At 36.3% G+C, this 72,089-nt stretch overlaps 3 protein-coding genes across 10 annotated transcripts; 1 reads left to right on the forward strand and 2 right to left on the reverse strand.

Annotated features, from left to right (window-relative positions):
* The first annotated feature begins 4,335 nt into the window (after positions 1–4,335).
* LOC114321943 (uncharacterized) lies at positions 4,336–12,250 on the forward strand. 6 transcript variants are annotated; one of them, XM_028269182.2, is made up of 6 exons: positions 4,336–4,714; positions 5,757–6,511; positions 7,919–7,977; positions 8,527–8,655; positions 9,755–9,890; positions 11,703–12,250. In XM_028269182.2, exons 2-6 carry the CDS (start codon positions 5,807–5,809, stop codon positions 12,072–12,074), a joined length of 1,401 nt encoding a protein of 466 aa, XP_028124983.1. In that variant the 5' UTR covers positions 4,336–4,714; positions 5,757–5,806; the 3' UTR covers positions 12,075–12,250. The 6 variants fall into 6 exon arrangements, with proteins under 6 accessions (XP_028124983.1, XP_028124984.1, XP_028124982.1 ...); XM_028269183.2 differs by having other exon boundaries at positions 4,546–4,714; positions 5,801–6,511; XM_028269181.2 differs by having other exon boundaries at positions 4,611–4,936.
* An 850-nt stretch (positions 12,251–13,100) lies between these two features.
* LOC114321942 (beta-amylase 7) lies at positions 13,101–34,265 on the reverse strand. Of its 2 annotated transcripts, none has more exons than XM_028269177.2 (11): positions 33,878–34,265; positions 32,353–32,943; positions 30,816–31,106; positions 29,918–29,995; positions 29,338–29,541; positions 17,952–18,146; positions 17,220–17,384; positions 16,432–16,692; positions 15,471–15,689; positions 15,055–15,274; positions 13,101–13,901 (listed from the first exon to the last, which is right to left on the reverse strand). In XM_028269177.2, the coding sequence occupies exons 2-11, from the start codon at positions 32,788–32,790 to the stop codon at positions 13,873–13,875; spliced, it is 2,100 nt and encodes a 699-aa protein (XP_028124978.2). In that variant the 5' UTR covers positions 32,791–32,943; positions 33,878–34,265; the 3' UTR covers positions 13,101–13,872. The 2 variants fall into 2 exon arrangements, with proteins under 2 accessions (XP_028124978.2, XP_028124979.2); XM_028269178.2 differs by having other exon boundaries at positions 33,873–34,255.
* Positions 34,266–38,189: 3,924 nt separating this feature from the next.
* Positions 38,190–45,549, reverse strand: LOC114321941 (beta-amylase 2, chloroplastic). 2 transcript variants are annotated; one of them, XM_028269176.2, is made up of 9 exons: positions 45,125–45,549; positions 43,605–43,682; positions 43,185–43,388; positions 41,946–42,140; positions 41,256–41,420; positions 40,752–41,012; positions 40,200–40,418; positions 39,534–39,753; positions 38,190–38,431 (listed from the first exon to the last, which is right to left on the reverse strand). In XM_028269176.2, exons 1-9 carry the CDS (start codon positions 45,368–45,370, stop codon positions 38,349–38,351), a joined length of 1,671 nt encoding a protein of 556 aa, XP_028124977.2. In that variant the 5' UTR covers positions 45,371–45,549; the 3' UTR covers positions 38,190–38,348. The 2 variants fall into 2 exon arrangements, with proteins under 2 accessions (XP_028124977.2, XP_082773044.1); XM_082916918.1 differs by lacking the exon at positions 41,946–42,140 and having other exon boundaries at positions 45,125–45,540.
* Between the last annotated feature and the right edge of the window lie 26,540 nt (positions 45,550–72,089).

The following is a 72,089-nucleotide window of genomic DNA, read 5'->3' on the forward strand; positions in this document are numbered from 1 at the left end:
AATTTTCTTATCTTCTTTTGTTAACCTCTTCTTTGGTTCTTGTTAGAAGAGTACATCTATTGTCAAGTTCGCCGAAACTATTCAAAAGGTACTTCTGTATTAGCTAATTTCGACTATCGTATCTTGGGAGATATATGCCAGCGTACCTCTAGCATCTAACGGGAGGCGATGAATTTGTTTTAAGGAAACTGTCTAGTACAGGTTTTGGTTTGTTTATTTTCTTATCATTTGTTCTTAAAAATTTTCAATATTTAGTGTACAATGATGAGTTCTAATATTTAGTTATACACGTTAATAATTTGTTCTGTTAGTAATGTAATCGAATTTATTTTTGTACTTTTAGTTATGTCATTTATTCCGTATTTCATCATTTTAATAAAAAAATTAATTTGTCATGTCTATTTAATTTATTTTATATATTTTTCATGTATTCTTATGAAAAAAATACCAACAAAAGTAAAATGGGGTGCTGGTGATGTGTAATGATGGTGGTGAAATTAAATTAAAGGGGCATTTATTAATTAGAGTAATGTTAGAAATCTTAAAAAATTTATCAATATTTTTATCAAATGTCTCACACGAGACCCACACCATGGGTTCTCATACTCATGTGAGATATTTGATATAAATTTTGATAAATCTTTTAAGATCTCTAGTACTTTTCTATTAATTACAACTTCATTTTGTTCCCTTATTACCAACAATAATAATAAGAAGGATTCATGTAGCCGACTCCATTTGATGGGACTTAAGGCTTGGTCTGGTCTGGTTTGGTTTGGTTTAATCAACAATAATAAGATAACAATAATTTTTAATTAATATTAAGCACAAAAATTTAAATAAATTATTATAAAAATATTTCACATGATATTTTATGATTGTCCTTGAAAAATATCAAAAAAATTGTGTTACTTATAATTAGTATATTATGGACGATGCAAAAAAGTGATACAAATATAAATCTTAAAATGAATTATATAATTATAAAATAATTTTTTTTATACAAAATTTAAGTAAAAAATTAGTATAATAATTATATTACGTCATGATTGATATGCCATGCTAACTAAGGCCAAGTTTGGAAAGACTAAATAAGTGCACTTTTTGTCTTTTTAGACTAAAAAGTTGAGGTTGAAAATATGAATGTTTGGGTTAACTTTTTGACTTTTTATGAAAAAATGTGTAATAAAAAATTGTAAAAATTGATTTGTAGGAGAAAATTAGAATTGGGAGTTGTGCAGCCGTAATTGTTGACTTTTGGTGAATAGTGATAACTTTTTAACTTTTTGAGTAACTTTTTAACTTTTTGACTTTTTGGGGTGTTCCCAAACTTGGCCTAAAAGTCCCAATTTTAACTTTTATTTTATATGATTTCTATTAAATCATAAATTAATGAGAAAATAAAGAGATAGTGTGCATTATTGAACAAATCAAAAAGGAGAAATAAACACATGATGAATGATTTGCTTGACATGTGGCAAATTCTTAGCTATGTTAATAAAAGTGCACAATTTTATTTTTATTTTATATGATAGGATATGATAAAGATTTCTAGACTTTAGTATGAATTTTACTTAGATATATTTTAAATAAATAATATGAAAATATACTTACTTAAATTTATATTTAGGATATGATATGATAAAGATTCCTAGACTTTGGTATGTATTTTACTTAGATATACTTTAAATAAATAATATGAAAATATACTTACTTAAATTTATATTTAGGATGTAATTAGTAAATATTAAGGCTCTGTTTGGTTGTGCTCTGAAATCAATTTTCTACCCGTGTGTTTGAGTATGATGTTTGGTTTCCGTTTCAAATCAATTTTCTACACGCTGCAGAGAGAACTCTGCGCATCAGACGCCTTTTTTGTCCACCCGGTAGACCACCCGGATGACCACCCGGTAGACCACCCGGATGTCCACCCGGATGTCCGGCTGGTTCCAGATTTTTTTTTTTTTTTTTTTTTTTTTTTTTTTTTTTTGCAATTGATTTATATAATCGGGACAAATATTTCCTGAAAATTTTTAAATTTTTTATGTGCTTTAAAATAATTTTGAATTGTATATTTAGTTATGAGTTGTAAATTTTTGTATCACATATCAAATGTCACATCAATAATTTCCCACTCAAATCAAACCTCTTTTCCAAAACTATTTTCAAAACTCTTTACCAAACAAATTTTCTACACTCAAATCATAATTCCACAACACACAAACTCAAAATACAACTCATACTCTCAAATCACATTTACAAAACTCTACCAAACACTACCTAAGTTTTTATGATAATGCAACCTCAAAATTATTATATTACAATATTTAGGATTGATTTGACATGTTTGAAAAAAAGTAAAAAAATTAAAAAATTATTAAAAAAGTTAAAAAGTTATCACTATTAAAAAATATATATATAAAAAAACAAATTTTTCCAAAAAAAGTACAAGCCAACTTTTTGACTAAAGTGTTGTTTTGGTCTGAAGTGATGGTACGAACTGATCAAGCGGGTGCATACAAAATTTGTACAGGACGGTGTTGTTTGGCCCTGTGGAGGCCTATAACGGGTTTCGTTTTGATAATCCGAATCATTCAATGTATAGAACTCGTCGAGTATTATATGTTTGTAAAAAATTAATTTTATCGGATATCGATAACTATATGATCAAAACAGTTTTGTAAAAAAAAATTGGACGGTGAAGAAATTAACGGTTGACAAAAAACTAATTTGATTAGATAGCTATCGATATTCGATCAACATAATTTTTTTTAGCCATATAATACTCGACGTGTTCTAAACATTGGACGGTTCCAATTATCAAAACGAGACTTTTGGTGGGCCCCCCACAGGCCGAACAACCATTCAGTCCGATCTTGGACCATAGGCAATCTACTCCTATACATTTTTTCATAAAAAAATTAAAAAATTATCCTAAATAACTATTTTTTTCCTCTATTTTTTATTTTAAAAAATTTAAAAATACACTTATTTAGGATACCATAGACAACCGTTTACTGTTGTTTAGTACATGATATCTTTTTAAAGCCAAGTTTGAAACGGAACTTACAAGCAATAAGTAAAGTTGGATTAGGATTGGAAAATAATATGAAACGACAATGCTACGTAGCTCAAATTTGGTGGCTCAAAAGTGGCTCAAATGGCCAAAACGACGTCGTTTTGAGTACAGAACAACATAAAAATGGCCAAAACGACGTCGTTTTGACCATTTGAGCCACTTTTGAGCCACAAAATTTGAGCTACGAGACATTTTCCAATATGAAAAATGCTTGGGAGCACTAATTAGTGCTCCCACTAATTAGGTGGCAGTGGGTCCCGTCATTAATGATGTGATGTTTTGGTCTTGGAGTTGTGTTTTTTTTTTTTTTTTTTACTTTTTTAATGCATTAGTGTTATTAGTGGTGATGTTTTTAGTGGGATGAATCATTGTTGAAATAATATATAATTTTTTTTTTTGTTAATTAGACCTAACACCAAATTTTTTTTTTAACATATTTGGAAATTTATTAATTTTTTTTTAACTCAACTTAATAAATTTATACAATTATAAAAAGTGTTAAAAATTAAACTATTTGAATTCACATCGATTGAAAGTTATTGAGAAAAATAAAATTTTAACCTTATTAAACGATCATGCTACGTAGCTCGAATGCCGCGGCTCGAATCGCGGCTCGACACCAAAACGACGTCGTTTTGGTGTCGATTTTGTATTTTTTTTTTTTTTTTTTTTTTTTTCCTGGTTTTGCAGAAGAAGAAGAAGAAGAAGAAGAAGAAGAAGAAGGGAGGAGGAAGGGGAGGAGGAGGAGGAGGAGGAGGAGGGAGGGGAGGGGAGGGGGCCATAAAAACCCGGTTTGAGGAGGAGGGGAGGCTGGGCTGCGACGGAGGCGGGGCTGCGACGGAGGAGGAAGCAGCAGCAGCGGCCGGAGCTGCGACGATGGCGGGGCGAGGCTGCGACGACGGCGGGGCGGGGGGGCTGCGACGACGCCGACCTTCCTCTCCCTCCCTTCTCTTTCTCCTCTCCCTCTCTTTCTCTCCCTCTCCCTCTCGAGCCATTTCGAGCCTGGTAGCTTCGAGCTACCAGGCATTTCCGCTTATTAAATTATCAAGTTAAATTTAAACAACTCAAGATTTGTATGAGAATTAATTATTTTAGTATTTTTTTATGAAAAGATATGAATAAAAATAAAGAGTTATGTGATAGTTTAAAATTTTATAATATGATAATTTGTAATGATTTTTTTAATTAAAATAAACTATTGACAAATAAGACCTTGGCTTGCTTATATCCTAGTCATAGGCATAAAAATTTGGTTTAGTTGAAAGAAAAAACATCTAAAGAGTTTATCATCACAGAGATTGGATGTTCAAATCTCACGAAAGCTAAACATTTTAAATTTTGAGACTATTGGAGGTTTGTTTAGCCATAAATTTTAGAGTTTTGAGATGAGATATGCATAAGTTAATCCAGACACCCGATTATAAAAAATTATTTGGCATAAACATTTTTTTCCAAATTTTAATTACATGGCCCACTCAAATACAAAGATGCTTGAAAGTAGAAGCCATACACACTACACCGGGTCAAACTCGGATCATCCATCAATAGGCTCCACACGAAGCTTGTGGAATCAAGAAAGCATTGCAGTGGTAGATTCTTGAAGGAGGTTCTCCAAGAAATGGGTTTGACCATCTGGTATGAACCTCAGTTTTGTCTTCTTATACATATTACTCTCTCTGTTATCAATGACATACGTTTTTTTTTCTTTTTTCTTTCTGGGTTTGATAGTCTCTGTGATTGTGTATATAAACATATATATAGATATATACATGAATTTTCAAATTAGGTCACTTATGTTTTGCTGTACTGGAAGCATTCAATCCCCAGAAATCCCAGGAGAGTGAAAACCAAATCCGGGTCTGTTTCCAAATTCCACTTCCTGTGTATTCTTTTTAACTGCAAATCTTTTCTTTGGACTTTCTGCTTTTTGATTTGATGGTGATTCAATCTATTTGCTTTTGTACTTGAAACTCTTGAGTCATCTTCAAGTTTTTCAGTTCTGTAATTTTTGTATCCATACCGCTCTGAAGTAGTACTTTCTTGGCTCTATATATATCTTTGTTCAAAACCTTATTATAATGTGATCTTTAATCTTGTACTGTTTTGTTTCCAACTTTAAAATCCTTATTTACTTGAAATTTTCATTTCATAATCTATATTGGAGAGAAGCTTAATTGATTAAAGATTCATCCATATACAGCGCTTAAAAACCAGTTATTCTGTGTTTTTATGTTTCTTTCTATGGCTTGGTAGTTTGAGATCTCTATATTATCAATACATTCTTTCCACCTTAATCAGTAGATGCTAATATTACATTTAGAATATATTATTTTCTGATACCCAGCCGGGTTTTTTTCCCTCATAATCTTGTTAAACTATTTTTTAGTTTTTAAATGATTATGTCTTGCCACAAAATTTCAACAGCTCCTTCTGACATTCATGTTTTTTCCACCAAGAATGTTTTATAAAACTCTCTGACAAATGGGGTTCTCCATTCCCCATTGTGAATGGCTATATGCTCAATTAAATTGAATAAATTCTTTTTTTTTTTTAAATTTTTTTTTTTTAATATCACATCCAATATCAGTTTAGGCCTTTTTGATATCCAATTTTGAATTTTGTTGCAACTTCAAAGACCCATCATTTCTTTTTTCTACTTTGTTGTTTTGTTTTGCAGAGAGTCATAGTTTTAAAATCTCTATTAATATGCTTGTTTCATAGGCATCAATGTCATCTTGTTGTGGCCTTCCTCTTCTTGAATGTGTATACTGTTTGGCTTGTGCTCGTTGGGCTTGGAAGAAATTTCTCTATGCTGCAGGCAATGAAAGTGAGAATTGGGGGCTTGCCAGTGCTGAAGAATTTGAGCCTGTACCACGCATTTGTCGGTATATTCTAGCAGTCTATGAAGAAGATCTTCGAAACCCAATTTGGGCTCCCCCGGGTGGGTATGGTATGAATCCTGATTGGGTAGTGTTACGAAAAAATGATGAAGAAACCCAAGGGAGGGTTTCTCCATACATGATTTACCTTGACCATGATAATGCCGATATACTTTTAGCCATTAGGGGGCTTAATATGGCAAAAGAAAGTGATTTTGCGGTCTTACTTGACGACAAATTGGGGCAGACGAAATTCAATGGGGGTTATGTTCATAATGGGCTATTGAAGGCAGCAAATTGGGTTTTGGATGTAGAATGTGAGATTTTGAGGGAACTAGTTGAGAGGAATCCGAGCTATACTTTGACGTTTGCCGGGCATTCATTAGGGGCGGGGGTAGTAACATTGTTAACAATATTGGTCATTCAGAATCGAGAAAAAATGGGAAATATTGAGAGGAAAAGAATCAGATGTTTTGCAATTGCTCCTGCTCGGTGTATATCACTAAATCTGGCTGTGAGATATGCGGATGTCATCAATTCTGTTGTGCTTCAGGTAAATTCATCACATTCAGTAGTGATGCTGTGTTTTTCTTACTTATCTTGAATTGTATTTCGTAAGTTAGATGGATGAACCACAAATGCGACTCGTCATTCATAAGTTAGTCTGATATACTTGTTGTCTGTTGGGCCCATTTCCTAATTGTTTAAGCATTTGAGACAATCGCTGATCTAACAATGGGCTGAAGGCCTTTGCCAATGAAAATACTATAAAAATAAAGTTCTTAAATAGAAAAAAAAAGCTATTCATTTGTTTTGTTTGTCGCTCTCTTTGGATCTCTCCTCTCATCACTTGTTATTTCTCGCCCTTTTCAGGCAAATTGTTGGTTTCTACAAGTAAAAGGACACGTTAATCACAATACTTGTAGAATTTACCCTCATGGGCTTAATTGTTATGAACAATAAATTTTTACAAGAATGTTATGTAATTGTTCTGCTTCTTTGTAAATGGAATCAAATATTCTATTATGTGCCCAAATGTTGAAAAAAAAGGAGAAAAAATATAGAAAAATGAATTGCTTTCAGGGAAGACCAGGGTTTTCAATATCGGCATACATAAAGGGATTTTTGGCCTTCCGATACCATTGTTCACTGATACATTGGCTGATAGTTTTTGTTACTCTCCAATATCAGCTAATACTGATATGTATCCAGATACCATTATTTAAAACCACGGGGCCTTTAAAGTGATTTCCAATGTTTATGTTTGTAAGGCATACTTTTGTTGCCCTTTTTCTGGAAAACAAGAAAGCATGTCAATAGCCCAAAAATAAGTGAAAAAAAAAGGAAAGAAAAAGAACAAAAGAAATAATAAAGGGAAAGAGAAAGCTATTAATTAAAATGTGTGCATGTTGTGCATACCATAAGTACCATATGGGTCATATGTATTGTGCTTTGTAGTATGTATTGTTTGATATATGACATTACATCGTAATGGTAATAGGATTAACGTCTTTCTATGCTGATTGCACATGGTTTTTTAATTGAAGTTTTGAACTGAAAACCATTACTGAGTGATGTGGCAAGCGCATTTGTAGAATATGGGTTGATGATAGTCATTTTCAATGGAGCAATGGCATCTACCCCTTTAAACACAAATGTGGACAACACATTGATTTGTGTAGCATTGTTCATCTGAAAGATACATGAATTGTAAGATGCACGTGAATTTCTCTAACACAAAAACACTTATCCACGGACCCTGATACTATATTACTTGGTATAAGGACAGCAAAACAACATATTCCATCATTTTGCCCAAAAAAAAAAATGTTTGTTAAATATTTTTGTCCCTTGAGGTATTATCCAATTTTCTGCTTACAGTCTTGTGTTGTCATTTTATATCCTTTTTGTTTGGAATGAATGTGCTTATGTTCTAATATATGTTAATACAATGAACCAGGATGATTTCTTACCCCGGACAACCGTGGCTCTGGAACAACTTTTCAAGTCAGTTTTCTGGTAAAAAAGATTGTAGGTCTTGGTCACCTTTTGTTACAGTTTCAGTTGCATTTGGTAATCCTTTAATCTTTGTTGTGTCATATTAAGAAAGTGCCAATCTATGTGATTGGCTGTTCTTCTTCTTAGATGAAGTTTTTCCATGGCAACTGTTAAACCCTTTAGGGACCCAATGTGAAGGTGCATCTGCATGAAGTTAATTGAATCCTATTTCCAATGTCACGAAAGATCCATCTGTTAAATTCTAGCTAAAACATAATTTCAAAGCAATAAAGTTGATACCCCATTCGATGGTAAGCAAGCCAAGCTTGAACACATTTTAAAGCTAATTAGGTTTTCAAACCAAGCTTGAACAACCTAATACTCAACTTGATAAGTTTATATGCATTATAAAAAATCGAGCTGCTCAAGCTCGACTCATCTTCGGCTTAACTTGGCTCGTTTATAGCCCTATGGTGCATCAAATGATGAGTGGGAAATTTTAAAGCAATTGCATTACAAGTATTTAGTCAAGATACTAATGGAACTGTTTTTTTGCCTTCACTTCAACAGCTTGCCATGCTTATTATGCATAATGTGCCTGAAGGACACATGCACACTAGAGGAGAAGATCCTTAAAGATCCTAGGCGGCTCTATGCACCTGGTCGTCTCTATCACATCATTGTGCGGAAGCCTTTCAGGTACAACAAAATGAGACACATGTGAGACAAAGGTGTGGGATCCACATAGGTGGTGTTCACACGTGGGCGTACCTTTTGCCTCACATTTGTGCCTTAATTCTGTAAAAATTTTCTGTTCACTTGAGCTTTCTCTTTCTGGTATAGTTAGATTTCTAGTAAAATTTGAAGAACCAGGGATGGTTATATAACTGAGGGTTGTGGATAACCAAGCCATGCTACATTGTTTAAAATGATGGGAGAAGGCTTTGACTGTAGAACTAGAGGGGAGAGATCATAAAATATATATTTTTTCTTTTTCCACCATGGAATATCCAACTTTTCAGAGAGACAAGCATTTAAATGTTATGCGGTTATACTGATTAAAAAGGATAGTAGTGTAAAATCACAAGATTTAACTATCTTTACTTTCAAAAATGGACAACACATTTGGATAATCCAAATATGGAAAAGGTGGACAGAAAATATCTAAAAAGGTATTTTCGATTTCAGCAAATGTGGGAGCCTATGGCAGTCTGACACTGCACAGAGTCTGTGTGAATGGAGCGATATGGGACTCCAGGAGCTGCAGATAAAAGATCTTCTAAAATGTTTGGTCCGCCAAGATAATGCCTCTACGCTATGTTATTTTTCCTCATATGCCTATATAGTGTAGAAATTACTATAGGAAGTGTGCTCTAGTAGTAAGTAGCTTTATTTTGTGAAACCCTTTTTAATTTTTAATTTTTTAAAGGGCATAACTGGTTCTGTTTTGATAGTGTCTTTGTTTTTTTTTGTTTTTACTTTTATTTTTATTGTTCGGGTTTTCAGAAACAAAACAATGAAAAGGTGGAGGAGGACATCACCAATCATTTTCGTATCATTCTACTTTTTGTGTGAAAACTATTTTCGAAAATTAAAAAATATATCTTTTTAGTGTTTCATAAAAAGCAGAGTTATTTTTAGGAACTATATTGGTTTGGGAAATAGTTCCACCAAAACCTGTGCTTTTTGGAAAATAAAAACAAAAAATGAAAAAGACAACCAAACATGCTTATCATGATTTTAGGTGATGGGTAATTTTTATCTTATCGATTCTGATATTTTCAATTTTTATTTGCAGGATAGGAAAAATCCCCCCAGTAGTGAGGACAGCAGTACCTGTAGATGGGAGGTTTGAACACTTAGTCCTGTCTTGCAACTTAACTTCTGACCATGGCATTGTATGGATAGAGAGGGAATCCCAAAGTGCTTTTGATGTAAGTTTTAACTCCTCATTGATAGCAATAATTTGTAATATCTCATGTTTATTATATATAATTAAATATATTAACAATAGAATTAGGTTATTCAGGGTGTGAAAACTCCTGCCCAAGCCCTTTCTGAATTTAATTATGGCTGACAAATTTTATTCTAGGCCTTGACCAAATTTAAAATTATACGATCCAAGTCCTAAAAAAATTTCGAGATAGACTTGGGTTGTTCAGGTTAGGCCCACCCAAGTTGCACCCGTAAGGGTCGGTACTTGTTGAAGCAACATTTAGGTCATATTCATTGGAGGAAGGAAAAAGGAGGGAGGGAATTGTATCTGTAGGGAAGGAGGGAGGGAATTGTATCTGTAGGGAATGGATTACGATTATACCCTCACTTTATGAAAGATTAACCAACTTCTGGGCAACAAGTTTGCAAATTCATGTTTGAAAAAAAGGGAGAAGCCTCTTTCCCTCTCCGCTTTTGCCTATTTTTGTGAGGATTGAAAAAGGTGGGCACATTGGGGAGAGCTCGCCAATTCTACTTTCCTTCCCTTATCTCATCTTCCAAACCTAACAAAGAAAGCTGCTTTCCTTCGCCCTTTCTTCCATCAACCAAACAGCCTTGCAAACTTTCTTTAAAGCCTTCTTGGCTGCTATAGTGCCTCAAATTGGTTAAATGGAGTGGTAGATTTCTCATTATGACCAAATATTGGGCAAAGTACTCGGATGACATTAGAACTTCTGTTTATCTCTTCCTTATGTGTGGTAATGTTTCTTGAGAGCTGTTGTCAAAGAAGAGACATAATTAGGAATTTGTTTAAAACCAAATATATTTGCTATTATTTTTGCAATTTTCTCAAAAAAATATAAGTCCATTAGCCCTTCCCCTATAAAGACCAATGCAATGGAATTTTTGTCTGATTTTGTGTTCTCTTTTTGGCATTTGCTATTTGAGATGATGATTACAAATGATAGGGAAGAGCAAAATGGAATAAGTGCTTTTCTGTTTCTTTTTGGCATGTGCAATGCTTTCAAATGATAGAACAGAGTAAAGTGGAATAGCTCTTCACATCCATGCATTTGTAGACACCCAAATACCCTGTTTTAAGAGGAGAGAGAAGAGAAGCCGAGAGATGTGAAAGACTTTTTGAATCCCCCCCCTATTGATACTTTTAATTTGGCTCATGAGGAGAGAAAAGAAGAGAATGAAACTATTTTTTTGATAAGACTTTGGGTGAATTACAAATACATTTCCTGAGATTTGCTTAAAATATGTATTGCTCTGTGGTCTGAAAAATTATAAATACTCCCTTGTCATAAATTTTTATTTAACAAAATTAACTGAAGAATTGAAATTCTTAACTACTTTCCTATACAATAATAAAATTATCTGAATTATTAATTAAAATATATTTCTGACATCATAAAAAATTATTGACTTGAAAATTTATTAATAAAATAGGTCATTTGTTATGAAATTAGAAACTTCAAGGAGCAAAATGTAATTTCTAAAATTATAAGAGATCATTCATATTTTAAGTAAACTTTAGGGAGTGTATTTGTAATTTACCCTAAGACTTTCTACTATTTCCTCGAAACTTTTTACCATGAGAAAGAGTTTTGGAAATTTAGTTTAGAAGGAAGTAGGGATACAACTAATTAGTGCAATATACAAGCACTACATAGAAACCATGGAAAATAGTTAAAATTGCCTCATCTTTCCTTCCATTTTTTCTCTTCCAAGTTGTGAATAAAATGGACTGGTATGTTCAAATAGTGTTTTTTTTTTTTTGAATCATTATTTCCTTTTCAATTCAGCTAATGATGGAGAAAGAGCCGATCATGGAGATCCCGCCACAGCAGAGGATGGAGCGACAAGCCTCTCTTGCCAGAGAACATAGTGAAGAGTACAAGGCAGCATTGCAGAGGGCAGTTGCACTAGATGTTCCTCAAGCATTCTCGCCTTCTTCATACGGAACATTCCATGAAATAGAGGAAGGAGATGATTCAGGCAAATTACAGAGAGAATCACCGTTCCAAGGAATAGAGAGAGGAGATGATTCAGGCAGATTACAGAGAGAATCATCACCGTTCATGTTGCCAAATAGGAGGAAAGAAAACTGGGATGAGTTGGTATATCGCCTTTTTGATGTAGACGAGTCGGGCCACATGGTACTGAAGAAATCATAGGCCATTTAGACACTCATTTATTTATTTATTTATTTTTCACTTTTATTGAGTTTCTGTTTGATTCTTGACGCAAAGGGGTCAGTGTTGCTTCAGTTGTGTCACAAGGACAAATTGTAAAATGTGTAAAATGTGCATTTTTTCATGATTTTATTAGCAGCTTATGTGTATTAACCTGAGCATCAGAGTATTTTATGCTTTCTTTGTTTCAGCTGAAAACATTTTTCAATGAAAAACAATTCTGCAAAAGACAATTTTTTTTTTTAAAAAAAAAATATTTGGTTGCGTCTTTAAAATTAAGATAATATTTTTTCTTTTGTCATAATTTTTTATTTAATAAAATTAACTGAAAAAATAAAATTCTTAATTATTTTTTATACAATAATAAAATTATTTGAATTATTAATTGACATATATTTTGAACATTATTAAAAATTATTAATTGATCTGATAATTTATTCATAAAAGAGATTATTTGCTATGAAATAAAAAATTTAAAGGAGTGAAATGTAATTTTTAAAATTAAAATAATAATTCGTATTTTAAATAAATTTAAAAAAAATATATTTGTAATTTTCTTTTAAAATTAATATAATTGTATCAGTGATGGTGGTAGAAAGGTGGAGGTGGTGGGAGTGGGATGGAGTTTGTGCTAGTGGCAACAGAGGTGAGATGACGATGGTATGAAAATTATCGTTCGTCATTTAAAAATAAAATATTTTTTAGTTAAATAAACTAATTTTTCGTTGTACCAAATATTAAAAAATAAAAATTATTTTTTTAAAATATTTTTCACTCAAACAAACAACACACACACACAAAAAAAAGGAAAAAAAAAAAAGAAAAAAAAAAGAAAAAGAAAGAAGCATTATAATGAAAATCTTATAATAGAAAATCAAAGTTTCGAAGAATGCAGAATCCTGATCTCTTGCCATGTGTATCACTATTTTTCCATCCTTGATTATTGAGACCATGTCACCAAACTGATCAAAATAAAACAGCTTGAGATTTGAACAAATTACAATCTGATTTGGGTAACAATGAATCACATGTATAGAGAGTTTGCTTTCTTGAAATCAAAATAAATTCCCTACAATAATGTGAGTTACAATCATTCATCCAAGTTCAAAAAAAATTTAAACGCAAAAATTAATCTTGATCTGCTACACCGGGCCACAGTAACTTCTTATCAAACACCCAACTTAAATTACCTAAAGTGACTGACTTGAACAAGAACCTTCTACCTCCTGCTACAATGGCCATGTTTGATTCACAGATAGGTTAAAGTGGGAGGCCATGCTAGTCATTTCACAACAAAAGCCTTACCCCGGTCACAAAAATAGAACCAAAAGTGGGATAATTTTATCCCATGATGAAATAGTCCTATCCTTCCCTCTTATCTGAGAATCAAACATCAGCATAAATGGGTACCGATAAATAAAATGAAGTTCGAGATCCAGCTTCATTCTCTTTCCAACTCTATCACCCTTAGCTACTTAGCAAATAACAATGCATGAAATGTCATCCAGGTCAATGAGATACCAACCAAAAAGCACACTTTGTCGTCTTGCTTATGAACTCCAATCGATGGATTGTGCTTGCAATTCAGATATTTGACCAGATAACATGTCAGTCTAAGTTAGCGGAAACTGCAAGAAACTTGGGTCCAAGAAGGGTAGCCATGCTTTTCATTGGCTGTTTCATTTACAGAGGTGGATCAAAATAAGAACTGCTTCCACTGCAATGACAATGAATGGAGAAATCATGATACAGAGGTCAAGAAAACCGTTCTTCATTTGAACTATGAATGGAGATCAAGAACTGCTTCCCCTGCAATGATAATGAGACAATGTATATCAATCACTACTCTATTTCCTCTGTACATATAACAAAGCATACAATTCAAAGAACCAAACAATGAACTTACAACCATTGAAACCGAAACAAATAAAAAATAAATATGTTTAGATTTAGTATAACTTAAAAATATACATTTGGAAGGGGGAACTAATGGACATGAAAGACGATTTTGTCAGATGTTTACAAATGCACTGAACTGATTTAGTAGAAAAGTTGAGAATACGAAAGCTACATGAATAAAGTTTTCTTCTGTTTAGTATGTTCAACAAAAACATGTACTTTGTTTTATGTTGTCATTGCAGGAGTCTTGCATCCATGTAGGATTTTCCTTTTTTTGGGATAAACTACATTTTCCACGCTAGTAGTTGGGGTGAGTTTCATTTTGGTAACTGCAGTTTTAGTTGCGGCAAATTGGACCCTATACTTCTAATTTGTTTCAATTAAATCTAGTTGTCAATTCCCACTAGAGATTTAGGCTCCATGAGTTCATGTGGGATTCATGTGAGCATCACACCAGTTCCATGCAGAGTCCAAATCTCTAACAAGAATTGATGAGTAGGCCCAGTTTAAACAAATTAAAAAGTACAGAGTCCAATGTGTTGCAATTGAACTTACAAGAACCACTAAAACTCACCCCAAACTACAAGGGTATAAAGGCCAATGTGTGGCAATTGAACTTCTATTTGAGGAGTGTATTGTCAACCGCTAGGCCACTACTTCACTTGCAACAATATGTGCGTGTATTTATAGTTTATTCACTAATCACTGTATTTTCCTACCTAACAGGATATAGTTAATTATTTTTTCAAACAACAAATCAATGCATAGAAAAATATATATATTAAAATACATCTATACATGCTCTGATGGCACTTTTGCTTGTCCTCTCACTCACGCTTGACGAATTGGTTACTTAGAACAGCACTACTAAAGCAATCGCTGCTACCACACAATGATCAACTTAACCAGTTCACAAAATTTAGATTGAATTAAACTAAGTAGAATTCAAATCCTAAAACTGGTTCATTCTTATATCTACTCCTGATCTGTGGGAATTAGTTCCCTTGCAAAAAAAAACTGATCATTGAAGAATGATAAGTGCAAAAGGTTTCTAGTGTTTTACCGTGAATTCTCTTGACAAATCGTTCAAATTCCACGAAGTTCTGTGTTTCCATGAGAAGTGGGCCAAGTCTAAGGTAGGTAAAAGCACAAAAATGCCTCCCATCTGGATCATTCAAGGGCTTGGCTCTTTCCAAAATGTTGTTATAGCCTTCTCTGTCATGGCATGGAAGAGCATTTTCACTAGCAACTGGTATGCAAACATCCCATGCAGCATTTAGCACCTGAAAATGAAAAATAAATGTCAAAAACAAAAGCTTCACTTTAACCAAAGACAAAGCATATTTTGCACAAAAATCCTCCTCATATATGTAGCATATAAACTAACACACTGTTTTTGATACAGCAGACCCAAAAAAAAAAGAAAGTGTAGCAAGCATATATGCTAATCAGGAGCATTTGTTACTGCTTAATGCTTACTTGCCAGGCTAACCCTTCGGGATCTGCTAGTGCCTCTGACAAGTCCCCATGCTGATCTAACACGCTCCATTCAGCATACATGAAGTTTACAGCAGCCCCATGCTTCTTTAACATTGCCATAACTGCTGCATAACCATCACGATTGCACGGGTTGTAATATCCAGCAGTTAATTCAGCAGCATGGCTGGCTGACTTGTACCACCAATGAATACCTGATAGCTACTCAGAAATAAAAATAGGCAAAAAAATGGAACTTCAATTTTCATAATAATCGGCATTATGAAGTGAACTTAAAGTAGATATGTAGCCAAAAACTTCCAATGTTTGCATTGCCACTTAAATTTTTACCTAAATAAGAATAAAAATGGAATCATATTCCTGTAAAATAATCTATAGAAAATAACCAAAATCAACATAACAAACAGTTGTGTTCCCATTGTTTAGACCTATCATCAATTAGTATTGGTCCCCACAAATTGGGGTTTGGGGCATGTCAAAAGAAGCACTAAATATGCTAATAGATGTACAATTAAAGATAGACATTGAATCCCTTTTTTCAATATACACTTCAATGCTTGTCTGAGATTTTCTTTCCTTTTCATTCACATTTTAAATTGCACAATTAAATCAGCTCAATTGGCAGAAACAAATCATGCAAACATCACACTTACGAAATAGTGGGTCTTTCGACTCTACAATGAGAATTTGATGTGGAACCTACTTTGTATGAACATACCAACATGCTTAGCACTTTACTAATTCAGAAAGGATTAATGAAATCAAACTGTGGTACATAAATTTTGCAAACTAAATCATCCCAGTGGATCATAAATAAACATAGAACTTAAGTACTATGAAGAGAAAGTAGAACTGAAAAAATAGATCCTAATCAGTTGCTATCTCAATAATGATAATAAAATTCATTTTCACAAACTTAAAATTAGTCTTAAAGCTAACTCACCTTTGCAGCAATGCAAGTGCCTTCAAAAGCTAACTTGGCCAAAGAAAGTACCTGGTCACCATGGTCAACTAGAACTTGAGAGTACCAACTGAGGAAGAACCTGCCATAATAGCCATCATAATCACCTCCATCACAAAAAAATCCGGTTTCATGTGGCCGGGAATTGTAGGAACCTGCATTATCTGGTCCTCGTGTCCAAAAAGAGTGTCCCCTTGCTTCAGCTGCCTTCCTCAGGCTTTTCAACAAATTCTGATCATAACACTGCAAAAGAAACATGTTTGATAGATGCTCAGAAGAGTGGCAAAGTTTCAGATGGACATGACATATTTATTGGTGAAGTTTTCACAAGATGCTGGATGATGACCAAACACTGTAAACGAACCATGGCAGTTCACAATAAAATAAGTAATTCAGAACTTCAATATCAAAAAAAAAAAAAAAAATGTATTACTTCCTCTGATCCAGTAATTTTTTCCACTGAGACAGATATTGGTCATACATATCTCAATATGAACTTCTCACGAGTAACGAGAACTCCAGTACAACATATTAAAAAAAAAAAAAAAGTTGATTTAGGTAGAGAGAAAAACCAGTCAGGAAAGGGAATGTCACATCATCAACTTCTCAAGCGAATTATCATAATTTTTTTCTTTCAAATTATCATAAATTCTAAAAAATTAAATTAATTTCTGGTGTTACTAAAAAAAGAGAAAACAGAAACTGGAAGAGCAAACACAGTGAAGATTGCATCATTATGTATTTAAAATTAAAAATATTTGGTCAGCCACCTGGAATTCACCAACACCTGGATATCTCCAACCATGCTTTACGGGATTTGATGGGTATCGTAGCTCCCCGCATGGACCTAGTCCAACTTCAATCATAGAGATTATACCATCCTCAAAGAACTCGTCAAATTCAACCCGGAAGCTTCTCATGTAGTCGAAGTAAACCTACATCAGTTTTTGACAACACAACTGGTAAAATATCCAAATCGAAATCATTATTTACACGACATAAAGAGGGAATACCAGGGAGGGTGGGGCAAATTCAAAAAGAAAAAATGAAGGGGCTAAACAATTCAAAAAAAGAAGCTATCTGGTGTGCAAAAACAAGTTGGTCAAATTGCCCTTAAAGAAAAGCACTAACATCATGCATCAGTCATGGCTTTTTCGTTTGTTTGTTTGTGTGAGAGTGCATTTAGCAGTTGTCAAACCCAAAAGAAAAACTTTAAACAACAATAAATAGAAAACATGAGGAGGGCCCCAACACAAGGGTCCTACGCTTTTTAAAAAAATGCACTCAGTCTGAAGAAAAGTTTTATGATGAGTCAAAATAAAATCTAAGAAACAGATATCTTTAGAAACATCTGTATTTCAGCAATAGCTGTAGTTTTTAAGAAGAACAAAAAATAAAAATCCAAAAACCATAAACAATTGCATGGCCACAAAGATTATGATGACTAATAATTTGGATAATGGCCACACGCAAATACATATATTAAAGGATGAATGCAATACCTCTACAGCAGTCCGGCCTCTTAAAACACGTTCCTTGTCAATTCCCCATGACAGACATTCAGGGTTGCGCCTTCCCTCTCTATCTGTGAAAAATATGTCAGGATTGCTTCGACCGATTTCTGCCACCCAATGTGGCAGTGGTATACAAACATCATCACCAACGTTGCCTCCACATTCATGAAAGGACATTACAACCTGAGCCAATCTCAGTTAAAAAGTAGATCAGTTTCAGCATAGACTTTAGGTTGTTTTTGTAAAGGTAATTATAATACAATGAAAAATCAGTTGCCCCAATGCATATATGATGCCAAACTATCGTTGTTTTCCCCCAGAAAAATATAACAATTTTAATAATAATGCAAGCCATACTTTCTAAGATAAAATCAACCAGATAACACCATGTTAACCTAACAATGATTAAATTAGGTATATAGCAATCATTGCACATTATTTATGCTAGAAATTTGTGTTAATGTATATAATAAGATGGTGGCATGTATATAATATGATAGTGGTGTTGGTGGTAGATAGTGGCATGTATAGAATATGATAGTGGTGTTGGTGGTAGATAGTGGCGTTGGTGGTAGATAGTGGCATGTATATAATATGATAGTGGTAGATAGTGGTAATATATAATATGTAAGTGGCATATAATGGGTTATAATGATGTTTGTAATATCTCCTATATAAGGAGTGTCATTTGGTCTTGTAAGATAAGAAGTTTTGAATATAACAGAAATATATTCCTTCTTCCTCATATTTTCGGAGTTCTTCTTCCTCATATTTTCTAAGTTGGTATCAGAGCAACAAAAAACACAGTAGCCCTAAAACCGTCATAGCCATGTCGGAAGTCACGTCCGAAACCACTTCAACCCCTGCCGCTGCCATTCCGGTGAAAACGTCCAACTCTCACTCTGTCCAAATCACCACCATCCGCCTAAATGGTGATAATTTTCTCTGCTGGTCACAATCTGTCCGGATGTATATCCGTGGGCAAGGAAAGATCGGTTGCATCACTGGTGACAAGAAGGCTCCTGCTGTTAATGATCCGCTGTTCGACAGTTGGGACGCTGAAAACTCCATGGTTATGACATGGTTGGTCAATTCCATGGAGGAGGATATAAGCTCTAATTACATGTGATATACTACTGCACAAGAATTGTGGGATAATGTTAGTCAGATGTATTATGACCTAGGAAATCAATCTCAAGTTTTCGAATTAACTTTGAAGTTGGGAGAGATTCGTTAAGGAGATGATTCCGTCACCAAATATTTCAATTCGTTGAAAAGGTTGTGGCAGGATCTTGACATCTTCAACACATACGAATGGAAATCGGTTGACGACTGCAACCACCACAAGAAAACTGTGGAAGACAGCCGTATTTATAAGTTTCTTGCCGGCCTCAACATTGAGTTCGATGAAGTGCGAGGAAGAATTATTGGCAGACCTCCTCTCCCATCCATTGGCGAAGTATTTGCCGAAGTCAGAAGGGAAGAGAGCCGAAGGAGCGTCATGCTTAAGAAAAAAGGTACTGGTGAATCAATTGAAATTTCTGCTTTAATTAGCGATGCTGCGGCCAACAAGGCTGCAAATTACCAGCGCAGGTTTGATGATAAGCCACGGGTCTGGTATGATTTTTGCAACAAGCCTTGCTATACACGCGAAACGTGTTAGAAGATCCATGGCAAACCTGTCAACTGGAAAAGCAGCAAACAAGGAGAGAAGAATCGTGGCTTTCCTACCGCTAATGAAGCCGATTCAAGTCCCTTCAACAAAGAGCAGATTGATCAACTCTTAAAGCTGATAAAATCCAACTCCTCATCCGGTACTCCTAGTGTTTTGTTGGCACAAACAGGTAGAAATCCTAAAGCCTTCTCTTGCCTAAACTTCTCTCCGTGGATCATAGATTTCGGTGCCTCCGATCACATGACTAGTTTTTCCCATTTATTTAGTACCTATTTCCCTTGTTCTGGTCATGACAAAATCAGAATAGCCGATGGTAGTTTTTCACCTATTGCAGGAAAAGGATTTATTAAACTAACTGAGAAAATTAATCTCAATGCTGTTCTTCACGTCCCCAACTTAGCCTGTAACCTTTTGTCTATCAGTAAACTATCTAAGGATTCTAATTGTCGTGTTACATTTTTTGAATCCCATTGTGAATTTCAGGACCAGAACTCGAGGATGATGATTGGGCGTGCTAGGATGCTTGAAGGTTTTTACTACTTTGATGAAGTACCTGTTAGTAATAAAAAAGCTCAGAGCTTTAATAGTACTAGTTCAATCTCTCTTCGAGAAAAAATAATGCTATGGCACTATAGGCTAGGACATCCTAGTTTTCTTTATCTGAAACATTTATTTCCAGAATTATTTAAAGGGATTGATTGTTCTTCTTTTCATTGTGAAAGTTGCATTTTTGCAAAATTTCATCGCTCTACTTATTTGCCAAAACCTTACCAGGCTTCCAAACCTTTTTATTTGATTCATAGTGATGTTTGGGGCCCTTCTAAAATCACTACTCTTTCTGGTAAAAGATGGTTTGTTACATTTATTGATGACCATACCCGCTTATGTTGAATTTATTTGATGAATAAAAAATCTGACGTGAAAAATTTATTCACAAATTTTTACAATATGATTTCAAACCAATTTCAAACCAAAATTGGTATTTTACATTCTGATAATGGAACAGAATATTTCAATGAGCAGTTGGGTGAGTTTTTGGAAAAAAAGGGAATTCTTCATCAATCTACATGTCGGGATACCCCTCAACAAAATGGCATTGCAGAACGAAAAAATAAACATCTACTTGAAGTAGCACGTGCTATAATGTTTTACATGCATGCTCCTAAATATTTATGGGGGTGAAGCAATTTTAACAGCCTCTTATTTGATAAACAGGATGCCTACAAAGGTGTTAACATACAAAACACATTTTGATTGTCTCAAAACTTTTTTTCCTGACACGAGGTTGTTTTCTGATTTACCCGCCAAAGTTTTTGGATGTACTGCCTATGTTCATGTTCCCAGTCAATTTCGTTCAAAACTTGACCCCCGTGCTATAAAATGTGTTTTTTTGGGTTATTCCTCAAACAAAAAGGGGTATAAGTGTTTCGATCCTCAAACCAAGAAATTTCATGTGAGTATGGATGTGTCATTTGTGGAAACAAAATCCTATTTCCCCAACACTTCTCTTCAGGGGGAGACAAGTGGAGTAGAAGACCGTTTTTGGGATATTTCTATCCCGCTCCCCAATGTCATTTATCCTACACAAAAACCACATCGGTCTGATAATGATCACTTAGGAGAACCAAGTTCTATGTGTTGGCATATTATAATCACCGAAAGTCACTTAGTATTTTATTAGCCGAAAGGCACTAGGGTCTGTAATCATTGTTATGCCCTCAGGGATCATCTTGTAATTGTCTTGTTTGTAAACCCTAATCTTCATTTATAAATAAGGGGTGATATCTCATCATACCCTAAGCTGGTTATTCAAGCTTCATGGTATCAGAGCTGAACCTATAGGGTTTCGGCTCACCCTCGTTGGTAGACCTTTTCACCAACAACACTCTAGGGTTCGAAGCTTACCTGGGTGGATCTTCCTCAGCCGTCTTCCTCAGTCGATCTTCCTCAGTCGATCGCCTCAGCCGTCTTCCTTAGTCGATCTCCTCATCCCCTCAGCTCGTCTTCCTCAGCCTTCTTCCTCGTCGACCTCCTCTGTCGATCGTCACTCGGCCGACAGCACCGCAGCTCGGCGACCTCCAGCCATTTCGTCGCTCGTCTTCTTCGTCGTCCTCAGCCTCTGATCTCACTGTGGTATATAAATATATATATATACCTATATATCCTGATATATATATATAAATAGAGCCGGATATATATATAGTTATATATAAAGACATGTATAAATAAATCAACTTAGAATAAAAAAATAAAATAAAATAAAAATAAATAAATAAATAAATAAAAATGAAATAAAAAAAAAATATATATATATATATTCAAAAAAAAAAAAAAAAATCATTTCTTAATTTTTTGTTATGTCTTTATAGTGGTCATTGTGCCTGTTATCTCACTACCACCTTCCGGGTTTGTGATTTCTACTAGTTTGTTGTGGGTTTGGTAGTATTGTATCCATGACAGATTCCACTAGTGTGTCCTCTTTGTCTCAAACACCAAAGAGTGAGAGTCTCATTCTACCTACTACCATGACTGAGAATCCCAACCCTAGTCTGAAAATCACCACCTCTCTATTTAATGGTCAGAACTACCTAGCATGGTCTCAAAGTTTGACTTTGTTTTTGAAAAGCAGAGGAAAGATGGGGTATGTTGATGGCAGGATACAGGTACCTAGTACCACTGACTCAGGTTATGACCAATGGGAGATTACCAACTCTTTGATTATGAGTTGGCTTATCCATTCGATGGTTCCAGAACTTGGTGAGGGCTACTTGTCTATGGAGACTGCCCAGGACATTTGGGAGGCTGTGGCTGTTACCTATTCCCGCAAAGGAAATTTTTCACAGGCATTTGAGTTGCGTCGCTCTATTGAGAGCACACTTCAGGGGGAGCAGACTGTTCTTCAGTACTTCACTTTCCTCACCAACGGCTGGAAACGCCTTGACCACCTGGAAGACTATAAGCCCGTTTGCCCTACTGATTCTGTCGGGTACAAGAAGTTCATTGCTCGGGAACGGGTCTTTAAATTTTTGGCCGGCCTAAATATGGAGTATGATCCAGTTAGGGGTCGAGTTCTGAGTATGGACACCCTTCCTTCACTACAGGAGGCATTTGCTTATGTACAAAATGAGGAGAGTCGTCGGTCAGCTATGATGTCCCCTGTCTCTACTGACCGTTCCGCATTACTGTCTACTCCTCGAGATGGCCTCAGTCTGCCTCCTCCGTCTGCTGCTAAGGAGTCTGTATTCTGTGATTATTGCAAGAAGCCGCGGCATACTAGTGAGACATGTTGGAAGCTTCATGGGACTCCATCTGGGGGTCGAGGTGATCGGTCAGGTTCTCGAGGAGGTCGGTCAGGCCACTCTCGAGGACGTGGTTCCTATTCCCGGGCTCATCAGTCTAGTGCCGTTGATACCCATGATTCTAATTCTACTTCTGTTACCCAAGCTTCTGATACTGAGCTGGAGGATGCTTTGCGCCAATTGTTGGACCGCCGATCTTCTACTGCTCTCAGTACCGCTTCCTCGTCCTTTGCCCGCTCAGGTAACTTAGCATCTATTCCTTGTGCTTTCCTGTGTCATACATCTTTGCCTTGGATTATTGATTCTGGTGCCTCAGATCATATGTCTGGCTCCTCTGATCTTTTCTCTGCCTATAAGCCCTCTTCAGGTCAGGACAAAGTTAGGATTGCCGATGGAACTGTTTCTTCCATTTCTGGAAAAGGTTTAGTCCAAGTCACTCCTACCATGCATCTATCTTCTGTTCTCCATGTTCCCAAGTTTTCTGTTAATCTGTTATCCTTAAGTCGTCTTACCCAGGATTTGAATTGTTGTGTGACGTTTTTTCCTGATCATTGTCTTTTTCAGGACCTTGTCACGGGGAGGACGATTGACAGTGGTAGTGCAGAAAATGGTCTCTACTTCCTAGATCAACCGGACAAACTTGCTTATTCTTCCACCACGTCTTCTACTACCCCCGCTGATGTATGGTTGTGGCATCGGCGTCTTGGGCATCCCTCATTTCATTTACTTAAGCATTTATTTCCTTCTAGTTTCGCAAATCATCATGTGTCTGACTTTCTTTGTGAGTCTTGTCAACTTGGAAAACAACATAGAGCTTCTTTTGCTCCCAGTTTGAATAAAAGCTTAGTTCCTTTTTCATTAATACATTCTGATGTTTGGGGTCCCTCTCGTGTTCTGTCTGTGAAAGGTCATCGCTGGTTTGTTACATTTATTGATGATTTTTCTCGTGCTACTTGGTGTATCTCATGAAAGATAAGAGTGAAGTTTTCTCTGTGGTTCGCACTTTTCATAAGATGATTTGTACTCAGTTTGGGGTCACTATCAAAATATTTCGTTCTGATAATGGCGGGGAATACATAGATTCTGGGTTAGGACAATATTTCTCTACTCATGGTATTATCCATCAGACCTCTTGCACCAATACCCCTCAACAAAATGGGGTGGCCGAACGCAAGAATCGGCATCTTCTTGACATGGCTCGGTGCATGTGTTTTTTTATGAACGTGCCTCAACCCTATTGGGGCGACGCTGTTCTCACCGCTGCCCATCTTATTAATCGTCTCCCTACCCAGGTCTTGGACAAACAGGCTCCGCTTCACGTCCTCCTCGGTTCTTAGTCCTTGTTTTCTATTCCTCCCAAAATATTTGGTTGTGTCTGTTTTGTCCATAATCACTCTCCCTCTCGTGGTAAGTTGGACCCTCGCTCCCTTAAGTGTGTTTTCCTTGGTTATTCTCCTACTCAAAAGGGGTATAAATGTTACCACCCTTCTTCTCGTAAGTGGTTTGTGTCCATGGATGTCACTTTCTTTGAGTCCCAGTCCTATTTCTTTGAGTCCCAGTCCTCTCCGGTGTCACCGTCCTCATTTCCGGGGGAGCCTTGGTGTGAAGTGAGTCCTGTGTCTCCTATGGTAGAAGTGAGTCTTGTGCCTCCTATGGTAGAACCAGTTGTTCTTGCACCCCCCTCCTCTACCGGAACTATAGAACCCACTGTCACCAAGAATAAGGATGGGCATGTTTATGTCCGGGACATCGACAGAAAACAAGTTAATTGGATACAATGGACCGTTTCTGCTACTCCACTGCCATCTCCTGCTTCTGATGAGAGTCTAGGTAACTTTGAATCTCGTGAGTCCATTGATCTTGATGTTCCTATTGCCAAAAGGAAGGGTGTGAGATCTTGTACTCAACATCCTATCTCACAGTTTGTATCATACTCTCATTTGTCATCCTCATATAGAGCGTTTGTGTCCAATATTTCCTCTGTTAGCATTCCTAACCATTTTCAGGATGCTCTTGCTATCTCTGAGTGGAAACTAGCCATGAATGAGGAAATGAAAGCACTTAGGAAGAATAGCACTTGGGAATTGACTAAGTTACCTACGGGCAAACGACCTGTGGGCTGTAAATGGGTATATACTGTGAAACACAAAGTAGATGGGTCTATTGAGCGTTACAAGGCAAGACTTGTGGCAAAAGGGTTTACTCAGACATATGGCATTGATTATCAGGAGACCTTCGCACCCGTGGCTAAAATGAATTCAGTCAGAGTACTTCTCTCTCTAGCAGCTAATCTAGATTGGCCGCTTTATCAGTTTGATGTCAAGAATGCTTTTCTCCATGGTGACCTCGAAGAAGAAGTATATATGGACATTCCTCCGGGTTTTGAGGATCATCAAACAGAAGGGAAAGTATGCAAACTTCGGAAGTCATTATATGGTCTCAAACAGTCTCCAAGGGCTTGGTTTGAAAGATTCACTTAGGCTATGTTTAAATATGGTTTCAAACAAAGTCAGGTAGATCACACATTGTTTGTGAAACATTCCTCATGCGGTAAGACTACAACACTTATTGTTTATGTAGATGACATAGTTCTTACAGGCAATGATAGTGGGGAAATACCTCTGTTGAAGAAATACTTAGCCAAAGAGTTTGAAATCAAAGACTTGGGAAGCTTGAAGTATTTTCTGGGAATTGAAGTTGCTCGCTCTAAGGATGGGATATTTATCTCACAGAGAAAATATGTGCTTGACCTGTTGAAGGAAACTGGGATGCTTGGCTGCAAGGCATGTGCCACCCCACTGGAACCCAATCAAAAATTGGGAGATGATGAAGGAGGAGAAGTTGTGGATAGGGGGAGCTATCAACGATTAGTGGGTAAGCTCATTTACCTATCTCACTCCCGTCCTGATATTGCTGTTGCTGTCAGTATAGTTAGTCAGTTTATGCATGCTCCTCTTCAGATTCACTTTGAGACTGTCATGAGAATCTTGAGGTATTTGAAGTCTGCTCCTGGTAAGGGTCTGTATTTTTCAAAGTATGATCATCTTCGTGTAGAAGCCTATACAGATGCTGACTGGGCTGGGTCAGTAACTGATAGGAGATCAACTTCAGGGTATTGCACATTTGTCGGCGGCAACCTAGTTACTTGGAAGAGTAAGAAACAAAATGTGGTTGCCAGGTCAAGTGCAGAAGCTGAGTTTAGAGCTATGGCCCAAGGTGTGTGTGAACTTTTATGGATCAAATTATTGTTGAGTGATCTAGGTATTGCTCAGACGGACTCCATGCGGTTATATTGTGATAATAAGGCCGCCATCAACATTGCTCACAATCCAGTTCAACATGACAGGACAAAACATGTTGAGATTGATCGCCACTTCATTAAGGAGAAACTCACTAGTGGTACCATTTGTACTCCTTTTGTTCAGTCTGGTGAACAACTTGCTGACATTCTCACCAAGGGAATTGGGAATAAACCGTTTCATGACATATTAGGCAAGCTGGACATGAGAGATATCTTCGCACCAGCTTGAGGGGGAGTGTTGGCATATTATAATCACCGAAAGTCACTTAGTATTTTATTAGCCGAAAGGCACTAGGGTCTGTAATCATTGTTATGCCCTCAGGGATCATCTTGTAATTGTCTTGTTTGTAAACCCTAATCTTCATTTATAAATAAGGGGTGATATCTCATCATACCCTAAGCTGATTATTCAAGCTTCACTATGGTGCCTAGTCAAGAAGATTCTTGTTCAGGGGGAGAAGTACTACAAAATGATCTAAATCCTGAGCTTCAGGTTTATACTAGGAAGCGATTTCATCTGAGGAATAATGACCCGAATGTCCATCCTAATGACCCGAATGTCCACTCGAGTTCTGGCATCGAAATTTTAGGTAATCCTATTCCTTCTATTTCCGACCTTGATGTTCCTATAGCAATTAGGAAAGGTGTCCGAAATTGCATTAAACGTCCTATTGCAAATTACCTCTCCTATCAAAGACTGTCTAAAAACCATAGAGCTTTCACATCTAGGATTTCACACTTGTTTGTTCCAAGGAATATACAGGAAGCATTGGATGATCCGAATTGGAAATTAGCAATCATGGAGGAGATGAATGCTTTAAGGAGAAGTGGTGCTTGGGAGATAGTTGATCTACCCAAAGACAAGAAAACAGTTGGGTGTAAATGGGTGTTTACGATAAAATGTAATGCAGATGGAAGCGTTGAGAGATACAAGGCGAGACTGGTGGCTAAAGGCTTCACTCAAACTTATGGGATCGACTATCAGGAGACGTTTGCTCCTGTTGCTAAAATAAATTCCATCAGAGTACTGTTATCTCTTGCAGTAAATTCAGATTGGCCTCTACATCAACTTGACATTAAAAATGCATTTCTCAATGGTGATCTTGAAGAGGAGGTGTTCATGAGCCTACCGCCGGGATTTGAGCAGAGACTTGGAAGCGACAGAGTATGCAGATTGAACAAGTCATTATACGGACTCAAACAATCACCAAGAACGTGGTTTGAACGCTTTGGGAAGGCAGTTATCAGTTGTGGCTTCTCGCAGAGTCAAGCAGATCACACAATATTTTATAAACATTCAAAAAACAGTAAAATTGCAATTTTGATTGTTTATGTTGATGACATCATTTTAACTGGTAATGATGAAGCAGAGTTAGCAGCTCTCAAAGAGAAACTCGCAAAAGAATTTCACATTAAGGATCTGGGAGCTCTCAAGTATTTCCTCGGAATGGAATTTTCAAGATCCAAGGAAGGTATATTTGTTAATCAGAGAAAATATGTTCTTGATCTCCTTGGAGAAACAGGTATGCTTGGTTGTAAGATGGTGGAGACTCCGATCGAGCCTAACTTGAAGTTACAAGCTGCTAAGGCTGAAGAAGTCAAAGAGAGGGAACAATATCAGCGACTTGTAGGGAAATTGATTTACTTGTCTCATACGCGGCCTGATATTGCCTTTGCAGTCAGCATGGTAAGTCAGTTCATGCACTCACCAGGGGCAGAGCACTTTGAGGCCGTTTATAAGATCTTAAGATATTTGAAAGGAACTCCAGGGAGAGGCTTACTGTTCAAGAAACATGGACATCTTCAAGTTGAAGTATACACAGATGCAGACTGGGCAGGAAGTGTTACAGACAGGAGATCAACATCCGGATACTGCTTCTTTGTAGGTGGGAACCTAGTTACATGGCGGAGTAAAAAACAGAATGTGGTAGCTAGAAGTAGTGCAGAAGCAGAGTTCAGAGCTGTTGCCCATGGAATCTGTGAAGTAATGTGGATTAAAAGAATTCTTGAAGAATTAAAGCTTTTTCACCCGACACCTATGAAGGTCTATTGTGACAACAAAGCAGCTATATCTATAGCTCATAATCCAGTTCTACATGATCGCACAAAACATATAGAAGTGGATAAACATTTCATCAAGGAGAAAATCAATGCTGGCATAATCTGTATGACCTACCTTCCAACAGGTGAACAATTAGCTGATGTGCTAACGAAGGGACTACACAAGAAGCAATTTGATAAGCTGACTAGCAAGCTGGTTATGGAAGATATCTTCAAACTAGCTTGAGGGGGAGTGCTAGAAATTTGTGTTAATGTATATAATAAGATGGTGGCATGTATATAATATGATAGTGGTGTTGATGGTAGATAGTGGCATGTATAGAATATGATAGTGGTGTTGGTGGTAGATAGTGGCATGTATATAATATGATAGTGGTAGATAGTGGTAATATATAATATGTAAGTGGCATATAATGGGTTATAATGATGTTTGTAATATCTCCTATATAAGGAGTGTCATTTGGTCTTGTAAGATAAGAAGTTTTGAATATAACAGAAATATATTCCTTCTTCCTCATATTTTCGGAGTTCTTCTTCCTCATATTTTCTAAGTATTTATTTACAATATATTTACATACAGATGTTTCCATAGCCACATTTTCCATGATACTCTAAGGCCCCGTTTGGGGACTTACCTTTTTAGCCAAAAAGTCAAAAAGTTATCTTTTTAGCCAAAAAGCCAACAACTCATACCAAAAAGTCAAAGATTCTCTTTTCTCTTTCTTTACGTAATTAGCCAAAAAGTCATCACAAACATATAAGTTTTTTTTACCTACTTTTTTAGTCAAATAGCCAAAAAGTTACTAAATTAGCCTGTTCCCAAACGAGGCCTAAGCAGTAGGATTAGCAAAATCTCACATTTGAGATTCAATCCCTCTGTTTTTTCACATAATTGAGACTGCTCATCTTGTAATTAAGGTCTTACATCAGATGCACAGAAATATTTTGACAAACAGTGAAATGACAACGGGGACAACAAAAGCAGAAACCATTATTCCAGCACAAGCATGGCCACAAATCTTTATACATGAAACTGACCTGTAACTTGAGCTTAAGCTCACGCACAATCTGAAACAGCCTCTTGTAACCATTCCAGTTGTATTCCTGTGGAGCATGTGCTTCTACTATACCCCACCAGCAATCAACCATAACACCATCAACATTGACTGATTTCAATACTCTTAGTTGCTTTGCTAAACCATCTGGATCATTGAGCTCACACTTCATATTGATGACACCCAACTGCCACCCACAAGTACAACACATTACATTACAGATACAGATCTACTTGAAATGACTGTCATGCTTAACATTAGAATAAGCTCAAAAACATATTAGAATATTTTTATATATATATATATATTAAAATAAAAATACATTAGAATATTATATCTCAGTTTATAATGTAATAAAGAATAAGAAGTATTAAAGACAATGCAAGTGCAAACATAAACCGTTCCATGGAGCACAAATTGAAGAGATTGTATAGAGATCAGGAATTTCCCCTCAAGGGATTATATGATGAATTGTGTCTCAAAAAACAAAAGAAAAGAGGAATTATATAGTCAAGAAGATCCAAATAAATGACATAGAGTATCAACAATGTTAGAGAACTCACTGGTAGCATCACATAAACTGGAACGCAAGGCGTGCCTGCAAAATCACGCTCCTGTAACTTTTGGGGTACATCAATAACCTAACAGAAATGTTCAGACACATATATGACATGAAAGCCAACTTAAAAAGCATTCAAATGTATATTAAAGATTAAAACATAATATGAGAACAAAAGTGTGGTTCTTTATGAGAAATTAGTATTGACCATGGCCTATCATCATGTCAATTAATTTGAAGCACATTGATACAAACACAGATATGATATATTCTGTGTAGTGTTGAGCGTGTCTCTATAAGCATTAAATCAAGTTTTGTTTGTCATAACATATTAAGAGATATTATCATTGCTCTAGATCTATCAAAAATCTAAGTTATATTGTTAAAAATGCAAATACTAAATTGAAGGTTATATTTGTTTCACACAGATTTGGAGACAGTACACAAAAATTTGCCTTATCCCAATTCTTCTGCTTGAGGAAAAAGTCCAAGTAATTGGAAGTCTAGTTATGTTTTCGTCACAATTAAACCTTAGTTCAGCCTTCATGAATATCAGAAAACTGTCCCAGAGTTCCCGGGAAGTATCAGTATGATATGGATGAGTCATTTATTGAAGTTTCTATGCTTCTTAGGTTAACAAGATAATATCTATAAGATACAATTGGTTTAGGATCATAGTGAAAATAATTCATGAGATCAACAGCAAAAGGTGTTGATTCTCTTGAATTGATCCCCAAGTGCCAAAAAAAAAGGGGAAAAGTAACAAAGAATACCCAATCCTAAATTCTAGCTTCTAAAACACAGAAAGCTAATCGTGTCACAAAGACTGCAAATTGGTAAAGATACCAGCACAGAAACATTAGAATCCATATAACCTCACAATGACATCAAGCATCTCATACCTTCTTGCTATCAACAGTGTCCATGGAGCCTCCAATAAGAGGATGAATTTCTGCTCCTCCTCCATCTCCGACCATAGCAGACATATGGGACCGAGCACTTGAGGATGCATCATAAAGAGATGAAGTGGGCACAAAAACACCTTTTGTGGGACATGCATTGTATTCCATTGAACTCTTATAGCCCGAACATATTCCTCCCAAGGTAGCAGGTGGGGTCTGTTGTTGCATTGGCATATGTGCAGATGTTGAAGTCATCGGTGTAGTAGATGCGCCACCAGCAGGTCTGGTGCCCTATAATAGTTGAAGATACAAAATCCCAATTCGGATCTTCTCAGATTCACTAGCAAAATGTGTGATTATCACTCAAGCATAGAGAAAGAGCAACAAATAAGGTGGTGGACAGGAAAAAGAGATACGAAAGGTATGCACTCGTACAGTTATAATTTACTCCTTTAAATGAATGTTCTCTACTTTGTAGTTATCATTTTTCTTGGTAGGAACAATTTATGCATATCAAAGATTTAGAGATTGAACTCTTGGCTCAAAACATATACCTCGTCATCCCATAATAACCATCCTTCAACAACATCATGCTTTGGGGAGATGAAATTAATGCATCTACATTTGGCTTTTTAAGATTAATCCTTTCCATGTCATTTTTTAGCCTAACTAAAGGTTCACATATCAAATACTTAAAATTTTATTCAATGAAACAGCTTTATCTTGGAGTTTGGCAATTATCATGGACTATCCAAAAAGACGGAACGACTTTTGTGTCATAGAGAAAATAGTATAATTCTTAGAAATAAAGGCCAAAAGGACTATGGTATCCACGGGAAACTGTGCAGTGTCTGCATGTGTGATTTTTCCTTTTCTTTTCCTTGAGAGAGAGAGAGAGAGAGAGAGAGAGAGAGAGAGAGAGAGAGAATTGAAACTATTATTTTTTGGTTTGATCAGCAAATGTTAGTTGTTAGATAACTATTATGAGTCAAGATGTATAAATCCCTACTACTTGGATATACAAATATATTAGTAATCCTTCTTCTCTCCCAATAAAATCAGAGAGTACCAATGCTCTTTACTTTTGAGGGGAAAAAATTCACTAAACCATTTGCTTGTAAGCAGAAATATTTAAGAGTCGAGAAGCAACAAAGAAGATTGTATCAGAGAACATGCCGAGGGGACACAACCCAAGTGCAACTGTCTTTTTCCTTCCTGTAATGTACTGCATTTGACAAGTATTACTGTGTCTAAGAGTTCGGCAACACAAAGCAAGTAATCCACAATTTAAGGAACAAGATACATGTTTCTATTAACATCACAATATACATGTACTAATAACTTGCTAATCCATGTATAAAGAATTGTTTTGTAGCCTAGGCACTGAGCAAGCATACTTTTAAAGGCTCAGGACCTTGACTAAAGATTTTTATTTAATTTTCTTTTCCAGATCTGATGTGAATAGATATGACTATAATTTGTATAACATGCAAATACAAGATAAAAAAACGAAGTTTCACCCTTTAAAGATAAGTACCTGCGATACAGAAGGAAAAGTGGTACCATCAGGGAGAACAACCCAACCAGCTTCCCTTGCTAGAGCTGCGATAACATCATTAATATCAGCTCTAACCCTAAGATTATAGTTTCCGTGCCTTCGAAGTCCTGCCAAGATCTTTGCAGTGACTGCCCTCCGCTGCCGTTCTCGTATTTTTGTTCTCTCCTTCTCTTCTATCGGTCTACACCTTCGAGACCCCGCTTGGGAAGATGTCTGCTCTTGAAATTGTTGGTGCGGCTGAATGCGATTGTTGTTGCCACTTGATGCAAGTACCCCATCAACACCTACCATCAGCGGAGTTGAATTATTCTTTTCTTCGTCATCGTCGTCATCATCATCATCTTCTTCTTTCACATCCATCCCCGTATCTTCATCATCTTCTTCACTTGTTCCAAATCTATGCATCTCCGTCGACATGGTTCCTCTTTGCAGAAAATCTCAAACTCTTATAACCCTAAAATGATACGGTGCATTGATCTTTCTGCTCCAAGTGCCATTGTTAATGCTTAATTTGATGCATAATTAGCCAATCAAAACTTTCAAAGCAAGTGGAAACCCAATTGAGAATTTCTGTACCCAAAAAAAAAAAAAAGTATCGCAATGATCAACAAGAGTGTAGTACCATCCGTTTCTGATTCCAGAAATAAAGAAAATACTCCCTAACTATGAATTAAGCTTATCCCAGTTACAATCAACTTAAACAGAGAAACTATCATATCATTATCAGTTTTTGACATAATTCTAAAGTAAAATATTTACTTTCCCACCAATTAACTATATGACCTTGAGATTGTTCCAATTTTGTTATTTTATCCAATTAAACATGAAAGAGTGTACCAAAAACAAAAAATTAAACAAGAAACATGAATTTCTGGGTAGTTCACAGACACAATTTTGAGTTTTAATGCAACAATTTTAAATTCAACTGAATTATATCTCACTCAAAGCTAAACACCCCCCCCCCCCCCAAAAAAAAAAAACAAAAACAAAAACAAAAACAAAAACAAAAAAGAAAAGAAAAAAGAAAAAAAGAAAAAAAGAAAAGAAAAAGAAGGAACAAAATGATAAAGAAAGTTCTGTAATTAACCTTACGGTATGAACTTCAACAAAGCATAGCAATTTCGAGTCTTTTACAAATTTTTGTATCCAATTAAACATGAGAATAGAATACCCAACAAAAATAAATAAATAATAAACAAGAAATACAATTTTTTGAGTAAAATTTCGAGTAAAATAGACCATAAACAGAACAAAATGAAGAAGAAAATTCTCTGATTACCTTACAGTACCAACTTAAAACAAAGCATAACAAATTCGAGCTTTTTACAAATTTTCATTGTATCCAATTAAACATGAAATAGTGTACCCCCAAAAAAGACATGAAATATGAATTTATGAGCAGTTCGTAGACAAACTTTTGAGTTCTACTGCAACAATTTTAACTTCAAATAAATTATAACCCCCAAAAAAAAATTTGATAAAGAAAATCCTCTGATAACCTTACAGTATCAACTTAAATAGCAACTTCGAGGCTTTTACAAATCTGAAACCGTTAAAGCTTGAAATTTCCCTTCTCTCCACGATCTTTCTTCAATCACAGGGCATACACAACCCTAGCTCTCAAATTCTACCTCTGCTCAGAGAGCACAGATCTACACATCATCGTTCTCGATAGAATATTCCGGCGAATCGGCCGGAGCGAGAGAATTACAGGGAGGAGGAGAGAGAGAGAGTGTGTGGAATTGAGGGTTGTTCGAGAGAGAGAGGGGTTGGGGTTTTCCGGCGAAGGTCCGGCGGAGGAGAGAGGGAAAGGGGAGGGGAGAGCGAGAGGGGGAGAGTGTGCGAGCATGCGAGGCTAGGGTTTCTCACGCGTGTGGGAATAGGGCGAGCGTGCCTCGATGATATGAGTTTGGGCCGAGGAACGTGCGATTGGCACGTGCTAAGGAGGGTGCGTTGACGGCGTGGAGTGGGTGGGACCATGAAATTTGGGTGTGACTTAAACCTGGAGTTTTTTTTTTAATATTTAAAAAAAAAAAATACTATTTAGTGAATTGATTTACTTTTCACATTATTTGGAAAATTAATTGGTTTTTGAAATTGTATTTTTAAAATACGATTTTAAAATTTTAAAATCGTATTTTAAAAATACAATTTCAAAAAGTAGGTTAATTCTTTAAATAATTTAAAAAGTAGGCCAATTCTCTAAATATATATATATATTTTTAGAATATTAAAAAAAAGACCTCCTTAAACCCGAGGGCATCATACTATGTGGGAATTTCTATTTGGGCAAATTTTGTGAAAAGTTTATTCAAAAAGGTAAAATCTTATTTGATAATAAGGATATATTGAAAAATATTATAGATGTTGGAAAAGTATAACAACCCTCATACTGTTTACTGATTAATGACTGATTGATTATCGATAATCACCGATTACTGTTAAACGGAACTGATAATGACTGATAACTGACTGAGAATTGAACTGATTAAAGTACTGAACTGACTGACCGAAATTGAAACTGAATTGAGTGAATACATCTGTTTGAATTGCATTTTATCTGTGGACTGTTTGTTTGATCTGTTCGTGTTTTATGTTTAAACTATTAATTGAAGGCCTTATCGGCGGCCGAACCGGAAATGAGTTAGTGTATTATGACCGTCATATTTAATATGATTTTATGGTATAATTATCTGAAAACTGATTAGGTATGATTAAATTAGATTAAATATTGATCAATTGCAGAGTTGGCCTTATTTACCGAACTACCCCTAGTGGACCACTATCTCACACACACACTTGAGCCTTATACATTGAATCAAACATTTCTTTAGCCTATTTGTGAGACCCTTAGCCGACCATAGAGAGAGAGACTTGAGGAGTTGAGTTCATCTCCATATTGCTTAGAATTTAAAGAGAATTGAAGTGTAGATTGCTAAATTGAGCTCCTAGTCTTCTAATTCAAGACCTAAGGTAGAGTAATTACCCTCTTGCTTATGAATTGAGCTTGTTCTTGCATGATTTATGTCAAATTAAGGAGCTAAGTCTTGTTTTAGTTCATACATGTTGAAATAGAATATAATTCATGCATGCATGTTTGAATTGTTGGATTTTGAGTTGAATTCAGGGCAAATTGTCACATGCATGTCCATAATTTTGTAATGGTCCATGTTTTCATCTTGTTTGTGAATCAATTGGCTCACTAGAGCATGTTTTGAAGCTTGAAAGTTATTTAAAGATCATGCATGTCATGTTTGAAGATTGTTCTTGAAAATGATTTGAAATTGAGCTTGAATTAAACACCCTTAGGCTTTGATTTCTCAAAATTGAGCTTTGAACCATGTTATACTATGTGTTTATAAATGTTTTCCAGAAAATGGGCCCAAGAGGATTGGTTTTGATGCATTTGAGTGTGAGTTGGAGCTTGGAGGTGCAATATGGAATTCCCAGATTTTGCACTTACGTTCGAGCGGGGAAAGTGGCGCTCGAGCGTGGAATTCGAGCATCCAGCATCTCTCTGCATTGTTTTGCAGTCCGCTCGAGCGAAGGATTGGGCGCTCGAGCGGAGTCATGTCTCACGCTCGAGCGGGCGTCGAGCGGAGATTTCACCCATCCAGTACTTTTACAGTATGCTCGAGCGGGAAAGTTTACGCTCAAGCGTGTACCTTTGTTGCATTACCGCTCGAGCGGGGAAACCTGCGCTCGAGCGGAACTCTGTTTTTCTGAAAATGCTTTTAAATGTGCATCTTTGCATTCTCATCTCATTCTAGGCATTCTTAGGCCTAGTTGTAGACATCTTGTTGAGGATATAGATGTAGAACACACCGAGGCATTAGGGGTTAAGTTATTATCTTTCCCAGCTGTGTAGCTTAGTGTGTTCAATCTGTTAATTGTGTAGGGTTGGCGACTGGAGAGGCACGCTCTAGCATACTGTAGCCCGAACTCTGTGAGTAACGAATGTGTAAAGATATGTTCACAAATGATTATTTTCTAAACAACTGAACTGTACTGTTTTATGAACTGATTACTGTTAACTGAATGAATGTATGCCCTATATTCTGAACTGTATTGTGGCATCCTTGGCACCTACTGCTTACTGTTACTGTGACAGAATTCTCTGTCGGTTCCCTCGTTGAAACCACTACTGTTTACTGACTGATGGCCATCATTACTGTTCGGTCTTTTAAGACCTACTGTTACTGTTATGCTAATGGATGTACCACATATGACTGTTTATTGTACTGAGCAACTGAAATACTGATTGAAATGAACTGTTTTCATTACTGTAAGGACATTCATTCTAAACCCCTTTACGCTTTATGTTATTCACTGGGCTTTAGCTCACTGCTCATATATATATGTAGGTGTACAGGCACCGGATTGAAGCTAGAGGCATCAGGGTTACTCCAGTTTTGTCAAGCCAGCCTTTGTGCCTCACTGCGAGGTTCCGAGCCTAACGTGTTAGGGCTTAGGGGTGTTTTACAATTCCCTTTTTTGTACTGTTTCACTGTTTTGTATAGACTTAATGTTTACCGTACTGTTATCTAGGGTTGAGTCCCTAGTCTGAATGATTGTAAATATTGTGCATACCGTTCTGTACTGTTTACGTATAAATGTATGAAAAATCTTTTCATATAGACTGTCGCAGCTCATTGGGCATTGTTTATTTACTGTTTTGGCTTCCGCCAGGCCCTGTACTCTGTTTTACTGTATTACTGTTCTGCAGGCCTTCGGTAATCTCGGATTACTGGCCGGTTACGGTGCTAAACCCATAGGGCCGGGTTTGGGTCGTGACAAAAAGTCATTGTCAGCTGTGAAGTAGAGAAATATATAATAGTCAATTGATAGATTTTTAAATAAATAATATGTATCATATTTTAATAGATGATTAATTTGGTAAATTCAACATATAGACAAATGATTGATTTAATCGGATATCAGAAACCAATCTATTTGTCTATATATCAGATATCCAATTTTGATAATCCTCTTCCGCCACATTTTCCCTAACCCTTCTTTCTCCCTTCCTCCTTAAAAATGGAGAGAGAGTGGATGAGGGTATGTGTTGTTTTATTCTGAATATTAAATTGTTTTAGAGAAAAATAGAAATTATAAAAGATAAAAATAATAATGGTGTGAATTGAGAAGCAGTGTGTTGTGTAAATAAAACCTCTCCAAACAATTGGAGAAATTATAGGATGCATAATGTTATACAAATATTTTATTTTATTTTTAATTAATTGAAGTGGTGGTTGAGTTGTTTTCCTATCATTTATTTTAATGCCCATTTTAAATACTAAAACTTTTTCATTGCACAAACCATTTCAGTTTGTTAAAAAGAGAAAAAAAAAATGTACCAAAAAATTATTTTTTTGAAAAATGAGATAAAATCATAAGGTGATCTAGTCTTACAAGTATCAATTTAATACCTTTATATTATCAATAAGAACAATATTTACTACTTGTGTGGAGATACCTTAATTGGTTGGGTGTAAAGGCCTTGTTCTTGTAATTGTTGAGTTGAGGGTCTTTTTTCCCCCCCACAAATTCTTACATTGAGATTTATTATGTTTAAATAGAATATTTACTAAAATGACATTTAATTATTGAAATTCTTACCATGCTTAGTAATCATACAATATAACCTTGGTAAAAAAATAAGATTGATAGGGTGGCCATGCTTTTTTTTTTTTTTTTTTTTGAACTAGGTCATGCTTATCAACTCATTTCTGGCAATGAGAATTTCCCCATAGCCAAGGACATCATAAGAAAAGTACTAATGACATGCGTACAACAAAAAAGAAAAAACAAAAATATTCACAAAAAGTTAATGTATCGCCTAGATTCATTCCATAAAAAAATAATCTAGACCATATATTCATACTTGTGAACAAAACATTCTTGTCAACACATAAGAAACAACAACATATTACTATTTTAACTTTACAGACAAATAGATATTGTTTTTTTCTTTCTTAGTTGGAGCCCGGGATTTCATCAGATGAAACTTGTTGCCCTTTTCCTTCGAACAAAGATTGCAGATGCGAGATTGCTTCACCTATATATCAAGGGCCAACATAATTCTTGGTTAGTCACCAGGCGTAAAGATGTTGATGTTCCAATCGTACCGATCACTACATGAAAGATTGTGTTCCAACAATGAAAAATAACAACATCCTCTGTGCAAAAGTTTTGAAGTTTTGTAACACTTTTTTGTTTTTTTCCAAAATTACCCACATTGTTAACTGCTTACAGTTATCAAATTCAACCCATGTTCTCCATTCATCAAAAAATTTAGATGTAAAATTGTGAACGTACTGTGTTTGAAACACTGCTAGTTGTAAATAAGACAGCTCATGCCATAAAGATGTGTCTAATTCTAGTTATCTGAGATATATACAACTTAGTGCAGCTCATGGTGAGTGAAAGACTAATCATTTTCAGATATGTTAGAATCACTTCCATCTGAAATACGAGAAATTATGCAAACAATTGATGGAAAAGTGATCAGAATATGTGAACCCTGAAAAGTATGGAGAGGTCGTGCCCATTCAAAGACTACTGACTTTATACAATGTTATAGCCCAGCAACCTCCCCACCAATCCCGCTAAAAAAAGGCATTATTGAAATAATTGTTTTAGGATTCTAGAGTCCAAGACTACATTATTAAGCCGCAATATGACCCTAGATAGGACAGATGCAGAGAGAAATTCATGTAACCAACCAAAACATTTGGGACAAGGCTTTGTTGGCTTGAACAAAACTTATGTTTAAACAAACTTTAAGAAAGAAACAAAAAAAAACAAAGAACTTAGGTTTAAACAGAACAAATAACAATGATCTCAAAAGTTTATAAAAAAGGGGGAAATTACAAATCAGTGAAAGAACTGAAAATAATTGCAAAAACATGGAAGTGCAAGTGGTTTTGTGCTCTGGTGTACCTCCATGTTTTTGCAAGTATTTTTAATTTTTTCCACTGATTTGAAATTCTCCCTATATAAAAGTTGGACATCTGTGATTCTGAAAATATTATCTGAAAGGGCTTAATTCATTTTTTACCCCCACCTCTTCCACAAGGGAAAAGGAAAAACAAAAAAGAGAAGAGGTTCCACTACCAAATATAATCCATATATCAGACTGAACAAAGATGTGTTCTTACCGTGCATTTTCTTGACAAATCGTTCAAACTCCATAAAATTGTGATTCTCCATGAGAACTGGGCTAAGCCTCAAGTAGGTAAAAGCAGATAAATGCCGCCCATCTGGATCGTTTAAGGGCTTTGCATTTTCTAATATCTTGTTATAACCTTCTCTATCATAGCAAGGAAGAGCATTCTCACTTGCAACTGGTATGCTAACATCCCATGCAGCATTAAGCACCTGAAGTGCAAATACATCATTCGCAAGTGAACATTTTAAAGCTTTATTAAATGCTAATCTACAGTCATCCAGGCACGGACAGATATTGCTACATTTAATTAATATGTTTGTATATAAGCCTAACCCAAAACTTTATGCATTTCAACTATATCAAAAGCGACAGTTGGGAAAATGAACTGGTAAATTTGTGTGATCTACTACAAGCTGCTTGATTCCGTTCTGAGTTTGAAAAACCAAATATTAAGTGCCAGGCCAAGGAAAGAGAAATTGAAATGGGATTGATTTCAGGTCAAACCAACCTTATTTATGGCCTATTTTAGCACAATTGCAACATTTTGTTACACAGACTCTCAATGTATTTCCAAAAAGAAAGGTCTTCTTTCCTAGGGGGAAAAAATTATGCATACAGATAAAATGAAGCAAATATGAGTTTCTTAATTGCGTACCTGCCAAACTAATCCCTCAGGGTCTGCCAGTGCCTCTGGAAAGTCCTCATTCTGGTCCATTGTGCGCAACTCAACACATGTGAAGTTTAGAGCAGTCTCATGCTTCTTTAACATTGTTGCGATTGGAGCGTAGCCATCACGATTACATGGGTTGTAAAACCCAGCAGTCAACTCAGCAGCGTGACTTGCTGTCTTGTACCACCAATGAATACCTGATAGCTGCTCAACAATCAAAAACAGATCACATTAAACTTAATTTATTTTATTTTATCGGCAAGGGCAACAAAAAAAATTTTCTTAAAAGAAAGTGAGGTAAAAGGAGGACAAGAAGTCCTCTACAAGGTAACAAAAAGCTCAAACAAATCAAAAACTAAAATCACAGATTTCCAATCTCTCGAAATCAGAAAAAGTGGGACCCCTTTAAACAGGGGGCAACTGAAGCTCAAAATGAAGCCAAAATTCGCACTCTAAAAGATTATTCATTGTAACCTTCATTTTGCTCAAAGTAAGTTCATCTTCCTCAAGAAAAGAAATATGGCAGGGTTAACTCACCTTTGTAGCAATGCAAGTGCCTTCAAAAGCCAAATTTGCCAGAGCGAGGACACGATCACCATGATCAACCAGAACCTGAGAGTACCAATTAAGGAAAAATCTGCCATAATAGCTATCATAATCGCCACCATCACAAAAGAACCTGGTTTCATGTGGTCGGGAATTATAAGAGCCTGCATTATCTGGTACTCTTCCCCAAAATGAATGTCCTCTCACTTCTGCTGCCTTCTTCAGACTATTTAACAAATACCGGTCATAGCACTGCCAGGGAAAAAAAATTCCATTGATTTTTTTTTTTTGTAAATGCATAGAAAAATCGGTGCGGGTAACCAAAACAATTCACATTTGCTAAAGGAAGAAACATTAAGGACTTGATAACATATTATAGTAGTATTGTCACCTTCTAGAACAAATTCATTTTGTCACAGTGATTGTCACCCATCCCGAAAGATGAAATCCCCTCATAAAGAAATATATATTAGACATCAATTACTAAAAAGTTACCTGGAATTCACCAATGCCAGGATATTTCCAACCATGTTTTGCATAATAAGAGGGATAGCGTAACTCCCCACATGGACCGAGTCCAATTTCAATCTCAGAGATGATTCCATCCTCAAAGAACTCGTCAAATTCTACCCGGAAGCTTCTCATGTAGTCAAAGTAAACCTACATCAATTTTTCAAAAGCTGATATTATTGAAGATAATGGTTTAAAATGATGCATAAGAGAAGCAAGCCTAACATTAAATGTTGAAGGTCAAAGAGAAGTTCAATAAAAAATAATGAAACTGCTAGCTGGAATATAAGGGCATATCATTGTGACCATTGCGAGATGGAAGAATCTGCAGCAGACGGCAGCAGAGAGCAAGTAGAGGTTGCCAGAAGATTGGTCACAATTTATGTTACATAGACATTGAGAGACAACATAAGATGCGACTAGGCTGCAAATTTTATAGAAATGTTTTCAAACTTCATGCATACTAATAGGACATTCACTTCTATGAAGGTCCATGTCTGACATCAACCTAAGAAGTACGAATATGTCTAAGAAAATGGTGTGTCCATGACAAACACATACACTAATTGGATACTTCCTGACACAACTTGAACAGGCTTTGGACATTTGGCGGACACATCCATCACTTACACATGAAGAAAAACCACACCTTAATAAAACAACAAAATGCAATACCTCAACAGCAGTCCGACCTCTTAAAACCCTTTCCTTGTCAATTCCCCAAGTGAGACATTCAGGGTTATGTCTTCCTTCTTTGTCTGTGAAAAATATGTCAGGATTTCTTTGACCAATTTCGGCCACCCATTGGGGAAGTGGAATATGAACATCATCACCAACATTGCCTCCACATTCATGAAATGACATAACTACCTGTGACATTTTTTTACTTAAATGAGGTAATGGGCTATCATCCAAGAAACTTATGAGGGAAAAAAAAAAGGAGGCAGCAATCATATAATCGTTGAGCTCAAAATTTTAGCAAAATCAACCATATTACCAATGGAGACAAGCTATTGTAATCATCAATAGAAGAATGCCTCACACTTATCACAGTGTTTCCTGCATATTAATGCAAAACTCAAGAAAACCAATTCAAATTGGGTTCCAGATTTTGTAAACTATTAAGGAAATTAGGAAACTGGTGGCTCATCATTGTGCTTTTATTTTCTTCTCCTCCCTGACCCAAAGCACTTCTGGAACTATAGTGAACTAAAGATTCAGCATGGACATCCTAATGAATGACTGGGGCTCTAGAAAGTAGGGGCTACAGTACTGCGAAGCATATTGTCAGGAATAATAGTAATACATTTGCTGAAGATTTAATATATGTTCCTGTGCTTGATTTGATGATCATAAATGCCAGTAAACCATCTCATACATCAGCAGGATGAATAACAATACCTTTCAAAGACACAATCATATTAGGTTTTATCCTTGTCATATTATTTTGAAAAGTCAGAGGATTTGACTAATGATGGGAGTCAAAATCCTATGAGTTGCGTAGTCCTTTGGTTTTTTTTTTTCTTTTTCTCTAGAAATCCAATGAAGTTTTGAACTCAGATGACTAAATAAGTATAATGAAAAGATGTTTCCATCAATGCTTAGCATGAATTTACTTCAATTGTATGAGTGAAGACCTCTTTATGATGATTCAGTGCTGACACGGTGACACCAGATTGAGAGAGAGAGAGAGAGAGAGAGAGAGATCTGAAGTAAATTTATTTTCTCTTCGATCATTACAAGCTAGCAGTGGTACTATTATTGTGTGTATCTATCAATCTACAATTGCACAAACAAAAAATCAAAACCAAACAAAACAAAAAAAATGAAAAAAACGAGAGCAATATATAACCCAAAGAGCAGAAGCAAAAAATGTTACAGAACAGATAGCAACACAGGTGCCATGCTTCTCACCTGCAACTTAAGCTTAAGGTCATGCACAATCTGAAAGAGGTTCTTGTAGCCACCCCAATTATATTGTTGTGGAGCATGTCTCTCTACTATTCCCCACCAGCAGTCAACCATTACACCATCGACATTAACTGACTTCAAGATCTTTAGCTGGTTAAGCAGATTGTCTTGATCAAGCAACTGGCAATCCATATTGATGGCACCCAACTTCGCCAACACAAGTAAACAGAAGACATGAGGAACAAATTTTACCGAATAATGTAATCAACTATAACAAGAACAATGTCTGTGGATGAATAAAATTTACAGAAAGGAAATTCTAATGACTAATTGCATGGCCAGCTGGAATAAGAAGGATAACTTGAAATGAAAGAAAATCCAAGAAAAAAAGGTTTGAACAAAGAATAAAATTAAGCAACTTACTGGTAGCATCACATATACAGGAACATAAGAGGTGCCAGAAAAATCTCGCTCCTGCAGCTTTGGGGGCTTGTCTGCAGCCTATACAAAATAGCAAAAAGGTTCAGGTTTTCATTTAGATCATCCTAACTAGTGACACATTGCAGATGTGATTTGAACACAAGTATTATAAAAGACCCAAGGATAAAACCACACATTGATCAAATATTATCAGAAAAAGCTGCAATTGTAAAGCATTGTGGCATGGCAAGTTGGGGATCCAATGCATTCTTCTATAACTTCACAAAATTATTTCCCATTACCATTGACGCATTTCCTATGCTTCCAACAGAAAAGTACCATTCCATAAATTTATTTCCAAAATTAACCTTGATTCATTTGTGTTGCCACCAATATGAAACCATTGAAACTAGATCCTTTATTTCATAACATTATAGTTGCATTTCAATGAAATAGCGCACACAAAATTAATGGACATTACTCGAGAGATTTTCCATCAACAAGGGTAACTAAACATTTGTCCTCACATTAATAACCAACATTTTTTTATGACAAGCAAACCCATGCCCTTTGGAACCACCTTCCTCACCCCTATGGAGTAAATGTGAGATACTTGCAATCACCCGCAAACTACCAGCAACACGTTCAGATTTCTGGCTTGCACCAAAGTTTAGGACCTCAAACAAAACAATCAAATTGCCCATTTTTACTAATTTATACCCCATCATTTCAAATTTTATTTGTTTAAGCACTTGATCACGCCTATTCCTTTGCAAGGCTTTGTAACAAGAGCTCTAAATGAGATGAATGTAATGATCATTCCTTAGGTTCCCAGAATGGTCATTCCTGTTGGATTGTGGATTTGGATAGAGATTTGAAAAATGAACGGAAAAAGATAGGTAAAATGTGAATAAAATATAATTACATTTCACCCACACTTTTTAATTTCCCTGTCCAAATACCTACCCAAAATCCAATACAACCTTAATGATTTCATTTGCAACGTATTTCTATTATTATTCTTTTAGACAACCAAACATGAAAATGGATATTATGATGATAATTACGTTCTATTTCATTTCAGTTAACCAAACACTACTTTAAAACTATATTGCACATACACAAGCCTATATCTAATTTAGTAATACTATACAAACAAAAAAACTCATACATAATTTTCATATATAATGATATAACTCATTGTCAACTTTTCACTTCAAAACCAAACACCATTCAAGATAGATTTATTTACCATAATGATATTGCCACATCATTCTTGTCAAGTTTGTTTGTTTTGTATGAATTTTATGTATGTTTAGAATTTTCCTATCTAATGTAGTACATAACCCAATTAGTGTTAACTATATTGTGAGAATAGAAGTACTAAACAGAAAAAGAAAAAGAAAAAAAAGAAAGAACAGGTATCACAATTAATCGCCAAAGAAATGCCATGAATTGAAATTGAAATTGAAACTACAAGAAGGATTGGGAAAGAAATGCAATTCAAACGAAGGAAATTGAACCTGCTGGCCATCGACAATCTCCGTAGAATCACCGACAAGAGAATGGTCTTGAGTTCTCTCGTTCGAATTCACGAAAACACCCCTCCTGAATCGACATGAACAGTAGTGACCATAATTGACCTTTCGCGAAGCAAAGAGAGAGAGTGTCGCCACCATCGATGAAGGCGAGGACGCCATTGTTGCAGAAGACAGAGCATTGTGAGGCCTCAAGCTGTGAAACAGTTGAATTGACGAAGAAATCGCCATCTGAACTCTCTCTCTCTCTCTCTGAATCTCTCGCTACAACTGGCAATACATACTCATATGTACATGTATTTGCCAGAGAGAGAGAGAGAGAGAGAGATTGGCGGGGTAAGAAATCCGTGACTGTGACGGTGGTTTGCGTGATCCAAGACAAAGATAGTTAATTTAGTTTCGAAAAATGCTTGAGAGTATTAAAAAGAGATTATAAAGGGAGCATTAACGATGTGGCAGTGGGCCGTCTACTTTCTATGCTTTGTTATTATTTTTTTATTATTTTTTTTGTCATTTTTAATATATTAGTACTATTAATAATGTATTTTTTAGTGGTCTAAATCATTGTTGTTTAGTTTACGTGCAAATGCACCTATTGCATTATTCAAACAAGGGAAAGAGTAGACGTCCGATGAAGGACTCGTTTGGCGAGTTACGTTTTTAGTTAAAAAGTTATTAAAAAATTATAAAAGTCAATAATTTATATTAAAAAATTAATGATTTTCTTTTTGATTTTATTTTTTGTATATCTTTTTATAAAAAATAAAAAATTTATCTTAAACATATTAATTTTTTTACATCATATTTTAGTTAAAAAATTAAAAAATTACTAAAAAAAGCATGATCCCAAATGAGGCCTTAGTTGGACGAGATTATTAATAAGACGATAGATAAATAGTGGAGGAGATGATTAATAATGAGATTGTCAAATTATTTTTATATAAAATAAATAAAAAATTAGTTTTATATTAAAAAGATTAAAATAAATATTTGATGGGTCGTTACACACACCAAAATTAAACACAAAATTATACCAAATTCTTTTAGAATAATGGCAAGTCCAGGTATCGATCCACATGGACAATTGTGAAATTAAACTAATTTAATTGTTAAATTCCTAAATTAATTTTGATGAAAAGATTGATTGTTTATAACCTAATTTAATAACAAAGAAATTAAACTAAGTAATCAAATTATCAATTATAAATAAAATTGGATTTACTGATTTGGAGAAAAACCTAGGACAAAGAGTCCACCACTAGTCACGTAAATAGGGTTTCCAATTGAAATAAATTATGTTATGGTTCAAACGGGATAATGCTTTGCAACTAAAAGTTCAAAACATTTAACAAGTAAATCATTACGTTCAATGTACGAGCACGAACCATCTCAAGTAGTACGAATCGTTCATTCTAAACTAGGGTAGCGAGACGACTCGTCTCTCGTAGTATGGTTCGTCTCATACCTTGAATGTGAAAGAATAGAAAACTCTTGTATAGAAAACATTCAATGATCACAGAAAACCGAATATTTGAAGAAATAATGGAAAATATATATATGAGACTTCTAAAACACCATACAAATGTTCAAACCTTTACATAATTGAAAATCAAAAAGAAAAACCTAATTACATGGCTAGGGTTTCATCAAAATCTTAGAAAAGAAGACTAGCCACTCATGGAGGAGTGGGAAGAGGAAGTAGATGACCCCATGAAAGTGTCCTTCAAGCTTTTTGGAGCAAATCCTTTCTTGAAACCGTAGCCTCTCTTTCCTTGCCAAAACAATTTCAGAATCCTAATCTAGCCTTTTTCTTTCCTATTTATACTTCTGTTATCTTTCAAACAGGTTGAAAACATTGGGCACGTTTTCCCAAAAAAAGTCAACGCACGTGCAGACAAGGTCAACGCCCATGCGAGAATATGTTTTTCCTCCAAAATCTGTCTTTTTGTTCATTTTTATGCTCCGACTATGTACAACCTGATTAACATTAAACACACATAAAGTGTACAGTTTGACAAGCAAGTAAAGTTAAGAGATCCTAATTAACGGCTTTAATGTTGTACAATTTGGCCTTAATCACATCCCCCAACTTACAACTTGCTAGTCGTCAAGCAAGTAATAAAAATAAAATAAAAATAAACAAAATCTAGCTATTTTCTCTTTCGTAGGAAAACGGTTGCATTTAGCATATGCAATAAGCCTTTAAACCACAAAGTTACCTCAAGTGGACGAGTAAAGTGTCGTGAGGGTTTTTAGAAATGATACCTACAAACATTGACATATTCATATATACTCAACAACAATTGACTACACTACTCCACCAAACAATCAACTTATGTGCCACTACAGTGTGATATTGAGACATAATGAGTGATTAAAGGCACAGTGAACAAGCATGAAGGAACCTATTGAGTCAAAACCACAATTTAGTTAATACAAAAGCAAAGTCCCCTGTACTCGTGCATGCTAGTAGACAAATCATCAGTACCCTCGGTGTAAAGTGCAATCTCCATATTAGTTAACTGTCCACTATAATAGCCCAATGTAACTCATAATAACACCAAACATATACAGAAAAACTAACCTGTTGCAGCCAAGATTCTCAATTTTTTTTTTAAAAAAAAAATAAAAAAAAATGACTGTGCAATGTTCTGATCCATTAAGCTTTGTAATCAACCCATGTAGCAAGTATTGGGCCAATGACTCCCCAACCAGATGATTTTAGGACACTAGGTGTAGAGACACCCCTACGGGCTTAATAACTCGAGTTGAAAAGATTACGAATTTGAACAAGTCATTCTCCTTATTTTTCTTTAACTGTGCAATGTCTAAGTCCCTTAAGCTTTCTAATTAACCCATGTAGCAAGCATTGGGCCAATGCCTTCCAAACCAGACGGTTTTAGGGTACTAGGTGTAGAGACACCCCTACGGGCTTAATAACTCGAGTTAAAAAGGCTATGAACCCAAACAAGTCAAGGTTTTTTTTTTAAAAGAATCTTGGCTCCTCATTTATTCTTTTCTGCAACTCTAGCTATTATCAATGATGTACACCAGGGATTATAATAAAAAGATCACCGCTATGATAGTGTGTTCATGTGAATTAAAACATACTCATGACAAGTGTACTAATACAACAAATACAGACAACTCTCCTCGTGCAAACATCGCATGCAAGTATCTACTTAATAAACCCTTTTCATACAAGTCTACTATGCTCTCCAATTAACATATGCAAATATCATCACCTTATTAGCAACAAGTCACATCAAGTGAAGTAATGCAATCAAGTGAAACAGGTATAAACATAAATTATGTGCCAAATGGAAATGCACAAAAGAAAATACAACCCTTATACCCTAACTTGAATATGACATTGTCCTCATGGAAAAGTAAAGAGAAATGAGAGAAGATTACCAGAGATTGTAGGTGCACATCTAGGTAGGCATATAGTAACACACATACACGCTTCACAAATATTTTTTTTTTTGTTTTTTTGTTTTTGAAAAGAAGAAATAACTAAAAAGAAAAATAAAAAGAAAAGAGACAAAGCAGAATAAAGGTCGATACTAGAGAGAATCCGGTGGCGGTGGTGGTGGAGGAAAATGCTGGGCAAACAAGGCGTTCATCAAAGATCGCGTCTCAAAGACTTCATCCTGAATCCACTAGCCGAGCTGATCAAAACGCTGCTGGCTCGACTCTCGATAGATATAAAAGTCAGTTCGCAGTGATGCAACTGATTGTTGAATGTCGAGTTGGCGGGCGTGTAGTTGGTCGAAGATCGCTTGGTGATCACGAAGAGTACTGTATACCTGATCTATAGAGTGCTGAAGCTGTAAGTACTCCTTGCGAGTCATGTAGAATGGGTCCCCTTGGGGAGGTACGGGGGGAACAAGATGAGGTGGGTGGTCGTGGACGGGGTCCTGGGCCTCATCAACCGGGTCACCAACATGCTGCAGGATGCGAGATATGCTATGTTGCCATTCCCGCTGGCTGAAAGTTGGATACGCTCTATCAATCTTCTCATTCGAATCAATGGGGAAGCCGTTAAGCTCAAAGACAAGTGTCAACAAATTGGCAAATGGCAGTGGCTAAGTCAGGTTCTGTATAGGTTAAGGCCGAACTGCCTCTCGTAGAAATTTCCGTGCATGCATCCAGATGATATGCTCAAGCGAGATCTGATAGCCATGCTGATAACCATGTAAGACTCGAACAAACTCCAAGCAGTGCTCAGCTTTATGCCCAAATGGAAGGGCATTCTTATAGACCACAGAATCAATGAATAGCAAGCGGCCAAGCAGCTTGCTGCGTCGCAAGCATGAGAAACTGGCGTCACCGTGGGCCCCCGAGAAGTGCTGTTGGATGAGACGGCGTATGGATTGTTGGTCCTCAACTTCCGGGAAAGGCTGGTATTCTAGCTTGGAGAAGAATCCTAACGCATCAGTAATCATGGATTCGGTGATGCTGACAAGATGGCCATCAATGGTGGACACCAGCCCGGGCTCGATGAGTGACTCATATAGGTTCTGGTAGAAAAGTCGTACCAGACGCGGATAAGTTAGCGCTATCACATTGCAAAGGCCCAACTGTTGCTAGAGTTGGAGCTGTTCAACTGCCCAAGAGGTGGCGGGGTCATGCTGAAAATATGAAATGTTGAACTGTGTGAGCTTGTGAAGCGGGCGTGAAGCTCACTCTGGCCGTGGCAAGTCACCTGATGGTGGTGGTGAGGACGGTGGTGACGGTGGCGGCGATGGCGCCGAGGCGGTGGAACCTCTGGCCTTTTTGGAGGCCCAGGTGGATAGCTGTCTACTTATGTCTGCACACATCAATAGCAAATAGACACAAACCTGTGGAACTAATCATGTGAATAAAGCAAAAAATGAAAGCACAAGTTTGCCCACCAATATACCACATGCAATTCTCAGTTTTTTTTTTTAAACAAAAAAAAACCTAAAATAATAGAATATATCTAAACAACTAAATAGATGGAAAATACAATGAATTAGAAAAAAAAAACAAGGTATTAGATTTTTGTTTTTTGTATTATATATATATATATATAAATAAACTAAAAGAAAGAAAGAAATAAATCAAAATGACATTAAATGAAATTAACTATTGAATCAACAATACAATTTTATTGAAATAACTAATGACTAAATAATTAAACTAACAGAACTAAACTATTTAAATAACCTAAACTATCAAGTAAAGGATGAAGTAAAAAAAAATAAAATGACAGAAAAACAAGATAAATTAAACTATAAAACAAAATAAACTGAACTATAAAATAAAATAACTAAACTAAACTATAAAATAAACTAAACTATAGAATAAAATAAATTAAATTATAAAATAAAATAAACTAATTAAACTATAAAATAACTAAACTATAAAATAAAATAAACTATAGAATAAAATAAATTAACTAAATTTTTTTTTCTTTCTTTTTTTTTTTTTTTTTTGAGTGCAAAGGTAACGCACATGCGTCGGATTGGGCCACACGTGCGGCTGTCATCTTCTTTATACGCAGGAATTTTTTGTTTTTTAAAGGATGAGCCATAGATCAACAACAAACAAAAACAAAAACCCTACAAATTTATTCCTATACCCACAAATCTACACAAAAGGAAAAGTTACCTTAAAAGAGTGGAAAAAGATGGAGAAAGAATGATGATTCGTCGAAAAAAATGGTGGTCGCCGGAGATTCGACGGACGGAGAGGAAATAGTGATGCCGGCGGTGAGGAAGAAGGAAGGAGAGTTGAGAGTTGAAGGGTTAGTGATGGTAGAGTGTGACTAATTGGTGGATTTGTGGGGTTGGGAGAGAGAGAAAGATAGATAGAGATAGATGAGAGGTAGAGTGAGAGAGACAACATCTAAGGGAGTGACGGGGAGAAAGTGGGTTCGGTGTTGATGAGAGCAAAATTTTGTTTTGTTTTTTTGTTTTTTTTACGAATATAGAAAATAAAAATAAATAAATAAATTATTATATTTTTAAAAAATATGTTTTTTTTTTATTATTATTATTATTTATGTTAATAAAAATAATTGTATATTTATGTATTTATTTTTAAAATTTATTTATTTATTTATTTAAAACGTATTTATTTATTTTGAAATAAGTAAATAAAATAATAAAAATAGAAGAAAACAAAACAAAACAAATATTTTTATTATTATTATTATTATTATTATTATTATTATTATATTTTATTTTTTTTGATGGGTCGTTACACACACCAAAATTAAAAACAAAACTACACCAAATTGTTTTAGAATAATGGCAAGTCTAGGTGTCGATCCACAGAGACAATTGTGAAATTAAACTAATTTAATTGTTAAATTCCTAAATTAATTTTGATGAAAAGATTGATTGTTCATAACCTAATTTAATAACAAATAAATTAAACTAAGTAATTAAATTATCAATTATAAATAAAATTGGATTTACTGATTTGGAGAAAAACCTAGGGCAAAGAGCCCACAACTAGTCACGTAAATAGGGTTTTCAATTGAAATCAATTATGTTATGGTTCGAACGGGATAATGCTTTGCAACTACAAGTTCAAAACATTTAACAAGTAAATCATCACGTTCAATGTACGAGCACGAACCATCTCAAGTAGTACGAATCGTTCACTCTAAACTAGGGTAGTGACACGACTCGTCCCTCGTAGTATGATCCGTCTCCTACCTTGAATGTGAAAGAGTATAAAACTCCTGTATGGAAAACATTCAACGATCACAGAAAGCCGAATATTTGAAGAAATAATAGAAATACATATATGAGACTTCTAAAACACCATACAAATGTTCAAACCTTTACATAATTGAAAATCAAAAAGAAAAACCTAATTACATGGCTAGGGTTTCATCAAAACCTTAGAAAAGAAGACTAGCCACTCATGGAGGAGTGGGAAGAGGAAGAAGATGACCCCATAGAAGTGTCCTTCAAGCTTTTTGGAGCAAATCCTCTCTTGAAACCGTAGCTTCTCTTTCCTTGTCAAAACAATTTCAAAACCCTAATCCAATCTTTTTCTTTCCTATTTATACTTCTGCTATCTTTCAAACAGGTTGAAAACATTGGGCACGTTTTCCCATAAAAAGTCAATGCACGTGCGAGAAAGTCAATGCGCGTGTAGGAATCTGTTTTTCCTCCAAAATCTGCCTTTTTTGCCCATTTTTATGCTCCAACTATGTACAACCTGATTGACATTAAACACACATAAAGTATATAGTTTGACAAGCAAGTAAAGTTAAGAGATCCTAATTAATGGTCTCAATGTTGTACAATTTGGCCTTAATCAATATTAAAACAAATAGGTAGACTTGGTAAAAAAAATAATTTTTTTTATATAAAATAGATTTAATCTGTTCATTATTTATTTAATCTTATTGAAAATTTAGCCAAGCTAATCCTCTAACTGAGAGGGATTACTAAGCCCCCCAAACTATTACCCTCCTCTCAAATCATCACCAAATAAGCTATGTGTAGAACCCACAACTATAGCACTCCAATCTCCCTCCCATACCAGTAAATAAACATGGCCAAAGGGTCCTATTAACTAAGGGAGAAAATAACAATATTTCATACAATTCAATCATAATTAAAAAAAAATTATAACTAAACAATATATAATACATAATTAAAGATCTTGTAAATCATAATTAATATAAAGTAGAAGAAAATGATATATAGTAATGGTGCTTAATCTATGATAAAGAGTATGTATAATAGAATTTCCCTTCAAATAATAAAAAGGTGTTAACACGAAAATTGATCACATATGAGTCCAATCGAGTCGACTTAAGGGGAGTTGAATATTAGGTGATTTGGATTAAAGTTTATCCTTAAAAACATTTTTTGAAAAAAAGTTTTTCTGAAAATATTTTTTTTTATAAAAAATGTTTTCCTTTGTTTGGTTGTATTTTTGAAACAATTATATTAATTGTTTCATTAGTAGTGTTGGTAATGGTGACAATAGGGTGGAGGTAGAGGTGGAGGTGAAGGTGGAGGTAGAGGTGTTGGGGTGGTGATAGTGGTAATGGTGTGACGGTAATGGTGATAGTGGTAGCAGTAGTAGTGGTGTGGTGATTCTGGTGGTAGTAATGATGTAGAGGTGGTAGTGGTGATGGCTATAGAGTAGATGAAGTAGTGACAACGATGGTGGTGATGGTCACGACCCAAACTTGCCTCTATAGGTTTAGCATCGTAACCGGCCAGTAATCATTGGATTACCAAAGGCCTCTTAACAGAATGACATATAATTAGGGGCTGCGGAAGTAAATATACAAAATATACATAGTCCATATAGCTGTGCAAACATCCATGAGATAGAAATTTTAAACCTAATAATATATATACATAAGATGTCATGTCCGCATAAGTCTTGCAATACCGTGCAAACATCATCAGAAGGGGCTTAGCCCCAAAATACAGATAAACAAACAAGAAAAAACATAAATGTTCTTAACATGATACACAAAATAACTCTTGACATGGTCCACAAAACTTGACTTCTATACACGAGAACCTCCTCGGGATGCACAATGGATGGCTTGACAAAACAGAACTTAGGCATTCAATTCTGGGCCTCACGCGCCTGGTCACTTACATACATAAATAATTACAGTGAGCTGGAGCTCAGTGAATAATAACAGAGTAAATGGTTTAAATGAATGATGTCCATCACAAAGACAGAAATCAAAAGTTATATCAGGAACAGATTCTTATGCATATTTAGATTTCAGATCAGAAATAGATTCATATACATGTTCATAATTATATATTCGTATTTTGCATAAGGTCATACGTGATACACCCATTAGCGCTAACAGATCATATACAGAGCATTAAAGGTCATACTTGTTAGTTCTATAAAGGAAGCTCCGGTACCGGAAACTTGTAACATGCTTGAACCATGGTATTATTACCTCTGGCCAAGGGCCTTGAAACCACGGTATTATTACCCCAGGGCAAGGGCCATGAGACCACGGTATTATTACCCCCAGGCAAGGGCCTTGTGCTCATAAACCACGATATTATTACCCCCGAGTAAGGGCCTTATGCTAAGGATGCCACGAATATATTTCAGAAACTTGGACAATCATTCATTTTACATAATATACCATTGCATAAAACAGATCTTAATTCATATCATTCAGAAAATAATTAAAGTTAAACATAACTTTACTAAGTTATTACTCACAGATGGCTCCATGTAACGCCCTCAAAATAACAACATTAAACCCACCAATAAAGATATTCATTGACATAAGAAATAACCACAATCTTCTATTCATCAGAGTTTCATTACAAAAGTACTACATGTTAACAACAAAAGCAAATGCCCTATGGGCTTACAGCTTTCCAAGTTAACACTTGGTTACAACAAAAGAGTGCTAACTCATTTACACATTAAGCCCTTGGCTTGAATTTACATGTAGTACATCAAAAATAAAACGACAAAAGTATGTCCGCCTCTAGCCTCCCAAGCTATGTCCTTGGAGGTGGCATGCTACCTGTACCTGAAAATGATATTCCCATATAGGGTGAGCCACAGCCCAATAGAAATACACTAAACCAACCATGAACAATGACTAAAAGATTAGCAATTGATAGATGGGCAACACTGATACATTCACATAAATCACATATTTATGTCATACGACTTATGAGTCCAAGTTACCTTTCATTTTCCCTTTTTCAACAGATAAGCATGTTAGCTCTATCATTATTTCAACAGATATGTATAAAAAAAAACTATATCCCATGTTCACAGATAAGCATATAAGCTGTATCCACACTTCACAAAGATAAGCATATGAGCTCTATCTTCACTTCTCTAGACAAGCATATGAGCTGTATCTACGGAGTTCATCCCCTATCTTCTCCCTACACTATCCGGTTTAGAGGTACATCCCCTATCTTCCCCTAAACCGCGGAGTACATCCCCCATCTCCTCCTCTACACATAACGTATACAAACACATTGGTTCTATATACAATCACTCAATACATATAATTAATGTATTCTATCAACCGTCACATTCCATGACATATTCCATTGATTAGTTTCCGTTTGCCTAATCATCATGCATTGTCTACAACAATCACGACTATCCTCCACCGATAGTCCAAAGCAATTATTTCTAAACAGAAAATAAATGCACAAATGGATATTGAATCAACATTTCATTTCGGTGTGTGATAAACAATTCAACTACACCCTTTAACCCCATACATTCCCAATCTCGACAATTCCATTTCATTTCCTCATTTCTCGCAATTAATTATCCCAATTAATCAACCAATGTAATTAGGTCATTTTCCATAATTAACATTACAACCCTTAGGTCCCTTTTCATCAATGATTTAACATTTATTCCATTTCTCCATGCCAAACATGCATCTAGGTTTATTGTAAATAAAAACCCAACTTTTGTAAAAATTACACAAAAGCCCCCAAACTTCCACAAAACTACCAAACCAACCCAACATCTCAAAATACCAAAATTTAGAGACAAGATCCATAGAGAGGAGTAGGATATCCCTACCTCAAATTCGGAGCTCCAAGGGAGAAGAAGACAAAACCCAACGTGCTCCAAATCTCGAAATTTTCAGATTAAAATGTAGCCCTCGACGATCAACAACTTTTTTGTAAAGGCCAAAGGTGAGCAAATCACTCCTACTAGATCAAAACCTAGAGAGAAGGTAGAGTTCTAGAGTGAGAGGCTCAACAATGGTGTTTTTGGAAAAGTAAGAGAGAGAAGAGAAGGTGAAAAAGTGATTTGAAAAGTCAAAACACGGAACTTAAACCCAGTCGACCCGCTCGAGCGTCAAACACCCCGCTCGAGCGTCACTCACAGACTCCCACTCGAGCGTCAACAATCCCGCTCGAGCGGCGGATACACACTCCCAGAACTTTTACAGAACCAGGTCTTCGCTCGAGCTTCCAACTCCCCGCTCGAGCGGCACTCACACAACCTCGCTCGAGCGGCCAACCCCACACTCGAGCGTCCAACACTGCACGGGAAAATACTGGATGGGTGCAATTCCTGCTCGAGCGCCAAAACCCCCGCTCGAGCGGACAGGTCAAAATCTGGGCAACTAGTTTTGGTTTCTAAACTCAACCAACCTGTAACGAACCTGCCCAACACATCCTATAACTCAAATACGAAGTAAAAGGATGTAAACAAGATAATAATCAACTATCAACATCCACAGACACATGTCCGGATCACTGTACAACAAGGGTAAACCCGGGATCGCTATACTTCACTTGCAGAATAGATTAAGCAGATAAACTAGACCGTCTATGGCGCGTGACCTACACAAACATAGAACGGATATGTATTGAATTACACACCCAGAATCATTACCTTAGTTCTTTCTTATCTTGGTGTGTTTCTAATGTTTGTTATCATTATTTTGTCTTAATCTTGGCCTAGGAATGCCTAGGATGCAATGAGGATGCTAAAATGCGCTTGAACACATTTAAAAAAACTTGCTGAAAACAGGGGTCCCTCTCGAGCGCAACTTCCTTCGCTCGAGCGGACATGCAACATGTGAGTGGTTGCTCGAGCGCACCTTCTTTCGCTTGAGCGGTCTGTAAAAGTATTGATTGTGTGATTTTCACGCTGGATGGACGCTCGAGCGTGAGACTTAGGCCCTCGCTCGAGCGTAACTCTTATTGCTCGAGCAGTCTGCAAAACATGTGAACTTCTGGGAGCATGCATTTTACGCTCAAGCCAACTTTTGGTCGCTCGAACAGAAGTACAAAAATAAAGGTGGTTGCTCGAGTGCAGGATTTGTTGCTCGAGCGGAGAGGTCGAAATCTGGAATTTCCAGATTGCACTCCCAAGTCCAAAATTGGAATGTTAAAACATCACATGAACTTAACATGCAAGTAATTCTTGACTTCAAGGCCTTTAAAACAAGATCAAATAAGATGTTCAACTCATGGACATGAGGAATTCGTAGGAGAAGATCAAAATAAGGACATGCAAGAGAGAAATTCTTTGAAAACAACCTCAAATTGTGATGGAATGAGCATGCATATATGGTTCAATTCTCTTCATTTCTAACTCAATTCTTGTATCATCCAACTTAATCCTCTAGAGTTCATGTCCTACACATCATAATTGTACAATCTAAAGGTTGAATTCCTACCTAAGCTTGTCAATGATGCTCTAGATAATCAACCGTTGGAAGTTCTAAACCAAAATCTCTAAGTTCCCTAGCAATCCTCTTAATTTGAGCTCCAACTCCTCTTCTCTCTCTCTCTCTCCCTCTCTCTCTCTCCTACGTTTGGTGAGTACAAACATGATCAAAAATGACTTATAGAGGCTATTTTGGCCTTATATAGGCTTGGATTAAGGAATTCATTAATTAGCTTAATTGAGCATTAATTATTCTAATTATTTCGCTCCGAATCGATTGTCAATTGAACCTACCACAATGTTCTAAAAATTCCAACTAACACATATACCAAGTCGATTTCGGGATCGGATGCTGATAAGGCCTTCAATTCACAGAACAAATTAGAAACAGAAATAAATATTCCTACCGCAGACAGATATAAACACAAATAATGCAATGCACATATAATTAACTCAGGATTTCATCTTAATTACTAATTAGGCATAATTTAATCAGCTAATCACAGGTCGGGGTTGTTACAGTCTTCCCCCCTTAATGAGTTTGGTCCTCCAAACTCGAATTACCTTTATTTTGGAAGAATACTGGATCCAAAGGAAACAATTCAAGATATCTCCTCGTCATATCTTCCACCGTTTCCCAAGTTGCATAGGTCCCTCCGTGGTTTTGCCAATCAACTTTTACCAACGGTATATATTTGTTTCTCAATCTTTTGATCTGGCGGTTCACAATCTAAATTGACCTCTCTTCATAGGTGTAGTCATCTTTCAAAAGCACATGTGTTGGTTCAATGACATGTAATGGATCTCGTAGATAGTCCTGAAGCATGGAGACGTGAAAAACATAATGCATATGTCCCATGACCGGCGGTAAGGCTATCCGATACATAACTGGGTTGATCTTCTCAAGGATTTCGTATGGTCCAACATATCTCAGTGCCAATTTGCCTTTCACTCCAAACTGCGTTTGGTCTTTCATCGGAGTTACTTTGATAAGTACGTGATCCCCGACTTTATATTCCTTATCTCTTCTTCGGACATCCGCATAACTCTTTTGACGACTTTGTGCAGTTTTCAATCTTTGTTGAATCAATTTCACATTTTTTGTTGTTTCTTGCACAAGTTCCAGTCCCAACAAAGGCCTGTCACCTATTTCAGCCCAACAGATCGAAGAATGGCATTTCCTACTGTACAAAGCTTCATAAGGGGCCATACCGATACTCAAATGGTAGATATTATTATACACAAATTCGGCCAATGGTAAGAAGGTCTCCCAATTACCTTGAAAGGCTAACACACACATCCGTAACATGTCCTCCAATGTTTGAATGGTTCGTTCAGATTGGCCGTCTGTTTGCGGATGATAAACACTGCTCAGTCTCAACTCAGTTCCCAAAGTTTGCTGTAGACTCTGCCAAAATCTTGAAGTGAACTTAGAATCTCTGTCTGATACTATGGACACTGGAACTCCATGTAATTTCACAATCTCATTGACATACAAGTTAGCCAGCTTATCAGCATTATACAAAAATTTGATAGCTAAAAAGTGAGAAGATTTAGTTAAACGATCAACAATGACCCAAATAGAGTCCATGCCTCGGGAAGAGCGAGGCAGTCTAACAATGAAATTCATGGTATTATGCTCCAATTTCCATTATGGTATTAGAAGTGGCTGTAGCAACCCAGCGGGTCATTGATACTCGACTTTAACTTGTTGGCAATGCAAACATCTACCCACAAAATCAGCAATACTTTTCTTCATTCCAAGCCACCAGAAATTCTGTTTCAAATCATGGTACATCTCCGTATTCCCTGGATGCGTAGTGAATTTAGAATTGTGTGTTTCGGTCATAACACGTTTCCTCAAGTTAGAACAATCTGGTACACAAAATGTATTCTAAAATTTCAACACATTATTCTCAGACACAAATCCCGGCCTTGGTTTTGAGTCAATCTTATCAATAATTTTCTTCAAAAACTCATTTTTATGTTGTTTCTCTCTAATTTCTTCTATGATAGTAGGCTGGGTAGAGATAGTGGGTAGAATCCCGCCTTGTTCATGTAGGACTATCTCAATTTCATTCTTCTCCAAGTCGGCTATTAACTCTTTCTGATCAGTAAGCAAACACGACAAGGTTCTAACTGATTTCTGGCTCAAAGTGTTTGCCACTATATTTGCTTTTCCCGGATGGTATAGAATTTGCAAGCTATTGTCTTTAATTAGTTCGAGCCATCGCCTTTGTCTCATATTCAATTCTTTTTGGGTGAAGAAATATTTTAAGCTTTTGTGATCTGTATATACCTCACAAGTTACTCTATACAGATAATGACGCCAAATTTTCAAAGCAAACACCACTGTTGCCAATCCAAGATCATGAGTCGGGTAGTTCTCTTCATGAGGACAGAGTTGTTGAGAGGCATAAGCAATTACCTTCCCATTTTGCATCAGCACACAACCTAAACCTTTGTAGGAGGCATCACTGTAAATCTAAAACCCATCAGTTCTGTTAGGCAAGGTTAGAATCGGTACAGTTACTAGTCTAGTTTTTAATTTTTGGAAGGTTGACTCCCGTTGATCATTCCAGTCAAAGGTACATTTTTCTGTATCAATTGTGTCAATGGCATAGCAAGTTTCGAGAAATCTTTCACAAATCTTCTGCAGTAGCCATCAAATCCCAGAAAGTTCCTAACTTCCGACACATTTTTCGGTCTAGGCCAGTCCACAATAGCTTCAATTTTCTGTGGGTCAATAGAGATACCATCCTTGTTGATTACAAGCCCCAGAAATGCCACACTGTCAAGCCAAAATTCATATTTGGAAAATTTTGCATATAACTTCCTTTCCCTTAGGATTTGTAAAGCTATTCTTAGATGATTTTCATGTTCTTCCCTGCTTTTAGAATAAATCAATATATCATCGATGAACAAAACAATAAACTCATCAAGGAATTGTTTGAACACTCTATTCATTAAGTCCATTAATGCTGCAGGTGCATTAGTTACTCCGAATGGCATTATAAAAAATTCATAGTGTCTGTATTTAGTTCTGAATGCAGTTTTCTCTACATCTTCTGCCTTGACTTTTAACTGGTGATACCTGGATTTAAGATATATCTTGGAGAACACTTGTGCTCCTTGAAGTTGGTCTAATAGATCATCTATTTAGGGCAATGGATTTTTGTTCTTCACGGTTACTTTGTTCAGTTCTCTGTAATCTATACACAATCTCAAAGACCCGTCTTTCTTTTTGACAAACAAGACTGGAGCACCACAAGGTGAAATGCTCGGACGGATAAACTTTTTGTCTAACAATTCTTGAAGTTGAGTTTTCAATTCCTTTAGTTCAGAAGTCGACATTCTATATAGAGTTTTGGAAATCGGTTGTGTTCTGGGTACAACATCAATAGTAAACTCAATTTCCCTGTCAATTAACTCCCCAGGTAGGTCAGTAGGAAATACATCAGAAAATTCACGAACTACAGGTATCGTTTCCACATTAGCACTATCCGAAAACCCAGTCAACACACAACACAAATAGCCCTAACACCTTTTTCTTAACAATTTTATGGCTGCCATAAATTGTGACAACCCTCACCTCTGATTAGTGTTAAACTGTGACTGAGCATGATAAGTAATTGATTAGAATGAAATCCCAAAATTGATTGCATAAGTGTATTGTTTTAAATGCATTACTATTTGTTTGCCATTAAATGATCTGTTCGTGTTTTAATTTCGAATTGTAAATTGAAGGCCTTATCGGCGACCGAATTTGAAATTGATTAGTGTTTTATGCTAATTAGGATTTATGTGATTTTATGGTAGGTTTAATGTAAATTTGATTTGGAACAATTAAATTAGATTAAATAATGTAAAATTACAATAGTTTGGATTTATTACAAGGTTGCCATTGAGTGGCTAATTCAAGGCCATTGTTTAATCTTGATTCACATTTGTTTGGCATTATCTTCTTCCATCCTCAAGAGACCAAACGTGAGAGGGAGAGAGAGAGAGACTTGGAAGAAAATTGGTTTCATCAAGAATTTGGCTTAGAGAATTAGAAGAATTGTAGGGGATTTGCAAAATTGAGCTAGCACACTTGAGATTCAAAACCTAGGTAAGGAATTCATCCTCTCAATTGTGTATTTAAGTTGTTACTTGCATGGTCCATGGTAAATTGGTGATCTAAGTCAAGAATTGAAGTAAAGAGTTGAATTTGAGTGTGAATTCATGCATGCATGCTCATATCATAGTGTTTGAAGTTATTTTGCATGAATCCTTACATGCATGTGCATATTTTAGTAGAGGCCCATGAATTTACCATGTTCTTGAGCTAAAACTTGCATTTGATCATGTTTTGGGGCATTAGAGTTCATGGGAACTCATGCATGTATGATTTTGCATTGTTTTTCATATTTACATTTGAATTTGTGTTCAATTGGCTTACCTTTGGGCTTGATTTTACAATTGATCTTCAAAGACATGTTATACTATGAGTTTTCAAGTGTTTTCTAGAAAATTGGCCCAAAAGGTTGAGTTTTGATGTGTTAAATGCTTGGTTTGAGCTTTGAAGGCAAATCTGGAAAACCCAGAATTTGGTTTCCTCGCTCGAGCGAAGGATTCCACGCTCGAGCGAGCACTTGTGTGTTCAGAGGTCCGCTCGAGCGACGGAATGTTGGCTCGAGCGTGAATTGCAAGCTCTTAGGTTTTTGGTGCACGCAGACGCACGCTCGAGCGACGAGACCTACCCTCGAGCGAGGAGCTGTGTCTCACGCTCGAGCGAGCATCAAGCAGGGATTTTCAATATCCAGCACTTTTTACATTTTTACAGACCGCTTGAGTGAGGAAGTCCACGCTCGAGCGACGCCTCTGTTTTGGTAAGCTCGCTCGAGGGAAGAAAGCCACGCTCGAGCGAGACCCCTGTTTTTTGAAAATTTTGAACAGTGTTTTAAAGTACATCTTTGCATCTTCATTTCATCCTAGGCATTCTTAGGCCTAGTTTAAGGCATCTTAATGAGGATAATGTTATAGAATCACACCGAGTCAAGTCAAAGGGCTAAGTTATTAATCCCTTGTGTGTAACTTAGTGTGTGTTCCTTCTATTACTGTGTAGGGTTGGCATCCGAGGACGCTCATTAGCTTGCCTGTAGCCCAATGCTCTGTGAGTAACAATGTTGTAAAGATATGTTCAATTATGATTATTTCTGAACAATCAACTGTACTGTTTACTGAAGAGAATCTGTTTACTGACTGAATGCTTGTCCTATTTTATGAACTGTACTCGTGGCATCCATAACAACTTACTGTTACTGTTTCTGTACTGTTACTGCTACTATCACAGAGATCTCTGTCGGTTCTAATGTTTGGAACTACTACTGTTTACTGTTATGATGGCCATCAACTGACTGCTTGGTCTGTTAAGACCTACTGTACTGTTTTGCTATAGTATGTACCACATTGACTGCTATGATTACTAGTGACAGATATGACTGTTTAATTACTGAAAGGACGTTCATTCTTAACCTCTTTACACAGTTGTTATTCACTGGGCTTTAGCTCACTGTTTATATTTATATGTAGGTGTCTAGGCACCGGATCGATGCTAGGAGCGTCGAGCTAAGCTCCCGTTTTGTCAAGCCAACCGTTGTGCCTCAGTGTGAGGTTCCAAGTCTGTCCAAGCTAAGGCTGTTTTGGGGTGTTCCAGATTCACCCTTATTGTCTCTGTTTTGTAATAGATGTTTAAAACTTGACTATATAGTTATGATGAAGGGATTTGGTCCCTAACCCGAATGTTTGTGTACTTGATGTATATATGTTTTGGTTTTGAATGTGGTTTGTACATAAAAGTCTTTTTGCATTCAGATTATCACAACTCATTGGACATCTCCTTTATTTACCGTTTGGCTTCTGCTAGCCCCTTACTCTGTATTACTGTCTTTACTGTCAAGCAGGCCTTTGGTAATCACAGATTACTAGCCGGTTGTGATACTAAACCCATAGGGGTGAGTTTGGATCGTGACATAAATGAAATAAAGTATGGCGGAGGAACTACCCTGTTTCCAGTAAAAACAAACTTAGGCACACTGGGTGGTCTAAACACGACAGGTTTACTCACACAATCAATGGTGGCACAGTATTTCGTTAACTAATCCATACTAAGTATGCAGTCAAAATGATCAATACCCAATGGTAACAAATCAACATATAATGTCACATCTCCAATTAGGGGTGCAACTTGGGCGGGCTCAACCCGAGCAACCTGAACCCAGCCCGATTTTTTTTAGGGCTTGGACAAGATATTTTCAAATTCAGTATGGGCTTGGGCAAAAATTCAGAAGCCTGAATTAAATTTGGATGGGCTTGGGCAAAGACATCAAATAACCCGAGCAACCCGAAGCCCGAATTATACATATATAGATATATAAAAGTATTAAATAAATATATATATAGAAATTATTTGCCATTACATGATATTAAAGTAATTTAGATTATTAAATCATATTGAATATATATTGTATATACAAATAACATAAAATCTTACTTTTTTTTTATTCACACTCATAAATTGTAAAGACTACTATAGTGGCATCTCTCTTACATTATATAAATTATTTATTTTGATGGTATTAATGATTTTTTATATATCAAAAAAATGTAAATAAAGTCAAATTTTAATAATTTAATAATTTAGCTACACAAAAAAAAAAAAAATTCGAGTAATTCGTGTTTAACTCGGGTCGTGCTTGGGCAGACAACCTCGGGTTATAATTCGGGTTTTGGCGGGCCTGGGTGGATCTCAGCACAACTTGGGCTGGGCTTGAACAACCTTCCAACCTACCCGAACCCGCCCGAGTTGCAGACCTATCTCCAATCACAACATCACTTGTCGGATAAACAGAAGTACATATCATAGAACCTCCGGATGGTGTAGACACAGATAGTAAACAGTTCATAGGTTTTAACGGGCTAGTTAATTTTTGAGAGAAAGGATGCGATACAAATGAATACGTGGAACCAGAATCTATCAACACATAGGCATTCTGAGCACAGATAGAGATTATACCTGACACCACAGATTCAGTATTTTGTATATCTCCAGACACTAATGCAAACACTCGGCCTTGTCTCAGAGTCTCTCTCTCAGTATTGGTTTTCACATTTGTTCTTGGTGCAGGGGTAGATCCAACTAAACTTGCTGTGGGACGATTACCATCAACAGGTCTTATTGGACAATCTCTGATCATATGGCCAGTCTTGCCACACCGAAAACAAGCGCCTGAGGCATGATAACACATGCCTTTATGTCTTCTCCCATACTCAGAACAAACTAGCATAGAGCCACTACTTTGACTTGAACTGCTTAATGATCCGATATTTTGCTTTTTGTTTATAAACGATGAATGACCCTTCCAAAAATTGGATCCAGACCTTTTGCTTCTCCATTTTGTTGTTGGTGCTTTGGCTTGTTGCTTTGCTGCCAAAATGGCTTCTGCCATCAACGCCCTATCAAGTACTTCCACATAAATAGGCAACTTCAATACCCCTACTCTGTCATACACATCCAGATTTAGTCTTCCCTCAAACTTTCGGGCTTTCTTATAATCCAAGTCCACCATGTGTGGGGCAAAACGAGCTAATTCAGTAAACTTGGCCTCATATTCGACCATCGACATCTTGCCTTGCTTAAGTTCTTGAAATTCCGACATCTTCTAATCCCTAAAGCATTGGGAAAAGTATTTGTTGTAAAAGATTTCATTGAATTGAGCCCAGGTAATATTCCCATTACTATTTTGGATTAATAACCACCATCTCCGAGCTTCATCTTTAAGAGTATAGGTGGCCAATAAAACCTTTTGAGTCTCAGCACAGGGGAACACTTCAAATAACTTCTCCATTTCAAGTAACCATGTCTCTACTTTCAATGGTTCAATACCACCTAAGAAAGTTGGTGGTTTCATCTTCATGAATTTCTGAGATAGGTTGATGATGTCATTATTATCCAATTCAACTTGGATCAGAGGAGGCATCAGAGGCATCGGTTGTTGTCTTTGTTATTGTGTCATTGCTTCAGTTAGAGCGGTAATCATTTGTTCCATTTGGCTCATGCGAGCCTCTGAGGATTCACTTGCATCATTACTTCTTCTATTCTCCATTAGCTATAGGTGAACAAAACAATAATAAACACATGTAAGTAATTCCTCCCACAATGTTCAGAGTATTCAGTTTCAATTCATTCGTGTGAGTTCATATCGAATTCAATTTCCACAATATAAAGATTAACACACACACCCGTGCAGATGGAATGCCCCTCCTTCTTACTGGGACATCCTATAGCTCATATGGACTTGTGTGTGCAGTATGACATGTGCTCTGATACGACTTTGTCACGACCCAAACCCACCCCCATAGGTTTAGCGTCGTAACCGCCCAGTAATCCTTGGATTACCAAAGGCCTCTTAACAGAATGACATATAATTAGGGGTTGCAGAAGCAAATATACAAAATATACATAGTCTATAGAGCTGTGCAGACATACATGTGACAGAAATTTGAAACCTTATAATATATATACGTAAGATGTCATGTCTACATAAGTCTTGTAACACCGTGCAAACATCATCAAAAGCGGCTTAGCCCCAGAATACAGATAAACAAACAAGAAAAAAACATAAATGTTCTTAACATGATACACAAAATAACTCTTGACATGGTCCACAAAACTTGACTTCTATACACGAGAACCTCCCCAAGATGCACAGTGGATGGCTTGACAAAACAGAACTTAGGCCTTTAATTCTGGGCCTCACGCGCCTGGTCACTTACATACATAAATAATTACAATGAGCTGGAGCTCAGTGAATAATAACAGAGTAAAGGGTTTAGATGAATGATGCCCATCATAGAGTCAGAAATCAAAAGTTATATCAGGAATAGATTCTTATGCATATTCAAATTTCAGATTAGAAATAGATTTGTATACATGTTCATATTCATATATTCGTATTTTGCATAAGGTCATACGTGGTACACCCATTAGCGCTAACAGATCATATACAGAGCATTAAAGGTCATACTTGTTAGTTTCATAGAGGAACCTCCGGTACCGGAAACTTGTAACATGCTTGAACCACGGTATTATTACCTCCGGGCAAGGGCCTTGAAACCACGGTATTATTACCCTTGGGCAAGGGCCATGAGACCACGGTATTATTAACCCTAGGCAAAGGCCTTGTGCTCATAAACCACGGTATTGTTGCCCCCGGGCAAGGGCCTTGTGCTAAGGATGTTATGAATACATTTCAGAAACTTGGACAATCATTCATTGTACAAAATATAACATTGCATAAAACAGATCTTAATTCATATCATTTAGAAAATAATTAAAGTTAAACATAGCTTTACTAAGTTATTATTCACAGATGGCTCCACTTGCAGAATAGATTAAGCAGATAAACCAGACCGTCTATGGCGCGTGACTTACACAAACATAGAACGGATACGTATTGAATTACACACCCAGAATCATTAACTTAGTTCTTTCTTATGTTGGTGTGTTTCTAATGTTTGTCCTCATTATTTTGTCTTAATCTTAGCCTAGGAATGCCTAGGATGCAATGAAGATACTAAAATGCACTTGAACACATTTAACAAGACTTGCTGAAAACAGGGGTCCCGCTCGAGCACAACTTCCTTCGCTCGAGCGGATATGCAACATGTGAGTGGTCGCTCGAGCGCACCTTCTTTCGCTCGAGCGGTCTATAAAAGTACTAGTTGTGTGATTTTCATGCTTGACGGACGCTCGACGATCGCTCGAGGGTGAGACTCAGGCCCTCGCTCGAGCGCAACTCTTGTCACTCGAGCGGTCTGCAAAACATATGAACTTCTGGGAGCATGCATTTTACGCTCGAGCCAACTTTTGGTCGCTCGAGCGAAAGTGCAAAAATAAATGTGGTCGCTCGAGTGCAGGATCTGTCGTTCGAGCGAAGAGGTCAAAATCTGGAATTTCCAGATTGCACTCCCAAGTCCAAAACTCAACTTCAATGCTACTATTTACATCCTTTTGGTCCCAAAAATTGAGGGAACATATGTACACTTGGAAAACATCATGAATTCAAAACCATTTCGTAAAAATTAAGGCCCAAAGGCATGCCAATTGTATGAAATCAAACTTGAAATGTTAAAACATCACATGAACTTAACATGCAAGTAATTCTTGACTTCAAGGCCTTCAAAACAAGATTAAAGAAGATGTTCAACTCAAGAACATAGGGAATTCGTAGAAGAAGATAAAAATAAGGACATGCCAGAGAGAAATTCTTTGAAAACAACCTCAAATTATGATGGAATGAGCATGCATGCATGATATGGTTTAATTCTCTTCATTTCTTACTCAATTCTTGTATCATCCAACTTAATTCTCTAGGGTTTATGTCCTACACATCATAATTGTACAATCTACAGGTTGAATTCTTACCTAAGCTTGTCAATGATGCTCTAGATCAATTGTTGGAAGTTCCAAGCCAAAATCTCTAAGTTCTCTAGCAATCCTCTTAATTTGAGCTCCAACTCCTCTTCTCTCTCTCTCTCTCTCACGTTTGGTGAGTACAAAGATGATAAAAAATGACTTCTAGAGGCTATTTTGGCCTTATATAGGCTTGGATTAAGGAATTCATTAATTAGGTTTAATTGAGCATTAATTATTGTAATTATTTCACTCCAAATCGAATGTTAATGGAGCCTACCACAATGTTCTAAAAATTCCAATTAACACATATACCAAGTCGATTTCGTGATCGAATGCCGATAAGGTCTTCAATTCGCAGAACAAATCAAAAATAGAAACAAATATTCCTATTGCAGACAGATATAAACACAAATAATGCAATGCACATATAATTAACTCAGGATTTCATCTTAATTACTTATTAGGCATAATTAATCACGGTTAATCAACTAATCACAGGTCGGGGTTGTTACAGTGATGGTGATAATGGAGGTAATGATAGTAGTGATAATGTGGTAGCATTGATCAAATTTTGGTTTGCAAAAAAAAAAACGTTTCTTGCCTTTTAAAAGTGAAAAATATTTTTCATCCCATTCGGCTTGTTTTTCATTGAATATAGAAAATATTTTTTGTCAAATTTTGTTTTCTGTTGTATTAAGCCTTCATTTGAGATGTGAGTTGGCTTTTTGGCTATTTTAGCCTGAGATTAAAAATTCTCGTTTGGGATGAGCTTTTTGGCTTTTTTGACTTTTGTGAGAGAAAAAAATGAAATAATTATAGTTTGGATATGACATTTTGACGTGGAAAAGACTGCTTTCCGAACAAGGTACAGCCACTATGAATTCCTTGTTATGCCTTTCGGCGTTACTAATGCACCAGCTGCCTTCATAGATTTAATGAACATAATTTTTAAGCCGTTTCTAGATGAGTTTGTGGTTATTTTTATCGACGACAATTTGATTTATTCCAAAAGTAAAGAGGAGCATGAACATCACCTGAGACTTGCTTTACAAACCTTGAGGGAGAAGAAATTGTATGCTAAATTGTCTAAGTGTGAGTTCTGGTTGGATAGTGTTATGTTTTTGGGACATGCGATAACAAAAGATGGCATTTTTGTTGATCCACAAAAGATAGAGGCAGTGGTAAATTGGCCTAGACCGACAAATGTTACGGAAGTTTGTAGTTTCTTGGGCTTGGCTAGATATTATCACTGATTTGTAAGGGATTTTTCTAAAATTGCCTTGCCACTTACTCAGTTGACTCAGAAGGGAGTACCATTTGAATCGACCAATCAAAGAGAGTCAGCCTTTCAGGAGTTGAAGACTCGACTGGTGACTGCACCGATTTTCACCTTACCTTCAGGTACAGATCGCTTTATTATTTTCAGTGACGCATCTTATAAAGGCTTGGGGTGTGTAATGATGCAGAACGGAAAGGTGATTGCATATGCTTCCCGTCAATTGAGACCACATGAAAAGGATTACCCAACTCATGATTTAGAGCTTTTCGCGGTGGTTTTTGCCTTGAAAATTTGGTGCCACTATCTGTATGGAGCAACATGTGAGGATTATACGGATCAAAAGAGTCTCAAGTACTTCTTTACCCAAAAAGAGCTAAACATGAGACAACGTCGATGGTTGGAATTAATTAAGGATTACGATTTACAAATCCTGTACTATCCAGGGAAGCCCAATACCGTTGCTGATGCACTTAGCCGGAAATCTGTTGGGAACTTGACTTGTTTACTTTCTGGCAAAGGATATTGCTACAGGATTTGGAAATATTTGAAATTGATGTTGTTTTGCATGAACAAGGCGGGGTTTTAGCTGCTATTTCTGCACAGCCAACAATTCTCTAAGAGATCAAAGAAAAATAGTTACAGGATGAATTTCTGAAGAAAGTTGTAAATGAAAGGGACTTCAAACCAAGACCGAGTGTCATTTATGAAAATGATGTGCTAAAATTCTAAGGGAGGCTTTGTGAACAGAATGATGTTGAAGTGAATAAACGAATTATGCAAGAACTACATAGCTCAAAATTTGCCATCCATCTGGGGAACACCAAAATGTATCAAGATTTGAAGTAAAATTTCTAGTGGCCGGGAATGAAAAGAGAGATTGGTGAATTTGTGTCTAAGTGTTTACAATGCCAACAAGTCAAAGCGGAACATCAATGACCCGTGGGATTACTCCAACTATTACCAATACCGGAGTGGAAATGGGAACACATGACAATGGACTTCGTGGTCGGATTACCTCGCTCCAATAGAGGTATGGATTCAATTTGCGTAATTGTTGACCGTTTGACAAAATCTACTCATTTCTTATTGTCAAAACAATTTATAATGTGGATAAGTTGGCTACATTGTTTATCAATGAAATTGTGAGATTGCATGGAGTACCCGTATCAATTGTGTCTGATAGGGATCTGAAGTTTACTTTGAGCTTTTGGCAAAGTTTGCAGAAGGCATTGAGGACTGAATTGAGATTGAGAAGTGCATATCATTCACAAACATATGGCCAATCAGAAGGGACAATACAGACACTGAAGGATATGTTACACATGTGTGTACTGGACTTTCAAGGGGATTGGGAGACTCATTTACCGTTAGTTAAATTTGTATACAACAACTTCCATTCAAGCATTGGCATGACACCATACTAGGCTCTATATGGCAAGAAATGCCGATCATCGCTTTGTTGGGCTGAGGTTGGAGATAGACCTTTGTTGGAACCTGAAATTGTACAAGAAACCACAAAAAAAGTAAAGTTGATTCATCAGCGGTTGAAAACTGCACAAAGTAGACAGAAAAGTTATGCTGATGTTTAGAGACGAGAAAGAGAATACGAGGTAGGCAACCATGTTTTTATCAAAGTCACTCCAATGAATGGGCGAACTCGTTTTGGAGCCAAAGGTAAGTTAGCACTTTGGTATATTGGGCCATATGAAATTATTGAGAAGATTGATCTAATGGCGTATCGGGTAGCCCTACCTCTTGATATGGAGCACATAATGTTTTTCATGTATTTATGTTACGGGAATACCTTTGGGAACCTCTTCATGTCCTTGAGCCTACCCCCGTGCCTATGAGTGATGACTACATGTCACGACCCAAACTCACCCCTATGGGTTTAGGATTGTAACCGGCCAGTAATCCTGGGATTACCGAAGGCCTCTGAGTTAGATTAACATAATATTAGGGGCTAGCGAAAGAAAATAACAAATATACAACATCCATTGAGCTATGCAGACTTATATGAGACAGAAAAATTTAAAATTTTTTATATACATATTTACATATCATCCTTATGTCATCATATATATACAGATTAGACAAAAAGGGACTTAGCCCTATTTACAAAATAAACAAAGACTTGTTTAACCAAACAGAGTCCAGGCAGACTTGTTTAACAAAGACTTGAACTTTATGCACTTAGCCATAACCACTAGACATATTTGGAACCTCCACGGGAGGCACATAGGTTAGTTAACAAAACAGAGTCCAGGTAGAAGCTGTAGGCCTGGTCACGTGCCTGATCAACTGCATACATAACGAATACAATGAGCTGGAGCCTAGTGAATAATAACATAGTAAAGATTTTAATGAATGATGTCTATAACAGATTCAGAAATCCGATTTCAGATTCAAATCCCTTATGAAATAAAAAACATAGTCATGTTCGTATTCATATTAGAAACAGAGTCATATTCATGTTCAAATCATGTGTGGTACATCCATTAGCATTAACATATCACGTTGGTTAAGCATATCAAGTTCCATAATGGAACCTCCGATACCGGGTAACATATCTCATACGTGGGCCACAGAATTGTTTCCCCCGGGCGAGGGCTTGTGCCGCGGTATTATCTTCCTCAAGCGAGGGCCTTATGACCATAAACCACAGTATTATGTCCACTGGGCGAGGGCCTCTGCTAAGGATACCACAATTACATTTCAAAGAAAATTCGACAATCATTCATTCATACAAAACATAGCATTCAGAAAACTGATCATTTCATATCATCAGAAAATAATTAGAGTCAAACATAACTTTACAGAGTTATTACTCATAGATAGCTGCAGAAGCAAGTCAAAGAGATCAAGTAGACAATGGCGTGTGACCTACACAAACACATAACATATACACATTGAAACACAATATTACTTCCTTGATCAAACTTGACTTTTCTTGTCTTCTGTCTAAATAATTCGAAGGTCTACTACGCTTATTCTTTCTTTAGTAAAATGAATCAGGTTCTCATTTCACATATTCTTTTGTCACTAAATCATCC

The sequence above is a fragment of the Camellia sinensis genome, chromosome 2 (genome assembly GCF_055761805.1).
Source record: "Camellia sinensis isolate YWXY chromosome 2, ASM5576180v1, whole genome shotgun sequence".
In the NCBI taxonomy this organism is placed as follows: domain Eukaryota; kingdom Viridiplantae; phylum Streptophyta; class Magnoliopsida; order Ericales; family Theaceae; genus Camellia; species Camellia sinensis.

Bases quoted from the DNA above. Each gene is read 5' to 3' on its own strand.
- LOC114321943 (XM_028269182.2), top strand. From the start codon at position 5,807: ATGTCATCTTGTTGTGGCCTTCCTCTTCTTGAATGTGTATACTGTTTG. The intron at 7,978-8,526 runs GTAAAAAAGATT...TCACTTCAACAG, and splicing joins CTTTTCAAGTCAGTTTTCTG to CTTGCCATGCTTATTATGCA. The intron at 9,891-11,702 runs GTAAGTTTTAAC...TTTTCAATTCAG, and splicing joins AATCCCAAAGTGCTTTTGAT to CTAATGATGGAGAAAGAGCC.
- LOC114321942 (XM_028269177.2), bottom strand. From the start codon at position 32,790: ATGTCGACGGAGATGCATAGATTTGGAACAAGTGAAGAAGATGATGAA. The intron at 16,693-17,219 runs GTGGCTGACCAA...TTTCTTTTGCAG, and splicing joins CAGGTGTTGGTGAATTCCAG to TGTTATGATCAGAATTTGTT. The intron at 15,690-16,431 runs GTGAGTTAGCTT...ATTTCTGAGTAG, and splicing joins GCACTTGCATTGCTGCAAAG to CTATCAGGTATTCATTGGTG.
- LOC114321941 (XM_028269176.2), bottom strand. From the start codon at position 45,370: ATGGCGATTTCTTCGTCAATTCAACTGTTTCACAGCTTGAGGCCTCAC. The intron at 43,683-45,124 runs GTTCAATTTCCT...TATTTTGTATAG, and splicing joins AGATTGTCGATGGCCAGCAG to GCTGCAGACAAGCCCCCAAA. The intron at 39,754-40,199 runs GTACGCAATTAA...TTTGCACTTCAG, and splicing joins CTGAGGGATTAGTTTGGCAG to GTGCTTAATGCTGCATGGGA.